Source organism: Panthera tigris, chromosome E1 (genome assembly GCF_018350195.1).
Source record: "Panthera tigris isolate Pti1 chromosome E1, P.tigris_Pti1_mat1.1, whole genome shotgun sequence".
Taxonomy (NCBI): domain Eukaryota; kingdom Metazoa; phylum Chordata; class Mammalia; order Carnivora; family Felidae; genus Panthera; species Panthera tigris.
Genome location: NC_056673.1, coordinates 12203746 through 12264693, shown reverse-complemented (window position 1 = coordinate 12264693; position 60948 = coordinate 12203746). Strand labels below are relative to the sequence as shown.

The window sequence follows — 60948 nt, the reverse complement described above, 5'->3', positions numbered from 1 at the left end:
CTGCTTGGCATGTAGTAAGAATTCTGTAAATATTTCTCTAAAGCCCCAAGCCCGAGAGCAAAGCTCGGGGCTGTTTGGGATCTGCGGTGTATTTTCCAACAGGAAAATGCATAACAAGCACAGATGCCCCTTTCCTGGGACACGTTTTGGGATTTTCCTTTGATTAGTCTATAAATGAGAGAGTGTCAACAAAAATTGGGAAGGAGAAGCAGGGTGTTTTGCGAGGCAGAGATGTGGGACCTGTCCTGTTCGAAAGAGACCGAATGTCAGGCTGGTGGGTGACAGGGCCCGTTTTAGGACCAGACCACTTGGTTCTCCACCTGGAACCACCTGGGAGCCTACAAATCCTCTTGAGGCCTGCCCCCCAACTCCGGATAATCTTATTTAATTGGTCTGAGGTGTGGCCCAGGCCTCGGGAATTTTTACAGATTCCCCGCCCCGGGGTTCTAATGTTCAGCTAAGGCTGAGAGCCGCCGGCCCGGTAGCCCCAGTAAAATATCAGGAGCCAGAGAAGGACAGCTGGAGGAACTCTCTCCCTTCCCTGTCTCCTCTGTTCCAGGATCGTATCTGGGAGATTTTTGAAATTTTGGGAAATCAGGGAGAAGGGAAACTGTGGAGGGAAAGGGCCTCTGAGAAGGTGGCGTTTGAGCTGAGGCTTGCACGATAGGAGCACCCCTTCAACCTGAGTGAAGATGCAGGGAAGGGCATTCCTGGGAGAGGGAACAGCAAAGGCCAAGGCCTCAGGGCAGGCCTGCGGAAAGGAAAACCTCTCTGAGGACGAGGGCGAGTGGGGCTGGAGGCTGGTGGGTGCCATGGGGTGCGATAGGAGCAGAGTTTGAGAGGAGTTTGAGAGGAGGCCAGGGCACATGGGTCTCAAAGGCCCTTGTAAGAGGCTGAGCTTTGATTCTGTGTGGAGAACCCACTGGAGGGGTTTAAGCCGTGAAAAGACAGGATGTAAGTGATATATATATATTTTTAACATTTATTCATTTTTGAGACAGAGAGAGACAGAGCATGAATGGGGGAAGGTCAGAGAGAGAGGGAGACACAGAATCTGAAACAGGCTCCAGGCTCTGAGCTGTCAGCACAGAGCCCGACGCGGGGCTCGAACTCACGGACCACGAGATCATGACCTGAGCCGAAGTCGGATGCCCAACCGACTGAGCCACTCAGGCGCCCCTGTAAGTGCTATTTTTAACAGATCTCCCTGGCTTCCAGTGGCACCTAGGAAGTAGGAAGCCAGAGAGAGGACCACTCCTCCCTAAGTGATAATAAGCTGGATAACCCCCCAAACCGTGTCTTCTCTGAGCCCATCTGTGAGCTGCAGCCACAGGGCAACCAAGTAGCCTGAAGTCTAAGGGAGGCAGGTGCCTCCAAGGAGAGTGGCGACGTGAACGGCGGCCACAGGGAAGAAGGCAGAGCCGCCACGCGAGTGGGCAAGAGGAGTCCTTCCAATGCTTTAAAGAATTGCCGAAGACTGAGTATGGATTAGCATGAGAGCATAGAACTTCTGGAAACTGCAAACAAGGGGCGTCAGCACCCACTTGGAGGTTCTTGTCCACGGACTTCAAACCCATCGCGGGCGGTAGGAAGGGACATACCCTCTACTGCGGCTGGGCAGGAAGCTGTCGTGGGCCCGACCCATGGGAGGGGGTTCCATTCCTAGAGGGAGGGAGGGATCACCGGACGAGGCTGATTCCCCCAGCCCAGGAACGTGGCCTGCCCGCCACTGAGATGGAACAGGACCGCAGGCAGCTCCCGCCGCCGCCTAGGCTGGCAAGCACCAAGTAGGGTAGTCTCCCCCGACGGAAGGCCCAGAATGGAGATAGACCCTCTTTAGGCAGAGGCACTCAGGGAAGGTGTAGAGCCAAGGGTGTAGCAGGAACATTACAAACCCGGCCACCCTCTGCCACCAAGAACATGGCAACGCCAGGGGAACTTGAAGCCAGTGAGGCGCAGAAGGTGACCTAACACCAACCAACCCTGATCCAGCTCAGCTCACCCCCTCCCACTGACAGCCTGGCAGGAGAAAAGGCATGCCCGTTTCCGGGCACATTCTTACTTCAGTCTGCCCACCGCCCTGCACAGATCTGGAGTTCATTAAAAATATTACAAGACACGCCAGACAGCAGGTAAAAACAACCCACTGCCCAGAAACAGATCACTCCACAGAGCCAGACTCAGGTGATCTAGGTGTTGACAGTATTAGGCCGGAATTTTTAAATAATTAAAAGATTCATAAGTTGAAGCCTCCCATGGAAGATGTAGAATACATGCCTGAAGAGATGGGGGAACTTCAGCAGGGAGTCGGAGACTATGAGGAAGAGTCCCATGGAAACCGGAAGACAAACCCACATACATCAGACGAAGGCTCGTCAGTAAGCTCAACACAGCTGAGGGAAGAAGCAGTGAGCTTGAAGGTCAATAGAAACGACCAAAACTGAAACACAAAGAGAAGAAAGAATGGAAAGAAAAAAAAAAAAACACAAAACAATAGGGCACCAGAGCTGTGATGATATCAAACAGCTGGAAGAGATAATGAATGGCATATAGATATAGACATAGACATAGACATAGATATAGATAGATAGATATGTGTAATATCTATATCTGTCTATGTCTATGTCTATGTCTATATCTATATATATCTCCTCATAATGAAAGACATCAAACTACAGATCAAGAAATCTCAGAGAACCCCAAGCAGGATAAGTGAAAAACCTACCCCCTCCCCCCAAAAAAACCCCTCCTAGACACAACATACTCTAACTGCTACAAAGGTAGGAGAAAGAGAAAATTGAGGACACAGCTTACAGAGGAACAGAGATAGGAATCCAAGCAGATGTCTTGTCAGAAACTATGCCAACCAGGGATAATAATGTCTTTAAAATACTCCAAGGAAAGAACTGGCAACCCCGAAGTCCATACCCAGGAGAAAAACATCTTTCACAAACGCAAGAGAGATAAAGACTTATTCAAACAGACACAGATGGAGAGAATTCATCTCCTGCAGAAGGAAGTTCTTCAGACGAAGGAACGTGTTAACAGACTTGGATCTACACCAAACAGTGAGGATTTCCAGAGAGTAAGGTAAATATAAAGGGCATTGTTTTTCTTATTTGTAGAAAACGTTTACTTTTTAGAGACAGACAGAGAGACAGAGAGAGAGAGAGAGAGAGAGAGAGACAGAGAGCATGCGAGCAGGAGAAGGGCACAGAGAGACAGGGGGACAGAGGACCCAACGTGGGCCCTGCCCTGACAGCAGAGAACCCAATTCAGGGCTCAGACTCACAAACCATGAAATCATGAGCTGAGCCAAGTCGGAAGACTGAGCCACCCAGATGTCCCTCGTTTTTCTTCTTTTTAATCACTCTGAAAGCTTTCTAAAGCAAAAATAGTGGTGTTTGAAGAGTTGATCGAACACGGGCACCTGGGTGGCTCAGACGGTGAACTGTCCGACTTCAGCTCAGGTCATGATCCCACGGTTTGTGGGTTTGAGCCCCAGGTTGGGTTCTGTGCTGACAGCTCAGAGCCTGGAGCCTGTTCGGATTCTGGGTCTCCCTCTCTCTCTGTCCCTCCCCCGCTCATGCTCTCTCTCTCTCTCTCAAAAATAAATAAACATTAAAACAATTAAACATTAAACATTAAATTAAATTTTAAGTTAAAATTTAAAACGTTAAATTGTTAAAAATTAAAATTTTTAATTTTTTAAGAATGTCTTAAAAAAATTAGAAGTCAACTTGCCTGTCAAGGGATATGAAGCAGAGGTGGATTTGGGGAGGGCCTGGGTGATGGGCTGAATTGTGTCCCCCAAATTCATGTGTTGAAGCCCTAAACCCCAGGTCCCCAGAATGTGACCTTGTTTGGAGCTAGGGTCTTAACAGAGGTGATCAAGTTGAATGAGACGTGAGGGCGGGTCCCGATCCCGTAGGACTGGTGTCCTCATAAAAAGGAAAGAATGTGGACACAGACACACATGGGGGAGCGCGGGCCGAACAGAGGGCCCTTCCCTCACGGGCCTCCGGAGGACTCTCAGAAGGAAGCAGACACCTTGACGGCAGATGTCACACCTCAAGAAGTGGGGGACACCACCCAGCGCGTCCTACTTTGTTCGAAGAGCCCTGGGAAGCGGATACGGCCTGTAGCGCATTGGGGGAAGCATCAGGCTTCCCGTCTACACCTCCCAAAGCGTGTTATGTGAACCTCACAGTTGTGCCAGGTAATTTGGGGTGGCACAGGATGAATTACTTTGATTTACAGAACCATGTATTTGTCTTACTGGGTAAATGCTTCTAAGAACAGTTATGCCTTTTAAGGGCGACTAAAATGCGGGTTTCGATGCTACTCAACATATAAAATACAGTAAAACCTTGGTTTGCGAGCATAACTCATTCCGGAAACACGCGTGTACCCAAAGCATTTGCATATCAGGGCGAATTCCAAGAACCGTTGGCTCAGGTGTGATCATGTGACGTTCAGCATCACGTGCTACCCGTAAGGCAAGACGGCGCTCGTTTATCAGGTTAAAATTTATTAGACATGTTTGCTCGTCTTGTGGGACCCTGGCAGAATTTCCTCGAGATCCAAGGTTTTACTTCTAGGTAACATCTAACACTTGTGGATGTTCAGGTATTATTGCTTATTATCAGTCAGAATGCAGGAAATGCAGCGTGAGGTCAGAGCCGGTCTAGAAGAAAAGGTGAGTTGATGTAAAGAAGAATATTAAGCCACGAACAGTGCAGCTTGGTGGCCAGATGGGGCCAAAGGTGGGTGCCAACGAGAACGCTCCTGCTGACGTCTGGGCAATTAGCCTGGGGCTTTCAGAGCAGCTTGGCACTGGGCTCAGCCTGTGCCTTCCCCACCACACACACACACACACACACACACACACACACACACACACTGCACTGTGCTTTGCTGTGCCTAAGGAGGCACGGTGGTGGGGAATTTGTTTAATAAAACAAATGTAAAGAGCCCAGGCCTCTGGTGGGAGGCACGCCTCCTGCAGGCCATTTAGCGTTCCCCTCTCTCTGGCTTCCCCTCTTGAACGAAAAGGCACAACACAGTCCCAGCGTGTACCCACCCCCCCCACACCCGCTTCCCACCCAGCACAGGTCAACGAGCTCGGTCGTGAGCCTGGTGGGACCATCAGCTTGCAGGGCCTCAGAAACCAGGCGGACCCCTTGTGGTGGCAGCGGGAAGGGTGGGACGTCCAGAGTCATCACGGGGGAGACACGACGAAAACCAGAGAAAGGGAGGAGCGGGCAGCCGGGGAGGGTTTTATTTCTAAAGAAGGGCTCTTGGGGGTTGTGGCCAGCAGGTAGGTATGACTTCACTGCAGGTGTTTAGGTGATGGCGACCTACAGTGGAGACGTGGATAAAGTTGGTGACAGGCCTCCCTCCCTCGCACCTCCCTCCCTCCAGCTCTTTTCTCCCCCTTTGTCTTCTCTCCTCCCCACCTCTCCCCCCTCCTCCGCCTCCCTTCCCGTGCCTTCACCTCTCTGCCCCTTCCTCCACCTGTCTCCCCCCCCTCCTCCGCCTCTCTCCCCTACCCCCATCTCTCTCCCGGTCTCACCCTGCCCCCATTTCACGAGGTCGGGCCTCCCTCCTCCGCAGGAGCGCACAGGACCTCAAGGCCGCCTTGCGGGGCGCGCGCGCACGGCTGTCCGATCGCGGTCCGGCCGAGGCGCCCCCACCTCCCAGAGCGCGCGGCGCCGGGGGTCCCGGGCCCGCCCGCGCTCTCCTGGGTGGGCTGCCTGCGCTCCGGGAAGCAGAAGCTGCACGTCTCCACCGGCTCTGGCAACGCGCCCTCCGCGCTTCCAGCTTCCATCCAGTGATCTGAGGGAAGGTGAGAGGGCGATGGCGTTGGCCTTGGCCCTGACCCCTTCTCTACCGCCCTGCACGGACGGAGGGGACACGCGGCGGGGCGGTCGGGTTCCCCCGCCCCCCGCCGCAGAGGCAGCCCCCCTCTCCCGGCACCAGCTCCCCTTCTGCTTGGGGAAGCCTGTGTAGGAACGCCTCGGGGAGCGCCCTGGAAGCCCTGCGCCCCTGCCAACCCGATGGCCATCGCCGCACCCCCACCCTTCCTTGGGCGCCCCATCTGTTGTCTCCATGTGGAACCTGATTTCACCAAGACCGAAAAGATGCTTCCCGTTCGGAAGCAGGGCCAGTGCGGGGACAGAGGGACCTCCCGCAGCTGGCCCCACATGCAGTGCGAGTGCCCGTTTCACACTCACCCTTGGAGGACTTGGCCTGGGTCTGACACGGTGCCGGTGAGGGCTGGCAGGAGAACTGGTCCCCTCTCCTCTTGAGGAAGCAGGCCACGGCCAGGAGGAAGCAGCAGATGATGGCACAGAGGCAGAGCCCCAGTGTGCTGTAGACCAGGGCCAGCTGGTCGGCGCTCAGCTTCAGCCCTGGGGCCGGGGGGGTTGCAAGACAGCCATGAGGCACCGAGATCAGGAGGGGCCCTTCACCGCCCAGGGCCCTTCCCTGAAGTGTCCCCTCCTCGGGCTAGCATCCCCCTTGTCCTACCATCTTTCTTTTCCCTCATTAGACCCAAGCAAGCCACGTGGCCATCCCCGTGCCCCCTTGGAGAGCCGAGCCCCCGGCCCCCGGCCCTTGGCGTGTTGTGGACCTGTCTGGCTCCTGGAGAAGCTGGTTCCCTTCCTCACCCTGAAGCTTGGCTCGTGTGGACCCTTTTCTGGACTCCGGAAGAAATCAGCCCCCCTCCTCCCCAGGCTGGTGGCAACTTCTTCCAAGACCTCAGAGCTGGACACCTCTGGAGCTCGCCCTTTTTACGCCTGCTCTTGCTACAGGATGTGGATCGGGACACTACCAGCGGTGGATGGAAAAATGGACAGACTATAGTCCCCGGAAGATGTCTCTGTCTTGACCTGGGCCCTCCTGTAAGAGGGGGCCGTCCTGGGGAAGCATACTTTGAGAGTGAGCCGGGCGCAGTTGCTGATGAATCGGGGCTAGCAAACCAGGAGACTCCTGGGGAGCTGGGGTGGTCACTTTTCTTCCCAGGGCCTTGAGCCTCTGGTTTGGGTGCCAGAGGAAGGCAGCCCTGAGCCGAAGCTCTCCCCTTGAAATTTCTCCTGGCTCCTGGAATTGGGGTGCTCCGTAGGCCCCAGGTAGAAAAGGACAGATGAGCCAGAGTCAGTATGTGTGTGTGTAATATACGCATGGTGTGGGCCCCCCACCGAGCCCTTACCATATGCAGGTGCTTCGGGCAGTGTCTCCGTAATCTGAACGAGGACTGATCACCCCACCTTTGGATATTGAGATATAACTCATATGCCATCAAATTCACCATTCTAAAGCGGGCAACTGTGGGTTTTAGTATATTCACAAGGTCATGCCACCATCACCACTGTCTGATCTGAAGACATTTCTGTCACCCGCGTACTCCCTAGCAGTCACCCCCCACCTCCCTTGCCCCAGCCCCTGGCACCACTAAGCTACACTCCGACTCTGCGGATGTGTCTATTCTGGACACTTCATACGAATGGAATCACACAATGTGTGGCCCGTTGCGTCTGGCTTCTCTCGCTGAGCGTGTTTTCAAGGCCGATCGTCATTGTCATGTGTGTTGGGACTTCCCTCCCTTCTGTGGCTGAATAATGTTCCATTGTATCGTCACCCCACAGTTTGGTTATCCGTCCAGCTGCCGATGGGCCTTTGGGTCGTTATCACCTTTTGCTGTTGCGAATAATGCTGCTGTGAACATTTGTGCCCAAGTGTGGGTCTGGACGCACGTTTTCAGTTTTCTGGGGTGTATACACCTAGGCATGGAATTTCTGGGTCAGAGGGTAACTCTACGTTTAACTTTTTGAGGAAAACCGGACGTTTTCCACCGTGACTGCACCGTTTTACACCCCACTTTGCAGGTGACAAAACTGAGATTCAAAGTCACACTGTCCACAGTCGCAGCTGCTACTGGGGGCGGGTCTGACGGGCTCCAGGCCAGTGCTCCGGGCTGGCCACACACAGGCAGCGGGAAGGGCACTGCCCTCTTCCTTGCACACGCTCCTCAGAGTCACGATTTTTATACAGTAACAGCTGGCAGGTGCCACCTGACATTTACAGAGGGAGAATGGGAGCTCTGGGTGGGCGGTGCTGGCCTTCTGTCCCCTGCCCAGAGCTCAGAGAAGCCACGGAGGAGGGGGATGCAGAGAACCCCCAGTGCGGCTCACCGTGTGCCAGTGCTACAGATCTGGAGACTGAGGCCCGAAGAGGAAAGAGGAACCAAGGGAGGTCACAGGGCCTCGGGCAGAACAGGCCGGCCATCCACACGTCCCAACCCCCAGGTCTTTCCGTCTGCCTATCTACTCCTGCTCGCCTCTGGAGTAAGATGACCTCGTACAGCTGGCTTAGCAGGGGAGAGGCCGGCAGCCTCCGCATCAGGGACGGGTGCCCGGCTACCAGATTGCTAAGCACAGATGCACCGCCATGTAGGTTCAAGGAGGGAGTCCAAACATCTGCGTATTTCAGATGTTCTCAGCACAAATTCTAACACCCAGACCTGGCAGCAAGTGCACACAGATGGTCCCCAGAGAACCACCTCCCCACAGCCTGCCCTTCAAATCAGGGCCGGGCTGGGCCTCCCTGAAACCTCAGACGGCAGAGGCCATCGGCGCCAGCCCCGCTCTGCGCCCTCCGAAGGCCCGCAGCCCCTGCTTCTGCTCTCTTGGGAGCGCTGAGCCACCCCTCGAGAAGGTCAGCTGGAGGGGCCACGTGGAGGCGCCCCTTGGAGAAGTCACGGGAAGAGGGGACCGCGGGGAGGAGCGAGGCCCGGCCGTCCCAGATTCAGAGCCCAGCGCCACCTGCCTGTGGCTACAAGGAGACCCCAAGCAGACACCAGACCTGCCCAGCTGAGCCCAGTAACCCACGGAACCACACAAGATGATAAAGCGGTTCTTTGGAGGCCACTACGTTTTCAGTGGCTTTTGGGTGCTGCAGTAAACAACCAAACGGTGACAGTGCTCCTGAAGGGCTGGTCCCAGCTGCTCCTCGTCCCTCTGCCCAGACCAGCGATCTGCTGCTTCCTGCGGCCAGTGGACCTAGTTCCTGCCTGGTGATTGCCCCTAGTACATGCTCTGCAGAGTTCCTGGACCAGGACGAGGAGGGCAGGTTAAAAGTACAGATGTCCCCGGGGCGCCTGGGTGGCTCAGTCTGTTAAGTGTCCCACTTCAGCTCAGGTCATGGTCTCGCGGTTGGTAAGTTCAAGGCCCGCGTCTGGCTCTGTGCTGAGAGCTGGGAGCCTGGAGCCTGCTTCATATTCTGTGTCTCCCTCTCCCTCTGCCCCTCGCCTGCTCGTGTTCTGTCTCTCTCTCTCTGTGTCTCTCCCCACACCTTGAAGACTTCCCCCACACCTTCTTCCTTTTCTCTCAGGTGATTTGTGTGTGCCGTCTATTCAAAACACAAAACAGCTCGAAGCTGCTCTAGTGGTCCGCGTGTCCAAAGAACCGTGTACAAGGCGCACCAGGAGGACAGGGAAGTCATAGAGTTCCAGCAGCTGGCGGGGCTGCTAATGGGAAAGCTGTCCCCGCTGCTTTGTGTGCCACCCGAGTGGGCCCTGCACTAGGTCTGGCAGCGGTGAGCGCCCAGACTCTCCTGGGGGCTGGAGGTGGGGAGTGTGCACTTCTCTGCTCTTCGTTCAGTCTCCAAGATCACTTGGGTCCACGACCTCAGAAGTGGCCTTCTGTCAGCCCTCAGTGACCGGGACCCTGCAAGACAGAGAGGCCTTGCCCCGTGCTTCTCTGTCTGCCCACCACCCCCCCCAGCAGCAAAGGGACACAATCAAAAGTTTTTGTGAGAAAAAGGGATGCATTCTCTGTCCTTGTCTGAAAATCGAGCCCTGGGGATACAGCCCCTGGAGGTGCAGTTCCCAGAAACCGCCACCAGGAGGCACCACTCTGGCTGCTTGGGAGCTAGGCTGGCCCTAGCCCAAGGACAGTTTATTTGCAAGCTGGGTTTTGTTTTTGTTTTGTTTCGTTTTACTGTCTTCAAAGCCCTGTCTTATCTAAAAATAGAATTTCCCCCAGACTGCTGCTGTCCCGAGCTCAGGTTGAGGCTGGCCAGCCGGTCAACATTATAACTTGTCTGTTAGGGACAGAGTTAAGGGACCTTAACATGATAACTTGTCACTTAGAGGTAGAGCAAAGGGGCCTTTGTGGCCCTGGCAAGGGCTGTGCAAGAATCCAGACGCCACTGCCTCAGCCGGATGTAGCTGAGGGCAGGAAGGCATGATTTTAAGCCTGGGCCCTGCAGCCACAACTGCTTGAGGCGAATGTGGCTTTGGACATTTTACTCTGCTTCCTCAGGCCTCAGTTTCCTCATCTGTAAAATGGGGAATGACATACCGATCAGCATTGTTTGGCATCCATGACGTAATACAAGTAAATACATACGAGGCAGCTGGGCCTGGGAGGACCGGTCCAGCAAAAGTCACCAGGTGTCCCCATGCTGCCACAGCTCACTCAGCTGGCAGGGCAGTTTGTCCATAGGGGAGGAGTGGGTTTGGGGCGGCAATTGCAGGATGCCAGACACGTGGGGATTTCTGTCCCTCCTCCCTCTGGGAAGACTCTGGGCACACCTTGTGGGCTGCGGCCACGCGGATGGCCAGCTCAGCATCCCGGACACTCTGTTTGTCCCTCCTTCCCTCTGCACATGCCGGTGACACTTGGTCCAAAGTTTGCCTTGAGAAGGGGTTTCCTGCAGTGAGTGTGAGCCTCACTATTAGGCTATTGGGGGCCTGCAAATGCCCACGGAAGGCCCCCCTATTGTGTGTGTGTGTGAGTGTGTGTGTGTGTGTGTGTGTGAGAGAGAGAGAGAGACACTTGGCTGCCATTTTGGGAGACAATTTGGGAAAGGATGGGGGGCTCTGTTTCCAGAATACCACATCCCCCCCATTCCTCACACCCCCTCATCAGGGCCTGGGATCCCCGAGTCCCCATTCTTTCTGGGGCCACCCCCTCTGAGAGTGACCCTCCATCCTGCTGGGGGAAGGGCTCCTACACAGACTCGGCCACTGCTCCTGCGCAGCCCCTCTCCCCAGCCCTGCATCAGGCCCATCGGCCTTTCCACTTGCTCAACCTGCTCCAACTGACGAAGGAAGCCTCCTGCCCCCCGGGCTCTCACTCCCGCTCCTGCCCGATTTCCCCACGGTCCTCTCCGTGCCTTCACGTCTAGGTCACTGGTCCACGCTCTCTTCTCTGGCTTCTGCCCCCGTGTTTTATCAAGAGGGTTTTTGTGAGGACCTCAGCTTCGGCCCTGGGGAGAGGGGCATGTAGGGCCTGTCACGGTGGGGTGGGGCTGCACTGCGTCCCCTGAGGGAACAAACGAAAAGCCAAGCGTAAGACCAACCCCCAGGGCCACCCTGTGGAGCTGTAGTTCCCAAACCAAAGGAAACCCTGAGCGATTCCTGGGACAAAAGTGGCGTTCTCCCCGACCCCCAAATCCTTCTATGGCTGTGACCCCCAGTGAGAAAACGGCTGTTCCCCACCCTGCACACGTGACCTGCAAATGCATGAGTCCCTGTGTCTCTTTTCCTTAAAGACCTGTCGTGCTTCCCGTTTGCCGAGCCGGCGCTCCAGCTCTGACCGCCTTGGGCCTTTTCTCCGTGGGGTGCGTGTGCCCCACAGCTCGGCGCTGCCCCCCACCCTGGACACTGCGGACGCCCGGCTCCCACGCGCCCTCACCTCCTCCAGCCTCGGCGCCCCCGCCTGTGATCGTCACGGTGGGGCTGTGAGCTCCAGGCCCGGCTTCCTAAGCTGCTCAGTGAACACGCGGGGCCCTGGCGGGCAGTCTGTGCCCCTGTGTCCCCCACCCTGCCCCTGCGCATTCCCATCTGGTGGAATGAGGTTGAAACGGACTGAGGGGGGATGTTGAAGGCCTGATAAGGGATCGGACTGAGCCCGGAAAGGGAGAGGAAAAGGCCTCATGGACGGTAAGAGAGGGGCTCCCTGCCTCGCCCCCCACCATTTCCTCAGGTCGGGACCGCCTCCACCCAGGGACGCCTGAAAGTGGCCCTTCAGAGGGTCCTCTGACCTCACTGTGGCCAGAACTGGTGGACATTTGCAAACTTCTCTGCGGTGTGACCTACTCCTTCCAGAACCTTCCTCCTTGTTTGCCTTTGTGGACATACGGTCCTCTGGGCTCTGCTCTGACCTCCCCAACTGCTCCTTTGCAGGGTGTCTGGGGGACATTCTACTGACCCCTCAGAGGCAGACCCCTCTCCCATGACGGCTTCCTTCTCAGCCCTTTTCTCCTCGCACCTCCTGGGTCCCCAGGGAATCTTTTCCACTCTTGGTACCAAAACTGCCACCCCACAGGCCCATGAAATCCAAGTTCTCCAGTGAGATGCTCCCCAGAGCTCTGGACCCATGTGAGGGGTCCTGGCTGCCTCCAAGGCTGGCATCACCTGCCCATGGGGGGAACCCAACTCAGAGCTCTGGGGTCCCTCTGGTTTCCTCCCCGCCGACCCTGGTTCCATCCCCTCAAAGAGACGCCCCCTCGTAACCTGCAACTGTGACCTTATTTGGAAAAAAAGAGCCTTTGTGAGTGTGATTAAGTTAAGGATCTCAAGAAGAGAGAGTGTGGATCAGGCTGGGCCCTAAATTCAATGACAAGTGTCCTTAGAAAGAGAGAAGACACAGAGTGGAGCCACAGGAAGATGGGGGCCACCACACACCAAGGCCCGGAGCCACCAGCAGCTGGACGGGGCGAGGAAAGATCCTCCCCCAGAGCCGTAGGAGGGAGCACAGCTGCAGAGACCTCGATCTCAGCCCTCCAGCCTCCAGGACGGCCAGAAGGACATCTGCGTTAAGCCCCGCCGTTTGTGGCATGGTGCTACGGCAGCCGCAGGACGCTGACACCGCCAGCCCGGGAAAGGACCCACATTCTGCTCGTCCCACCCAGCGACGTCCCCGAAGTGCCAGGCGCGGCCCCGTGCCCCCAAGTCTCAGAGGCAGTTAGGCCTCACGAGAGCCCTGTGTGCTGTCATGATCACTACAGGTGGGGACAGTCAGGCGCAAGCCGTCCAGAAGCTTCCCTGGCTCACCCAGAGCATGGGCTGGAATCCAGGTGCCGGCAGGCTCGCTGGGAGCCCTGCTCCCAACACCACCCGGAGCTCCTAACGTGGGGCCCAGGGGGCCCAGGGATAGGGTCTGGGGGCTCCGCAGGCTCGGATAAGAAAGACGCATCTTTTATTTCACTGATGGCCAACTGAGATTTGGCTTTCGCTTCCACCCTCTGTAGAGGCTGGCCCCGAGTTGTACAAGCAGCGGACTGTGGCTTGGTCAATAGCAGAGCCCCAGGTGTCTCCGTATCCTGCCTCAGTGGGTCTGGGCAGCCTGCGATGTTGTCTGCTTCCTAGCAGTTTGAAATCACCTGTCGTCACCCAGCCCACCGCCCCGTCTTGCCATTTAATGCATTGATAGAGAAACACGCAGATTCGTTCTGAGGTTGCAATTTGTGCCATACTCTGGTAATACTCTGATTTAATGTTTAATTTGATTTAATATTTTGAGATACTATATTGATACTATCTCAACGTCATTGGTTTCTTTGTAGCCCTATGTGCTTTGTTTGATGCACTTTTTTTTTTTTATTTTTATTTTTGAGAGAGAGAGAGAGCAAGTGGGAGAGGGGTAGAGAGAGAGGGAGACACAGAATCCCAAGCAGGCTCCAGGCTCTGAACTGTCAGCACAGAGCCCGACACGGGGCTCAAACCCACAAACTGTGAGATCATGACTTAAGCTGAAATTGGGGGCTTAACTAAGCCTCCCAGGTGCCCCTACATTTTTAAAAAAATGTTTATTTTTTTTATTTTGAGAGAGAGAGCGAGCGTGCACATGAGTAGGGGAGGGGCAGAGAGGGAGAGAGAATGAGAGAGCTTGCACATGAGTAGGGGAGGGGCAGAGATAGAGAATCTCAAGTAGGCTCCATGCTGTCAGTGCAGAGTCTGATGTGGGGCTCGATCTCATGAACTGGGCCCTTCCGTCCCACCGATCCCGTGCCAATGCGCCGCCTCTCAAGGACCATCCAAGTCCTTGTCATCTGTGGCCTTCGTTGTTGCTAGAAAGAGGCTCTCACGGCCCCTGCTGCCTTTGCCAGCGTCTACCCTTCAAGACCCCCCGCCATCCAGTCCCCACCTCTCCCACGACTTCCCTGCCCCCAGGAGCACGTCTGTCTCCCCAGCCTGGCAGATAGGGCCCTCTGTCATGGGCCCTGCTCCCTCTCCGGGCCCTGTCCGCCCCCTAGCGTGCTCTGCTGTCCCGGCTTCAGCCCTCCGCCCCTCCTCGGGCTCCCCCTCTGGCCCAAAGCTCCCCTCAGCCCCTCATGTCACAGCCACTTTACTCCTCACAACACTTGCACGTGCTGTTCCCCCTGCCTGGAGCAGACTTCCTCCACCTTGTCTCTTAAGCCCACCTTTTCTTTTTAAACGAGCGGTTATGTACGCACGGCGGGCATCACTGACCCCAGTGAGCGTTCTCCTGTACTCTGCACAACAGCCCCACGAAGGTGTGTGACCCCATTCTCACAGAACCAAGGCTCAGAGAGGTGAAGGAACTTGCTCACGGTCACACAGCGAAGGATGGAACCAGGGTCTGGCTCCGCAGCCCCACCCCCCATCACTCCAGTCTGCCCCAAGCCCCCTCCCCCCAGAGAAGGCTGCCCTGCCCCCCATCGCATCCCTGGCTGGGTTACGTTGCCACCATGCACCGCGATTAATTTGCCATTTGTGTGAGTCTTGTCTATGTCTGACTCTCCCGTTAGATTGTGACTTCTGTGGGGCCGGGGACAGGATTTGTCGTGCTCGAGACACCTCATGTCACATGAAGGAATGACAACCTGGGAGGGACCCGTGAGAGACCCCGAGTAGGGTTGAGGTGGGGCCTGGCGGGGGTGGGAGTGAGTGGGGTGGGTGGCCGGATTTGTGGAGCCCACAGGGGACGGGATCACATCAGCTCCACCACTGGCTGCAGCCAGAGGCAGGCTTGGTCACGTGACATCCTGTAGTCCACGCCCTCGAACAGGTCCACACCTGGTCCTCCCGGGTTTACAATCCATGCCAAGCCCAGCTCCTGCCCCACCAGCACACCCAGGTGTCAGAGGAGAGAGCAGAAGGGACATAAACCCCAGGCCTCTGGAGAGACTCGGGCCTGGGGCAGGGCACAACAAGACAGTCTTTAACTCCCCGAGTCCCTGGGAGGACGCGTGGTGTCCCCTGGCTGTGGTATGCATGGGGCCGCTAATGCTGCAGGGTCAGGTATGACTCGCCCCCCACCATGTCCTTACACATCCCCATCCACACGTCCTGGGGGATCTATTCCTGGAGCCCAGATGAGGCTCCCAGATTCTACCCGGTGCCCTGTAGGGATGGGGCTTGCGATGGGTCATCACAGACAGGAATAGCTAATCGTGTCCCACGGACAACGGGTTACCCTCAGGAAGTGATAACCCCGTGCATGCCGCTCTGGGAGTTTGGCTCCAGCAGAGGGGATATACTTTGGGACCCCCGGACTTGGCCTCGATCTCAGCTCAGCTTTGCTCATGAACTCATCGCACAAGTCGCAGCAGGTAACCCTAAACTCTGAGACTCCATTTCTTGATGCGTGAAATGGGTGAGATTGATCTGAAGGGGACTCTAGTGCATCAGAGGTGGGAAAGTTCTGGGTCTGGCTGGAAGAATCCAAATACACCGCCAACGGCAGGCTAGACACACAGGTCACCGACACCGGAGGAACGGGGGTGCCCCCCCAGCCCCGTTTCATGGTCCCGTACATCGCTCCCTCTGTATCCACATCCTATGCATGCGGATCTGCAGTTCTCATGAGAAGGATGCTGTGCTAGATTAAAATCAGCCACAACCTCACCGTGGCTGCAGATTCTTGGTCTCTCCTCCCACCAAAAGGTGGCATCTCTTTCCCCATCCTTGAGTCTGACTGGCTTTGCGACTTGAGTGATACAAGGTAGCAGTGATGATACAATGCGTGTCCCCAGCCTAGGCAGCTGGAAGCCTGGTGTATTTCTACCTCTTGCACTCCTGCCGTCATCACGAGAAGGACACGCCTTGCCAGCCTGCTGGCCCCAGGAATAGGAAGAGAGATCCATGGAGCAGACCCACGTCTAGCTGAGCCAGCTGAACACAGCTGACCCCAGCCAAAATCCAGATACAGAAGAATAATAAGGCACTGAGTTTTGGGACTGCTTGTTACACAGCAACAGCTCACTGACAGGAGAACAGAAAAGAGTAAAAGACAACAGTCTAACCGAGTAGAACATGGAACTGGGCAACCTCCATTATCAAGGTGCACGACACCTGTCCTTTGGTGTCTTGGCACTAAGCTCTGGCATCACACAAATGATGCCATTGTGAGGAAAGTCACAGCACAGAAAAGAAACCAGTCGGGGCCCCAGGGGCCTTCAGGACTATTGTCTCTCCTCTGACAGGCCAAGAGCAGCGTAACTATCTCAAGTGTTTATGGATCCACGTGGCACCCCCCTCCCATTCTTTCCGACACCACGAGCAGGGTGGGTAAGCCAAGAGGTGTTTTCTGGGAGGATCATTAAACACTTTCAATGCTTGGCACGCGGTAGATGTCCGGTTCAAGGGACCCTTCTCACCATATCCCAAGTGGCCAACCCCCAGCATAAGTTGTGTTGTGATATTTCTTAGGATATTCATTCTTAGGAAGTGCCCGCTGTGTCTAACTGGAATCAGAGACCTTGCTCACAAGGTCAGCTCTGCTGGTTAGCTGCTGCCCACGTTTTAAGAACTGATTTAGCCTCCGTTATAAGACTCTCAATGACCAGGTCTTTCCCCCTCCCCTCCCCCTCCCCCACCCCCCCTTCCTTCTGGCCCACAGACTTCTAGATCTTTCGCCTAAAAGTTTTTCTGTCCTGTGATGACCCTCCCCCGCCTTCTGGCCATTTGCCCTGACTCTGCGCTTCCTGCTTTGCAGACCCTCCTCGTGGAGGCTTGGCACGGGCCCTGCTTCCTGCTCTGACCCTCAGGCACCGTGCAGGCCGGCCTCAGGGGGCTTACCTGGAACTGGCTCGGAGCCTCTGTGCTCCGTTCCCTGGTACCTTCCCAAGTCGTCTGGCCTGGTTCCAGCTTCCCCAGCCCGCTGTCTCCTGAGCTCTGGCGGGAGGTTCGCGTGGCTCCTGAACTTGTTCTCACAGAAGTACGTGCATTGCTTGGGGTGACGTCCGCAGATGGAGGCACAGCTGATGCAGTCCCTCAGGAGCTGGTCGTAGTACCTGCCTTGCTCCTTGTGGCAGCTGAGTGACTCTGGGGGACAGAAATGAGCGGTGCTACTGGGAGACAGGGACCTGCGGGACCCGTGAATCTGGCCTCCAAGGGCTTCACAGTTGAAAAAAAAAAATCACAGGGCGCCTGGGTGGCTCAGTCGGTTGAGCGTCCTACCTCGGCTCAGGTCATGATCTCACGGTTTGTGGGTTCGAGCCCCGCGTCGGGCTCTGTGCTGACAGCTGACAGCTCGGAGCCTGGAGCCTGCTTCCGATTCTGTGTCTCCCTCTCTCTCTGCCCCTCTCACACTCTGTCTCTCTCTCTCTCTGTCTCAAAAATAAATAAACATTGGGCTGCCTGGACAGCTCAGTTGGTTAAACGTCCGACTTCAGCTCGGGTCACGATCTTGCGGTTTGTGAGTTCGAGCCCCACATCAGGCTCTGCGCTGACAGCTTGGAGCCTGGAGCCTGCTTTGGATTCTGGGTCTCCCTCTCTCTCTGCCCCTCCCCCACTCACACTCTGTCTCTCTGTCTCTGAAAAATAAATAAACATTAACAAAATTAAAAATATAAATAAACATTAAACATAAAAATCACAATGCGGGGCGCCTGGGTGGCGCAGTCGGTTAAGCGTCCGACTTCAGCCAGGTCACGATCTCGCGGTCCGTGAGTTCGAGCCCCGCGTCAGGCTCTGGGCTGATGGCTCGGAGCCTGGAGCCTGTTTCCGATTCTGTGTCTCCCTCTCTCTCTGCCCCTCCCCCGTTCATGCTCTGTCTCTCTCTGTCCCAAAAATAAATAAAAAAAAAAAAAAAGTTGAAAAAAAAAATCACAATGCAATTCCCCGGAAGAAATTCCAGAGTGATGCAAGGCCTTTCCCAATACGTGAGTGGAAGGCTATACATTGTCCAATAAATACTGTCTTAGCTACAATATATACTTTTGATCCGTAGTATTTTTCCTATATTTACTTTACCCTATTTTTACTTTTCATTATTATTTCTTCTTTGACCTATAGATTATTTAAAAGTGCCTTTCCTGGGGCACCTGGGTGGCTCAGTCAGTTAAGCATCTGACTCTTGATTTCGGCTCCAGTCGTGATCTCACAGTTCATGAGTTCAAGCCCCACCATGGCCTCCATGCTGACAGTGCTGAGCCTGCTTGGGATTCTCTCTCTCTCTCTCTCTCTCTCTCCCTCTCTGCCCCTCCCCTACTTGTGCACACATACACCAGCTCTTTCTTGTCCTCAAAGTAAATAAATAAAACTTAAAAAAAAAACCCGCAACAACTTAAAAAGTGCATTTCTTAGCTTCTAAACATAAGAATTTTCTAGGTGTCTTTTAAAATTGAAGTCTGGGTTGTTACATCATCACATAAGTCGTGTACTTGCATTTTCCCAACTTCATAAAAGTGGAACCTTTCATTTTAACATAAGGATTGGAGGAAGAGGCCAGAAACCACCTTGGCAAGTTGAGGGAGGGGGCTGGAAGGGAGAAGGAAAAGCTCAAATTAATAGTGTTTCTTTTGTTGTAATGAGTGAGAATTCGAAGAGCTTAAACAGGGGTCAGTGCCAAGGAGCAGAGGCCACGCAAACTACAGCTTAATCACACTTGCTGTAAGAGAGGAATTTTTAAAAGATGTTTATTTTTGAGAGAGAGAGAGAGAGAGAGAGAGAGAGAGAGAGAGAAGAGATGGGTGGGGGGACAGAGGATCTGAGGCAGGCTCTGAGCTGTCAGCAGAGATCCCGATGCGGGACTCGAACTCACAAACCATGAGATCATGACCTGAGCTGAAGTCGGATGCTTAACCGACTGAGCCACCCAGGCGCCCCTCAGAGAGCAATTTTGAGTGCATAACAGCAATCTATACTTTCACAGGGCAAGTTTCCCTTGTCTTAAAATAAGATTCTATTTATGTGCAAATGGGACTCACACAGATCTTTAAGGGCACATTCCAGAGGCAGTGCCAGATAGAGGGTAAGAACACAGACTTCAAGGTCAGACAGGGTTAAGAGCATCCCTGGCCCTACCTTTGAAGGTTGTGGGGTCTTAGCCTCTCCATGCCTCAGTTTCCTCACTTCCAGGACAGAGGTAATAATAATATTGACATCTTAGAGTCGCTATGAGGATTTGAAGTTCCCGGCGCGGTGCCCGATGCGTGATAAGAATTTTGGGTGAATGGGAGGTTTAACTAGAATATTCATTGGTGCCTCTTTGCAGCACAAACACAGCAGCTCTTATGTCCTTGACCGAAGAAAGGAAAAGACCAGGAAGACGGTCGACCCGGGATCTCAGGGAAGATTCAGATGGGACCGGTGACCTCCCCCTGCCCCGTCTCTGCCCCGGGGTCCCACTAAGTCACATAGGACCACTGGCTCCGCCACTCATGAGACAGAGTTGACATGAGGGCAGTGGTGTTCCTGGGGTCTTATGTGTGGACCCCCTCCCCTCCTCAGGGCCCCCGGCGTGGCTGTTGCAGGTGCTGTCCGAGCTCCCCAGAGCACCAATCCTCACTGCCCAACCCCATAAACTTCCCCTATGACCTTGATATTTCCTATTGTGTTTTCTACCTCCCTGCCTTTGCCCATACTGGTCCTTCCTGGAGTGCCCTGCCCCCCGCATCTGACTGCCGCGTCTACAGACCCTTAATAATCTATCTCCGGTGCGCTTACTCCAAAAATGCTTCCCTGCCCCCCAACCCATCAGCTGGGGGGGGGGGCATCTCTCCCAACTGTAGCGTTTTATGGTACTTTACTCTTCTCCCCTGAATTGTAGTTATTTCTCCCGTCAGATGATACTCCCTTCAAAGGATCACATCAGTTTCCTATTTTCAAGGGGCTAGAGAGTTCCATGAATATTCGTGGAATGACACAATGAATATTCTACCTCCTAATGATAGAAGAGTCAACCGTGAATAGTGTAGAGTCATGGCTTTGGAGTCAGAGAGTCCTGGTTCAAATCCTAACTTTTCCATTATTATGCTGTGTGACCTTGGGCAAGCAACTCAGCCTCTCCGAGCTCTACTCAATCCGTATTTATGAATCGCTTACTATGTTTCAGTCACGGTGCTAGGCTCAAAAGGAGTTCGCGGACTGATGGTTGAGGTATACATGAAACAAATACACAGAAAAGAACGTAACACAAATCATGAGAAGTTCCATCAAGGAGAAAAACAAGTTATGAAAAAGAATAACAAACACGGGCACCTGGGTGGCTCAGTCAATTAAGCGTCCGACTTCCGCTCAGGTCACGATCTCACAGCTGGTGGGTTCGAGCCCCGCGTCGGGCTCTGTGCCGACAGCTCAGAGCCTGGAGCCTGCTTCAGATTCTGTGTCTCCCTCTCTCTCTGCCCCTCCCCTGCTTGCACTCTGTGTCTCTCTCTTTCAAATATAAACAAGCATTGAAAATAAAAGAATAGCAAGGGGAATATCTTTTTCAAGACCATCAGAAAAACTTGGATATAGCCTGAGTACAGATGATGCTAAGGAATTATTGCTGTGGGTGACGAGATATTAAGGTTATATTTTGAAGGCCTTTATGTGTTGGGGATTCATGATCTCGTATTTACAGGTAAAGTTACATGAGCTCTTGGGTTTGCTTTAAAATGCACGAGCAAAAAAGAAAAATGGTTGGGGGATAAAAAGGCAGAATCTATAAAGCTCATGATGGGTAGATAGGGATTTATTATGCTATCCTCTGTGATAGTTCCTGTAATAAAAAGCTTCAAAAGCAAGTCAGAACAGAAAATGACAAAGGGGGATTTAATATATTAGGCCATCAGATAAGACCTCTGACATTTGGCCTGAGACCTGAAGGTTGGTTGAATAGGAGGGAGCTGAGGGAAGAATAACAGGGAGAGGCATGCTAAGCAGAAGATACAACATGTGCCAAGGCCCTGAGGCAGGAAGAAACACAGCATGTTCAAGAAACTGCAAGGAGGCCAGTGTGGCCAGAGCAGAAAGATCCGGGGGTAAAGGGGTGCCACAGTGTACATCTCCTTCCCCCACCTCCTTCTCAGGCACCCAAGTGCAATGGGCCAGGGGGATCTCTGCAGGGAAGGAAGGGGTGATCCAGCCCATGGGGCTCAGGCCCCAGAACTCACTGCAGAATGCTGCACAGGTGCGTGGAATCTGATGGCTGCAGATGAGTTTGCAGGAGAGGCAGATGTTCAGTAGGGGATCCCAGTACTGTTCTTCGGGGCACTGACCCATGGCCACCCCCATCCGCAGGCCCTGTGGAGCTGAGAGGCAGGGAGCATGAGGGTAGCTGGCACCCTGGCGTAGGTCAGAACCCAGCCTCTCCCACTCACATTCCTACTCTGTCCCGGCACGCAGAGGGGGAACCAGACAAAGCTAGCTTCCAACCCCAGCTGCACTTGCTGGGTGACCTGGGGCAACCATGTCAAGTCCCCAAACCTCGGTTTCCCCATGTGTGAGATGGCAGTTCTGGGGCCGCCGCTCTTCCACCAGCTGTGCCCTTCTCATCCTCGTTCTTTGTCCTGCCTAATGTGCCTCTTTCGACCACAGTGCCTTTTCACCTGCTTGTCCCTTTGCATAAAATGCCCTTCTTCCCTCTCTGCTGGTTATTTTTTCCTGATCCTTTAGGTCACTGTTTCAATTTCATTTCCTCAGAAAAGCCCGACTCTCTTCCCAGATTAGGACACTCCTCTTCTTCTGCACTACTTGTCACTGTTTTCACTTCACTTTTATGACTGGGACTATTTGATAGTGTCTCCCCCATTAGCTGCGAGCATCATGCAGGCGAGAACTCTAATTTTTTTGTGCACTGCTCGGCCCTCAGAACCTAGATAATGCCTAGGACATATTAGGTGCTCATTAAGCGAATAAAAAGAAAAGCAGATCCAGCCAGTGCCTAGCATACAGCAAGCATTCAATAAATGTCAACGTCCTTCCCCTTCTCTTCTTTTACTGCGGTATGAGACACACAAAATGATGTGTGTAAAATGCACAGATCTTAGGTGTGCGACTTGATGAATTTTTCCATATGTATACACCTGTGTCACAACCCACATCAAGGCCTAGAAATTTCTTGCTCCCTGAAGACTCTCTTGGGTCCCCTCCCGTCCAATACTTCACTTCCGCCGGTAACTTCTATTCTGACTTTTATCCCTGTAGGTCATTAATATTGCCCATCCTTGAACTTTTGTGTCTGGGTGTTGGCTCCACAAGATATCTGGGACACATTCTCTGTTGAGGCTCTCTCAATCATTTGCTTTGTATTGACGAGTCTCCCATTTTATGAATGCACCACGTTTTCTAGAATTTTCTGCCTGATTTCCTGGTATTAGCTTCTCCAAAATGATATTTCTCCTCAAAGGGAAAGAGAGCGGAAGAAGTTACTGCAGCAGGAGACAGATGTGAGCAACATTTTGGAATATGGAAGGCATGTGGACTGGGGTGACTGACTTCAGTTAAAGGTCTCTTTTCTTTGATGCCCGCAGGGAGAAGGAAGCTGACTTGAGCCACAGAACCCCAGGAAGCCTCTGGAACTGGAGGTACCAAGTATCTGTGACAACGGGAGATGGGAAGGCAAAACAATGAAAGAAAGACTGGTTGAAAATGTAGAGAAAGACAGCTTGACCCCAGCCGGATTCCATCTCCAGGCAGGTAACAGCCTCTCACCAACCCGAGCAGAAGATTTGGTGTCTTCTCAGGCACAGCTGAGGGCAGCCCTAAAGTCCACACTCCCCAAAATACTACCTAAGGAGTAGTGTGACCATGTTTTTAAAAAACATCTCTTTCCCCATCCAGCAACTGGCAGGGAATCAATAGACCCTTCTCTGGGAAAACCGACCCAGAGGAAAAGACCCAAAAGCACTAACTAGGAGATTCTCTCAAGAAAATGACCAAGTTTGCTGCTTGACCCTCTGAGAGCAAAGCTTCTACATTAACAACCCCATTCATTTACCCAGAACTTCCAACAGCTGTTTCTGCCTCAATCTGAGTTTGAGCCAAAAGCCACAGGTCACCTGATATTGGAGTGCCACCCCTACATGAAAGAGAACTCAAACAAAGCAAGCAGAAGGGACATGCTGGGAGCCAAGAGAGACAATGCAAGGAACTGAAGAAAATTAAAAGGCAACAATACCAACAGTTGATATTGATATTGATATTGATATTGATAGAAAGATAGATGAATTTTTGTATTCATGAAAAAGAATGAGTACTGTCTTTAAAAAAGAATATGCATAGAAAAACTGAGAATTATTAGACATTAAAAATATAATAGCCAGAATATAAACATCAGTAGAAGGGGTTGCAAGATGTAATTGAAGAAATTTCCTAGAAAATAGGGAGAGAAAAGATACGACAATTGTACAATCACTTCAGGAAGCCCAGAGGTTGATTAAATGGGAGCTTCCAGACTTCAAGGATACAGCTTCCAGATTCAAAGAACCAGTCGGGTGTCTGGCACAATAAATTCTCACAAGCCATGACCCATCATCATAAAACGTAGGAGGACCAGAGATTAAGAGCAGGTTCTAAAACCTTCTCGAGAACAAGCAGGCTACCCACAGAGTTCCGTTAGGAAGTCAGTGGAGATCCCAAATCAAAACTGGGATGTGAGAACAGTGTCAGGGCAGATGGCAGAGTAGGAGCGCCAGTAATCTGCCCTCCCGCCTAACAGATGTTGAGCTGGCAGCAACCATCTGAAGTGACTATTTTGGAAGTTATCCCAGGGAGAACTGGAGGAAGAAGCTGGTACATTTTTGGAATTTTGGTGCATCTCAATGTATTTCATGGTGGTGGCTAGCATTCCTTGGTCTCTAACCCCACGTATGCCACTGTGCAGGCAGCTGCTCATGTTGCTGGTGAAACTTGCTGGAACCCCGATGGGTGAGGAGGACCTTGTCCTCCAAACATTGGGGTTGTAGGTTCGGATTGCTGTTTGCTGCTTTTGATCAGTGAGGGGCTGGCACAGAGGTTGGTGACCATTGTTTCAACCCCCAACCGCTGAGGTGGCTTCCAGGGAATTTTAAAGAGATGGTGCTCTTCTCCCCCCAGCTCTTGGGAGCCAGACATTTAAGGAAATCTTTGTCCGGTCACTGGCTGACTGCAGAGCTAAAGGAACAGAAACTTCAGTGACCACACACAATAAATACATACTTTGCAAAAATAGTTTGGAAAAGCCACAAATGGATTCCAGCCATCAACAAGCAAGATACAGTAATCCCTGAGAAACGGGAGAATTAGAATTACTACAACGGAATACTCAAAATATCCAGTTCTCAGAAAACTTACAAAACATACAAAGAAATGAGAAAATATGGCACATTTACAGAAAAAAGAATTTGATAGAAATTATCCCTGAGGAAGCCCAGACGTTGGAAATATTAGTCAAAGATGTTAAATCAACCGTCTTAAGTATATTCAATGCCTAAAGAAAATCATGGACAAAGAACTAAAGGAAATCAAAAAATTATGTATGAATGAAGTATGAGAATATGAATAAAGAGATAGAAGTTGTAAAACAGGAACCAAAACTTGGAAGCAAGCAAGGTTTCCTTCAGTAAGGAAATGGATAAACTGTGGTACATCCAAACAATGGAATTTACTCAGCACTAAAAAGAAATGAGTTATTGGGGCACGTGGGTGCCTCAGTGGGTTAAGCATCCAACTTCAGCTCAGGTCATGATCTCATGGCTCGTGGGTTCAAGCCCTGCATTGGACGCTGGGCTGACAACGCAGAGCCTGGAGCCTGCTTCAGATTCTATGTCTCGCTTTCTGTCTCTCTGCCCCTATGCTCTTTTTTTCTCTCTCTCTCTCTCAAAAATAAACATTAATTTTTTTTTTAAAAAGGAATCGAGTTATCAAGCCATGAGAACACAGGGAGGAATCTTAACTGCATATTACTAACTAAAAGAAGCCAAGCTGAAAAGGCTACTACTGCATGATTATAGCTATCTGACATTCTAGAAAAGGCAAGACTATGGAAAGAGTAGAAAGATTAGTGGTTGTTAGGGGTTGGGGAAGGGAGCACTGAAATTATTCTGTTTGATACTATCATGGTGGATACATGTCCTTCTACATTGGTGAAATCCCGTAGACTGTACAACGCCAAAAATAAGCGTTAGTGTAAACTTATGGACTTTGGGTGATAATGATGTATTAACATAGGTTCATCCGTTGTAACAAATGTACCACTTTAGTGCAGGATGTTCATCGTATAGGACGCTGTGCATGTTTGGGGGGAATGAGATATAGGAGAACTAACTCTCTGTACTTCCCACTTAATTTTCCCATGAACCCAAAACTGCTCTAAAAATAGCCTATTAAAAATGGAAACAGGGGCACCTGGGTCGCTCAGTCGGTTAAGCATCTGACTCTTGATTTTGGCTCAGGTCATGATCTCATGGTTCATGAGATCAAGTCCCACGTCGGGCTCTGCTTTAACAGCACAGAACCTGCTTGGGATTCTCTCTTTCCCTCTCTCTGTGACCATCCCCTGCTTGTGTTTGCTCTCTCTCTTTCTCTCTCTCTCTGTCTCTGTCTCTCAAAATACATTCTTATAATTTTTTTTAAATAAAAAAGTGGAAACAAAAAATTCTGGAATTGAAAAATCTAATAAATGAAATGAATAAAGGTCACTAAAGGGGCTCAACAACAGATTTGAGCAGGCAGAAGAAAGGACAATTGAATTGCTTAGTCTGAGAAGCAGAAATTTTTAAAAATGAGGAAAAGTGAACAGAACATGAGGGACTTGTGGGGCCCCATCAAACATGCCACCATAAATTTTTAGGAGTTCCAGAAAGAGAGAGGAAGAGAGAGAGAGAGAGAGAGAGAAAAGGACATAATATTTGAAAAAAAATAAGGCTGAAAACTTCTCAAATCTTAGGAAAGACATAAATATATGTTCAAGAGCCTCAATGAACTCTAAATAAGGTAAATTCAAAGAGCCCAATGCTGAGACACATTGTAATCAAAGTGTGAGAATTGTAAAAGTTGCAACATAGAAACAACTTTTCACATACAGGTAACCTTCAATAAAATTAACAGCTAATTTCTCCTTGGAAACCATAGAGGTCAAGAGGCAGTGGGATGATATATTTAAAGTCCTGAAAGAAAAAAAAAATTGCCAACCAAGAATTACATATCCAGCAATACTATCCTTCAAAGCTGAGGGAGTTCATTCCCAGTTCATTAGACCTGCCCTACAAGGAATGCTAAAGGGAGTCCTTTGTGTTGAAATGAAAGTACCTTAGATGTAGACACAGCCATGAGAACAGATAAGGGACACTGGTAAAGGTAACTACATAGGTAAATATAAAAGCAATTATTATTGTACTTTTTGTGTGGTTTGTAACTCCTCTTTTTTTTTTCCTATACGATTTAGTGTAACAATGCATAAAACGATTATAAACCTATGTTAATGGGCATAAAATTCATAATGAGGTAATCTATGACAATAACAATGTAAATGGGAAGGGACAGAGATATAGCAAGAAAATGTTTGTATATTATCAAAACTAAGTTAGTATTAAAATTAAGTTGTTATAAGTTTAAAATGTTAATTATATTCCCCAACGTAACCACTAAGGAAATAACCTTTAAAAGTACAAAAAAGGAGGAGCGTCTGGGTGACTCAGGCGGTTAAGTATCTAACTCTTGATTTCGGCTCAGGTCGTGATATCACGGCTTGTGAGATCGAGCCCTGTGTCATGCTCTTTGCTGACAGCATGGAGCCTGCTTGGGATTCTCCCCCCAACCCCCACTTCGCTGTCTCTGAATAAATCAATAAACATTTAAAAAAAGGAAAGAAAAAGTGAATCAAAATGTTAATGCTACAAGTAACCAACTACATACAAAAAAGGGGAGTAATGGAGAAATTGAGGAACAAAAAACATAAGATACAGAAAACAGATAAACGACAGAAGTAAATCCTTTTTTATCAGTCATCACATCAAAGTAAATGGACTAAATTCCCCTATTAAAAGGCAGAAATTGGCAAATTGGATTAAAAAAGAAAGCAGTATCCATCTATATGCTGTGTACAAGAGACTTCCTTTAGATAAAAGGACGCTAAGAGATTGTAAGTAAAAACAATGAACAATATATTCCATGCAAATAATAGCCAAAAGGGAGCTGAGGCGGTTATATTATTGTCAGACAAAATAGACCTTAAATCAAAAGAGGTTACAAGAAACAAAGAAGGACAAAATATATTGATAAAAAGTTTGATACAGCAAGAAGGTAATAACAATTATAAACATACACGCATCTAACAACAGAGCCCCAAAATATATGAAACAAAAATTGACAGAATCGAAGGGAGAAATAGATAGTTCTACAATAATATTTGCATATGTTAATACCCTGCTTTTCGTAATGGATAGAAGAACCAAGCAAAAGATCAATAAGGAAATAGAGAACTTGAACAACACTATGAATCAATGATATATAATAGACATATACAAATACTACACTCAGCAACAGCAGTATACACATTCTTCTCAGGTGTACATGGAACATTCTCTACGGTGGACCATATATTGGATCACAAACCAAACGTTAACAGGTTTTAAAAAATTGAAATCATTCAAAGTATCTTTTCTGATCAAAATGGAATGAAACTAAAAATCAATGACAGAAGGAAAACTGGAAGATTCACAGACATGTGGAAATTCAACAACATATTCTTAAACAACTGATGTCTCAAAGTGGAAATCACAAGGAAAATTACAAAATATCTTGAGGTAAGTGAAAATGAAAACACAAGTTACCAAAAGTTACGGGATACAGAAAAGGTAACGCTAAGAGGGAAATTTATAACTGTAAATGCATATGCACTAAAAAAGAAGAAATTCTCAAATCATAACCTAACTGTACACTATGAGGAACTAGAAAATGAAGCGTGAATTAAACCAAAAGATGGCAGAGGTAAGGAAATAATAAAGATTAGAGTGGAGATAAATAAAATAGAGAACAAAGAAACTGTACTAGAGAAAATCAACAAAACCAAAAGTCGGTTCTTGGAATAGATTAACAAAATTGACAAATCTTTAGCTAGATTGACTAAGAAAAACAGAAGAGATTCGAATTACTAAAGTCAGAAATGAAAGTGGGACATGAAAAGATGCTCAGCATCACTCACAATCAGGAAAATGCAAATCAAAACCACAGTGAGATATCACCTCACACCTGTCAGAATGACTAAAATCAACAACACAAGGAACAGTAAATGTTGGTGAGGATGTGGAGAAAAAGGAACCCTCTTGCTCTGCTGGTGGGAATGCAAACTGGTGCAGCCACTCTGGAAAACAGTATGGAGGTTCCTCAAAAAATTAAAAATAGAACTACCTTGCAATCCAGGAATTGCACTACCAGGGTATTTACCAAAAAAATACAAAAAAACTAATCAAAGGGATACATGTACCCCTATGTTTCTTTCTTTCTTTCTTTCTTTCTTTCTTTCTTTCTTTCTTTCTTTCTTTTTTTTTTTTTTTTTCATTTAAATTCAAGTTAGTTTACATATGTGTAGTCTTGGCTTCAGGAGTAGAACCTAGTGATTCATCTCTTACATATGACGCCAGCGCTCATCCCAACCAGTGTCTTCCTTAATGCCCATCACCCATTTCATCTATCCCCCCACCCACCTTCCCTCTAGCAGCCCTCAGTTTGTTCTCTGTATTTAAGTGTCTTTCATGATTTGCCTCCCTCTCTCTTTTTATCTTATTTTTCCTTCCCTTCTCCTATGTTCATCTGTTGAGTTTCTCAAATTTCACATAAGAGTGAAATCATATGTCTTTCTCTGATTGACTTATTTCACTTAGCATAATACCCTCTAGTTCCATCCATGTTGTTGCAAATGGCAAGATTTTATTCTTTTTCATCACCGAGTAGTATTACATTGTATATATAAACCACATCTTCTTTATCCATTCATCAGTCGATGGACATTCGGGCTCTTTCCATACTTTGGCTATTGTCGATAGTGTTGCTATGAAAGGGGGTACATGTGCCCCTTTGAAACAACACACCTGTATCCCTTCGATAAATACCTAGTAGTGCAATTTCTGGGTCGTAGGGTAGTTCTATTTTTAATTATTTGAGGAACCTCCATACTGTTTTCCAGAGTGGCTGCACCAGTTTGCATTCCCACCAACAGCATGCACCCCTATATTAACTGCAGCATTGTTTATAATAGCCAAACTGTAGAAACAGCCAAAATGTCCATCAACTGATGAATGGATAAAGAAGAGGTGATTATAGATCTACAACGGAATATTGTTCAGCCATAAAAAAGAATGAACTCTTGCCGTTTGCAACAACATGGATAGAGCTAGAGAGTATAATTCTAAGCGAAATAAGTCTGTCAGAGAAAGACAAACACCATATGATTTCATTCGTATGTGGAATTTAAGAAACAAAACAAACAAACAAAGGTGGGGGGGGAGAAAGAGAAGGGTAAACCAAGAAACAAACTCTTGGGGCACCTGGGTGGCTCAGTCAGTTGGACGTCCAACTTTGACTCAGGTTGTAATGTCACAGTTCATGAGTTCGAGACCCACATTAGACTCACATGGAGCCCGCTTTGGATCCTCTTTCTCCCTCTCTTTACTCCTCCCCTGCTCACACTCTCTGTCTTTCTCAAAAGTAAATAAACAAAAAAACAAAAAAAGAAACCAACTCTTAACTGTAGAGAACAAATTGATGGTTACCAGAGAAGAAAAGGGTGGGGGGAGGGGGAAAAATAGGGGCTGAGGATTAAAGAGTACACCTATCATGATGAAAATAAAATAAAATGGAAAAAGAGAGAAAGATTAAAAAAAAAAAGAAATGAAAGTGGGGATATTACTACAGATTTTATAGATTATGAGAATACTATGAACAATTATACATCCAACAATTTGGGTAACCTAGATAGACAAACTCCTAGAAACATACAGTCTATAAGAACTGACACACAAGGAAGGATTATCTGAACAGACCTATATATAACAAGTAAGGAGACTGAACCGGTAATCAGAAACCTCTCAATGAAAAGCCCATGATGAAAAGCCCAGATGGTGTCACCGGTGAATTTTACCAAACATTTAAGGAAGAATTAACATTAGTATTTCTCAGACTCTTCTACAAAATTGAAGAGGAGGGAATACTTCCTAACTCATTCTATGAGGTCAACATTACACTGATACCAAAGCCTAATAAAGACAACATAAGAAAAGAAAATTATAGACCAATATGCCTTATGAATATGGATGTAAAAATTCTCAGCAAAATATTAGCAAATAAATTCCAACAGCATATTAGAAGCATTCTACACCACAGCCAAGTGGGATTTATTCCTGGAATGCAATAATGGATCAATACATGAAAAGCAATCAATGCAACACACCACAGTAAAAGAATGGAAAGAAAACTGTACGTTCATCTCAATGGATGCAGACAAAGCATTTGTCAAAATTCAACATCTTTCCATGATTAAAAAAAAACACCCAGTAAAGTAGAAATAGAGGAGAATTTCCTCAATATGATAAAAACCATATATGAAAAAACTCACAGTTGACATCCTACCCAATGATGAAAGACTAAGAGCTTCTCTCCTAAGATCAGCAACAAGACAAGAAAGCCTACTTTTCCTCCATCAATTGAACATAGTACTGAAAGTTCTAGCCAGAGAAATTAGGCAAGAAAAAGAAATAAGGTATCCAAATTGGAAAGGAGAAAATAAAATTATCTCTGTTCACAGATGACATGATCATACATGTCAAGTCCCTAAAAGTTACACACACACACACACACACACACACACACACCTGTTAGAACTAATATTAAGTTGTAGGATACAAAACCAATGCACACACACACACACACGCAAATATATATATATATACATACACACACACAAATATATATATACACGAATATATCTATATGCAAGTATATACATACATACACAAATACACACACACACACACACACACACACACACACACACATATTTGCAACAAACAATCCTGAAAGGAAATTAAGAAAACAATTCCATTTACAAATGCGTAAAAAAAGAATAAAATATTTAGGAATAAATTTAACCACGGTGACAAAAAAAAAAGTATATCCTGAAAAACTACAAAACACTGCTGAAATTAAAGAAGCCTAAACAAAAGACATCCTATGTTCATGGACTGGAAGACTTAATGTTGTTCAGATGGCAATACTCCCCAAAGTGATCTACAGATTCATTACAGTCCTTAACAAAATCCCGGTGACTTTTTTACACAGATACAAGAATTCATCCTAAAACTTCATATGGAATTGCAAGGGGCCCTGAATAGGCCAAAGTAATTTTGAAGAATAAGAAGAGTTGGAGGATTACCTTCAAATGTATCAAAGACCTAAACTTCAGACTAAAACTATAAAACTTTTAGAGGAAAACCGGGTAACACCTTCACGCATTCCATCTGGTAATTCCACTTTTGATACAACACTTAGATATGTTGGGTTTCATCAAAATTAAAAACTTCTGTCCATCAAGACAGTAAAAACAAAAAGCTCACAGAATGGGAGCAAATATTTGCAAATAACATCTCTGGTAAGGGATTAATAGGCAGAAGACATAAAAAACTCCTGAGACTCAACAGCCAAAACAGAAACAACTCAAGTCAAAACTGGGCGAAAGACTTGAGTTGACGTTTCCCCAAAGATGGCATCCAAATGGCCCATGAGCATATAAAAATACTCAACATCGCCAGTCATTGGAGAAATTTGAATCGAAACTACAGTGAGACACCACTTCATGCTCATTAGAATGGCTATTATCCAAAAAGTGAAAAATAATGAGTCTTGACAAGAATGTGGAGAAATTGGGACTCTCATGCATTGATTGCGGGAATGAAAAATGCTGCAACTATTATAGAAAACACTTTGACGTTTCCTCACAAAGTTACATATAGAGCTACCATATGACCCAGCAATTCCACTCCTAGATATACATCCAAAGGACCTGAAAGCAGCGATTCACATAGATACTTGTACACCAATGTTCACAGCAGCATTATGCACAATAGACCGAAAGTGGAAAGCCTGTGTTCATCGATAAATGAAGGGATAAATAAAAAGTGCTATATATATATTGGAATATTACTCAGTTATTAAAATGAGTAAAGTACGGACACATGCAGCAACACGGATGAACCTTGAAGACCTTATGGTAAGTGAAATAAACCAGCCACGAAAAGACAGCTACTGTCTGATTCTGCTTACACGAGGCACCTAGAATAGGCGAATTCATGGCGGCGGAAAGTAGACCAGGGGTTACCAGGGGCTGAGGGGAGGGGAAAGCTGGGATGATGAGAGATTTTGGATCTAGATAGTGGTGACTTGGTAAGCTGCTGGGGGATACACTCCATCCAATGTAGGGAGTAAGCCAAATGGTGACAAGTCGGGGAGAAACACAGGATCCATCTCAGCAAAGAGGTGCAGGTAGAAATTCTCAGAATGATGCGGAAGGAAATCCCAGGGGACAGTTGCCTGCAGGCCTGGAGGGAACACTGTCCCAGCTAAAATAAGAGAGGGAAGGAATGTCTCTGATGAACACTGAAATAATAGACAAGTGAGTATGTTTGACCAACTGACAGGCTGGGTTTGTCACAGAGCTGAGGATAAATCGCTGACACGTGCAGAGAGAACTCAGGAGCTGTCAATGCCAGGGAAATCATAGCACACGGATAGTTCAGCTGGGAACAAAATTCACAGCATCATAAACGTGTGAGCAACTGTCAGTGAATAACTCAAGGACTCTGACTTATGCTTCCCATACAAGAGTTTCCTCATCTGCGTGAGCGGGGACAGTCATTGGACCACTGTCAAGGAACAAAGGCAATACCAGGACTTAGGAGAGAGAGGAAGAAGAAAAGGGAGAACGATACCGTGGAGGGTTTTACATTTGGGGGCAAGCTGATTAGCTGGCAGTCTACCCTTGAGCACTGGGGTTGACCGGGGGGATCCAAAAGAATTTCCATTGTTGATGGACTCTGGAAATCCTGAGGGCGTCAGAGTGGACAGATGCGCAGGCTGTCGGGAGTATGGTCGGCTGGTCCTGCCACATCTGCCACGGGGTCAGCCCCATTGCTGGCGCCAGAACTGCTCTCCGTCTCCATGGATCTAACTAAACACCGTGCTCTGGGAGACTGGGTGGAGGGGAGGTGGTGGGTACACAGAGGGTGATGTAAGAGTTGAGTTCTCGTCTTAGAAAGCAGGAAATTAATGCACAATGTCTAAAATCGAAAAGTCAATAACTAGCAGTGTGTGCATATCATATTCTGGACATTCAGGTAGCAATGGCTGGAAACCACTGGACTATATATCCCGGGTCCAGCACTTCCTAGCTGTGTGACCTTGGGCAGAACTTTGACTCCTTGAAACGCAGTGTCCTCATCTGTAAAATGGGGATGTTATTGCTGACTTCATAAGGCCATTGTGGTTATTACATGCATGGCAGGTGCTTTGCCTGGTATGGTACTGTGCAATTAGTAAAAGGTTAACCCCCTGAGCTATTGCCCTTATTAACATTGCCACTCCTTGCACTATGGAGTATTGTACTGGCCAAGGCCTGGACCTGGGTCAAGGGAAAATTAAAAGGGCCAGTTCCTGCCACAAGGACCCAAGACAATCCTGTGTCTTTCTCCATGGTGGGGAGAGGGTCCTGTCCCCATGAGAAAGAAGCAAGATGGATAAAAGCCTCAGCAACTCCTTCTCGTTCTTTGGAATTTTGCCAAGAAAATCTGTCAATGTGACTTGAAAAGAAGGGACCAAAAAAAGCTTCAAGACAGGACGAATTTCTCACCAATCTTTGAGTAAACACATGAGCTGGGGGCTTTGAACTAGGCTGTCAGTGGGGCGGGGGGGGGGCGGGGAGGGGTCAGAAGGAGATTCCAACATGAAGAGATGGGGTGTGTGCCCCGGAGGAGGTCACAGCCTGACACCTGGGGCACATGTGGGAGAACTGGCAATGACCACTTAGAAGCCTGCTTTTATTCCCGTGAAGAAGGGAGAGGAGGGAGAGAGGAGGGGGAGGGGAGGAGGCAAAGAAGGAAATGAGAAGGTGGCTTTTCATTTCGGTTTGTTGTACGTGATTTCTTACCAGGCTCTTCTGAGGTATTGAAAATAGCTCTGAGACTAACCCCTGGGAGCTCCCACCTGCACCCAAAACTACCTTTCAGAGATTGTCAGGGTGGTGAGCCCACCATCCCCACGCTGGATCTAAGTCAGAACTAAACTGAGTCCCGGGAGTACTAGTCAAGTCACTTTCTCAGTTTTGTGCTTATAGGGAATTTTTTTTTTTTAAAGTAGGTTTCGCGCCCAGCACAAGGCCCAACATGGAGCCTGAACTCATGACCCTGAGATCAAGACCAAGACCTGAGGTGAGAGCAAGAGTCGGACGCCTAACCGACTGAGCCACCCAGGGGCCCCTCTCGTGTTTGTAGAAAGGGGGCGACCATTTCTACCCATTGTAGTTTTTGCCTCCTGTTAGCTCATTTTGAAAATCGATTTGCCACAGTTCAGTGGCAGAACATGCGTGAGAGAGCAAAGGGGTCTGTGGTGGGGAAAGCACAGTTATGCCTCGTGTCATTACCGATCACCTTGGGAAAGGGCACAAAACCTCGGTTTTCGTTATCTGCAAAATGGACGTTCCGGGCTTCCCTCTGCAGAGAAGTTTCCCTCAAGGACGTGTACGTGACATGCGTATAACTGGCCAGAGACGAAGCTGCCAAGTGGCAGTTATTAGTCTGATATAAGTGGCAAAAAATATAATGGATTAATTGTAGTCACAATTAAAATCATCTTACGGTAATATAAAACCATATAATCATAATGATAGAGAATTATTATGACATTATTATTATTATTAATAATAATAGTATCAACAAATTAGCACTCCAGGCCTGGGAACTGCTCCCACAACCTCAACCTGTGGCTTAAGCACCATAATTTTCTAAAAACACTTGCCCCCATAGCTGCCTCGCCCCCTTGCCTCTCCTCTGAGCTCTTACATGTGCCTCCCTGGATGACCGTGTGGCCTGAGCATGCCTTCCTGGTGATGGTTCTTGTTTTGTAATTTGACCTTTGGGAGTCACCATTCTGTGTCCTGACACTCTCATTCATCTCTGTATCCGGTGCCTTCCATAATAGCAGGACACAGTAGGTCCTTGATAAATGACCTCATAAATGACCTTGTCCATCATTGTCCCCAGTAAAGACTTGTGGAATGAAAAGCCGTCTCCATTTTTGCACTGTGTTATAGACAGCTGGATTGGGGCAATATTTAAGTTTTATTCTGCCCCCTCCCCCGCCTGCATTTCTGTCATTCAAGTAGGACTCAGGGTATAGGTGTCTTGGCAGAGGGAGAGGAGAAAAAAATGCTGGCTTTTGCTTTCAAAACTTAGGGGAGGATATTCTTGACAGAGACAAAGTAACTGAGCCAGAGGGGCGCCTGGGTGGCTCAGTCGGTTAAGCGTCCGACTTCAGCTCAGGTCATGATCCCACGGTTGGTGGGTTCGAGCCCTGTGTCAGGCTCTGTGCTGGCAGCTCAGAGCCTGGAACCTGGTTCGGATTCTGTGTCTGCCCCTCCCTCTCTCTCTGCCCCTCCCCTGCTAGCACTCTGTCTCTCTCTCTGTCAAAAAATAAGTAAACATTATGGGGCGCCTGGGTGGCCCAGTCAGTTAAGTGCCCAACTTTGGCTCAGGTCATGATCTCACGGTTTGAGTTCAAGCCCCATGTCCAGCTCTGTTCTGACAGCTCAGAGCCTGTAGCCTGCTTTGGATTCTGTGTCTCCCTCTCTCTCTCTGCCCCTCCCCTGCTCACACTCTGTCTCTCTCTCTCTCAAAAATGAATAAACCTAAATAAATAAATAAATAAACAGACATCAAAACAATTTTTTTTTTTTTTAAAATAACTGGGCCAGAAACTAGCACGGGAAATAATTTCCCCTCTATTAAAAAAATAGCCCAGGGGCGCCTGGGTGGCGCAGTCGGTTAAGCGTCCAACTTCAGCCAGGTCACGATCTCGCGGTCTGTGGGTTCGAGCCCCGCGTCAGGCTCTGGGCTGATGGCTCGGAGCCTGGAGCCTGTTTCCGATTCTGTGTCTCCCTCTCTCTCTGCCCCTCCCCCGTTCATGCTCTGTCTCTCTCTGTCCCCCCCAAAAAAAAAAAAAAAATAGCCCAAAGATTTAAATGTGGAAAACAATAAGATTATTAAAATTCTAAAGAAAAAAATGACTTGATATTTCTTTATAACCTTAGAATATGAAAGACTTTTTTAACTATGACACCATATCCAAAATCTGTAAAAGGACTGATAAAATAGACTACACAGAACAAGCAAACAAAAAATCACCAAACATGGCCAAAAACACCTCAAGGAAAGTCCAAAGGCAAATGAAAAATGGAAACAAAACATTTGCATCTCTTATCTATAAACAGAAAGGAAAAGGCCAGCTACCCAATAGAAAATTGGGCAAACACAATGAACAGGCAGTTCACAGACAGGGGAAAACATCATAAAGATGTTTGGTCTCATTCCTAATAGACAGATAAATTCAAACTATGCTGATTCTATCTTTCCTTAATAGACTTAAAAATCCAGGAGCTTAATGGCACCTTCTATTGGCAGGGCCATAAGGAAACTGGCACTCTCATTCACCATGGAAAGAGAGGAAACAGGGATAACCCTCGTGGAGGGCAATTTGACAACATTTGTCAAAATTACTGATGTATTTACCACTGATATAGTGATCAAACTCTGATTTATCTCAAAGTGTGAGATAATACAGCAATGTTCGTAATAGCAGAATATTGGGGAAAAACCAACTGCCCATCAATAAGGGAGTGAATGAGTAAATTATAATATTCTTATATACTGGACTATGCACCTATAAAAAAGAATGAGGAAGCTCTTTATATATTACTATGAAAGAACTCCAAGATATATTATGTGGAAAAACAAAAATAAAAATAAACAGGGTTTCTTTCTTTCTTTCTTTCTTTCTTTCTTCCTTCTTTCTTTCTTCTGTCCTTCCTTCCTTCCTTCCCTCCTTCCTTCCTTCCTTCTTTCTTTATTTTTGCAAAAAGGGGGGAAGTTCAAATCTATAAGAGTTGGTATATATGTAATGAAACACCGCAAAGAAACGTAAGAAACAAAAAATGGTGTTTTAAATACAATTTTTAGAAATAAATTTAACAAAAAAGTGTAAAACTTGTACACTGAAAACTACAAAACATTGTTGAAAGAAGAATTTCAAGACCTAAATAAATGGAGAGACAGCCTATGTTCATGGATTGAAAGACTTAATATTGTTAAGATGGCAATATTCCCCAAATTATTCTACAGATTCAATGAAATCCTAATAAAAATACCAACTGGCTTTTCTGCAGAATTTGACAGCTGATCCTAAAATCTTATGGAAATGCAAAGGACCCAGAAGAGCCAAAACAATCCTGAAAAAGAAAAACATAGCTGGGAGACTCACACTTTTCAATTTCAAAAACTTACTACAAAGCAATAGTAAATAAGACAGTGTGATACTGGCATAAAGATAAGCATAGACCAATGGAATAGAATTGAGAGTCCACAAATAAAGCTTAGCATTTATGTTCAGTTGATAAGGGTACCAAGGCAATTCAATGGGAGAAAGGATAATCTTCTCAACAAATAGTGCTGAGACAACAGGATAGCCATGTGTAAGAGAACAAATTTCAACGCCTACCTCACACCACACACAAAAATTAACTCACAGTGGATCATAGATCTAAATGTAAGAGCTAAAACGACAAGGTTAGAAGAAAACAGGAGTGAATCTTCATTATTTGGGGTTAGGCAATGACACAAAATGCATAAAAGACTATAGAGAAGATGAAGAGATTAAACTTCATGAAAATCAAACACATTTGGGTTTCACAAAATACCATCAAGAAAATAAAAGGGGGGGGGGTGCTTGGGTGGCTCAGTTGGTTAAGTGTCTGATTCTTGATTTGGGCTCAGGTAGTGATCTCACAGTTTGTGAAATCGAGCCTCACTTGGGATTCTCTCTCTCCCTCTCCCTCTGCCTCTCTCTCTCTCTCTCTCTCTCTCTCAAAATAAATGAAATAATTAAAAAAAAAAGAAAGAAAAGAAAAGGACAGTCCACAGACGTGGAGGAAACATTTGCAAATCATATATTTGTTAAGGGATCCAGAATATATAAAGAATGCTTACAACTGAACAATGAAGAAACATCTCAATTTAAAAATGGGTTAAGGCGTTAGACATTTTTCCAAAAATACATCTGAATCAGCACAGGAAAAGGCGCCCAACATCATTTGTCAATTAGGGAAATGCAAATCAACGCAACACTGAGATACCTACTAAGATAGTTATAATGAAAAGATGGAAAATGACAAGTGTTGGTGAGGATGTGGAGAATTTGAAGCAAGATGATCAGATGGTCATCTACTGTGGGAAACAATCTGGTAGTTTCTCAAAATGTTCAACACAGAATTGCCACAAGATGCTGCGATCGCACTTCCAAGAAAAATGAAAATATATGTCAACCCAAATACTTGAACACAAAAGTTCACGGCAGCATTATTCATAATAGCCAAACAGCAGAAACGGCCCAAATGTCCACCACACGACGAATGGATAAACAAAACGTGGCATATCCGTTAAACGGAATATAATTTGGCCATAAAGAGGAACAAAGTGCTGACATGTGCCACAACATGAATGAACCTTAAAAACATCATGCTAAGAAGAAGCAGCCAGTTGCAAAGCACCACATTCAATTTTTATAAAATGGCCCACGGTAGGCAAATTGGTAGAGACAGAAAGTTGCAAAACCACATTCAATTTTTATAAAATGGTCCAAATTAGGCAAATGGATAGAGACAGAAAGTAGATCAGTGGTAAGCCTAAGGCTGGGGGCGTGGAGGGACTGAGGGGTGGGGAGTGGTGAAAATGTTCTAAAATTAGATTATAGTGATGATTGCACAAGTCCGTAACTATAATAAATAACATTGACTTGTACACTTTAAATGGGTAAACTTTCAGGCATGTAAATTATATGTCGGTAAGGCTGTTTATTCCAGGGGAGGCAGGAACTGGGCAGATGGGGGACAGGGAGGGAAGAAGACTTCATATTATATACCTTTTTATACTGTCTGGGCTTGCAAAGCGTGACCACTACCTACTCAAAAAGCCAATTTTTTAAAAAGTTTACTTATTTATTTTGAGAGAGAGAGAGAGAGAGAGAGAGAGGAGGGGGGAAAGGCAGAGAGAGAGAATCCCAAGCAGGCTCTGTGCAGAGCTGAGAGCACAGAGCCCCACGCACGGCTTGAACTCACAAACCGTGAGATCATGACCTGAGCCGAAATCAAGAGTCGGCTGCTTAACCAACTGAGCCACCCAGGCGCCCCTCAACAAGCAAATTTAAGACGCCAAAGAATCACACAAAATTAAAAAGAGACCTCTGACCCTTCCCTCATTTGGGGACAGGAGAGGGAGGGTGCTAACCCACTGTGGAGGGATGGCTGGGTGGGCGTTGGGTTAGATTGGACAGGGCAGCCCTAGAGAGCTTCTAAGACTCATTCATGGTCTGGAAGCCAGCAAGCTGTGGAGACTGATGGGGACATAGTTGGCAGATGGTTGACAACCAGCAGACCAGAGGGTGCCGTGGCTGCTCCCTACTCCCCAACGTCCACCTGGACCTACATAAAATCCCAGAACCATCATCCAGCCCCAAAGGAGGGCAGGAAAACCCCAGGACCGACACAGGCTGGGCAGAATAGAAGCCTGCGAAAGAAGTTGCACAGCCCTTCTCGGAACCTTTGCTTGTGACTCCTCAAGAGGGCTTCTGGAGGGTTCGGAGCCCTTGTGAGGTTTTGAGGGACATCTGGCGGGGCAGAGACTCTTCTTCATTGTGCAGCTGGGGAAACAGAGTCTGGAGAGGTGAAGGGCCCGTCCAAGGTCACACGGTGAGTCTGTGAACATGGGGAGCCAGAACCCCTGACTGCAGGCCGGTACCGATTCTGCTGTGCCAGGCAGCCTCGCTCAGCACTGGGTCACGGTTCTGACCGATTCTCAGCCCGTGGTCCTGGAGGCCCCGGCACTTTCACCCTGTGTCAAGGTGGGCGTCCTCACCTGTTCCAGCTATCTCAGAAATTTTCTACATTTGAGCCCTTCGCTGGGGACCTGTCTGGGGACATGGTCACTGGATGCAAAAAGGAATCAGAGAAAAGATAGACTCCTTGCCTGACGTGTGGGGGACAGAGCAGCAGCGTGGGTCCCATCGTCTCCAGCAACCTATGCTTCCTGCTCTGTCACTTTGAACGAACCTTTAAAACCCTGATAAAAATTCTACAGGGCATACGATCCAGGTTCTTCAATAAATAAACAGCAGGGGGAATAAATGAGACCAGACGGGAATTGCTCTAGATTAACACATACAATCAAAGGTAGAATGTGGTCTGTGCTCAGATCCTGATTTGAACAAACCGACTGGAAAAGACATTGATCAGACAATTGGGAAACCTCAACCCTGATCGGCTATTTGGTCCTAGTACTAGGGGGTCAGAATTTTCAGAATTTTCAGAATTGGTCAGGCCGTGATGGTTAGTTTTCTGGGTGTTGTTTTCCGAAAAAGTTTTTAAGAGATGGCTGCTGAGGCATCCACACATCAAAGAATACAATGTTTGTTATTAGCTTTAAGATGATCCAGTGGGGCTGGAGGGGGAAAATGGCGGGCGTAGACGATCTAAGGCTGGCCATACGTTGATAATTGTTAAAGTCAGGGGATGGATGCAGAAGGTGCATACCCACCCCCCAGCCTCCCAGCTCCTCTCCCGGCGTGCAAGCTGCAAACCCCCAGAGCCCCCAGACTTGGGGTGGCCCCCAGACAAGCCCGAGCTTGTCCATCTGCCGTGGGTGCTACTCGCGCCGAACCCCACCGAACCCATGCGGGGCGCCCCTGGCCAAGCCCTCCTTGCCCCCACTGCCCCCCCACCCGGCCACCTCCCCGGCTACTCACACCACTCCGGGCCCGCCCGGGTCCGGCCACCTCGCCTGCTCCGGCCCAAGCCACTCATTACTCAGGACGTTTATTATTAGCCTTAGATTTGATTAGTGCCTGAGCTGCACTTCCTGGGTTTTCCCCCCAACCTGTAGGATGTAAATCAGCGGCACCCCCTCCCGCCCCTGCACCTGCGTGGTAGGAGCCGAGGCGGGTGGCCTGGGCGTGCTTCAGGAGTCCCCAACGGTGCTGTCTGCGGAGCCTCCCCTGCATGCTGCCCGGCAGGGCCCGCAGAGCAGGGGGGGCTGGTCTGGCCTTGAGATGAGGTATAGACTCTGGTATGACCCCCATCTGGCCCTGACCCCGCACTTGGACCTGGTTTCCTGCCCCCTGGCACACTCCCCAGGCTGCACCCAGGACGAACCAGCTCTCCAGCCTCAGGCCCTTCCCCCTTCCTTGACGACCATTTCCTATTTCATTGCGGGGTCATCTCTTGTTTGGTCCTCAGGCTCCACTGAGGGGCCAACTCCTCCGGGAAGCCATCCCTGATTTCTCTGTGCTTCCTAAGCCCTATCCTTACCCGTATCAAAGCACTCAACAGGCTGACACTAGAGCAGGACAGCCTGGGTTTGAATCTCAGCCCGGCCACTTACCAGCAGGAAGCCTTGGAGACAATTCACTTAACTTCTCTGTGCCTCCATTTTCTCTCCTCCTAAGTGGGTATAACAACAGTTCCTGGCTCACGGGTTGTTGGGAGAATGGAAGGGGCACAGTTAAATTCTTAGGGCAAGTTCTCAGCATGTAGCAAGTTCTCAAGAAACAATATGGAGGATTAGCACCGTAGCCCTCATCACACTCTTGTGACTTGATTTCCATGGCTTCCCAACTCCCTCCATGGGATTAAGACTGGAGTGAGACAAATTTAGGAGCCCATGGCATCTAGGAAGGAAGTTTGAGGGATGGGAAGGAATCAGGCAGGTGGAGGGGAAGCAGGAGGGCATCCCAGGAAGCAGTTAGGACAGGAGCGAGGGCAGAAGGGAGGAAAGCGAAAGGCTGATTTGGATGAACCTGACCTGAGACAACAGCAGAGGACATACAAATGATTGGTAAGCCTAAAAAGTGCTCGGGCTCAAAAATCAGAGAAACACAACCTCAACAATGAAGAAGGAATTTTCATCCGTCAGATTGGCAAAATCTGAAACTTTGATAATGCCGAGAACTAGAGGTGATCTAGGGAAATGTGACCTCACGCCCTGCTGGAGGGAGGGGGTTGGTACTACCATTTTGGAGGGCAATCTGCCAGGACCAATGAAAACGCACAGCCTACACCCAGCCCACAACCCAGAAATTCTCCGCCATGTGCCGCAGGTGCAGAGCGCTGTTCGCGGAAGCCTAGCTAATACTAGGGAGCATCTGGAAACAACATAAATGTCCAACCCACAGAGCATGGCCGGATAAAGTGAGGTTCACAGGTTGTAACCAGGGATATTATAATGGAGATATTCATAGATCTAGAGGAGACAGATCTGTAAGCAGTGATGTGGAGTGATGGTCAAGACAAATCACTGAGTGAAAAAAAAAAAAAAAGGAGTTTGTAGCCTGATACCTACGGTAAGATACCTTTTTGTGAAGCAGAGTCATGAATCGCATTCTCCATGGCCCCCTACACATGGGGGCATGATGACGATGGTTGCCTCAGGGTAGAACAGGGTAGAACAAGAGGGGACGAGGTTTGGGGGTGATGGTCAAAGGTGACTTTAGTCCTATTTGTAACGCTTTAATTTTTACACAGAGAAGATACTTACGTATTACTTGTGTCAGTGAAAAGTAACAAAGCTGCGGGGTGGGGTTGGGAGCCAGAGACAGTCACAGACACTGTTGCCAGGAACTTTCTGCCTGTTGAAAGCCCAGAGTCAATGTTGGCTGCCCTCAGTGCGTCTCCTCCTTACCTTCTTACCCAGAGCTGGGGCTCTCACCGCCTCACAAAGCAGCTGGCTCCCGGGGGGTTAGTTCTGACCGTTAAAAAGCGGTCTCTGTCTATCGAGCAGACTGTGCCTTCCAGAAACAGACCCGCTAGACTGATTGCTATTTTCTGCAGCCACAACACATTGCCTTGCTCAATGAGATAGCACTTTGGAGTTAGAAAGCAGGCATGGGTTAGGCAGAAAATGAAAATCAAATACAATCCAATCTGATTTGTAGGGTGGCCAGGAACAGAACGGTAGAGTTTCCTAAAGTCTCATTGCTGATAGAAGCTGGTTAGCGCTGTCGCTCAAACACCTTTTACAGATAATGGATTTTATTTGCGTTCTATTTTCTTTCATCAGAAGTGTAATTTACATGAAGTGAAATGCATGAATTTTGAGTGTGCAGGTCAATGAATGCTTACTATATGCGTGCCCAGACAACGCTACCCAGATCAGGACTTTGGACATTTGGAGCCCCCCAGAAGGCCCCCTCACTGCCCCTTCGGGAAGTCACCCCACCACCGCAGAATAGCCATCATCCTGACTTCTGTCCCCATAGATTCATTTTGCTTGTTCCTGAACTTCGTATAAACAGGAACATACAGGGGAGGGGGAGGGGGGAAAAAGTTACATACAGGGGAGAGGGAGGGAGGCAAACCATAAGAGACTCTTAAATACTGAGAACAAACTGAGGGTTGATGGGGGATGGGGGAGAGGGGAAAATGGGTGACGGGCACTGAGGAGGACACTTGTTGGGATGAGCACTGGGTGTTGTATGGAAACCAATCTGACAATAAATTATGTTTAAAAAAAGTAAACAGGAACATACAGAGGGGATTATCCACAACTTTCTTCTGACTTCTTTTGGTTGGTGTCAGATTTTGTTAAGCCAGACAGAGCAAAGCTATGGGACATTTTTGGAAGGAGTTGTCCAACCTCCAAGGGCCTCATTTTCTCCTGATCTAATGGATGAACGTGAAGCTGAACAGCACAGACCAAAGCTCATGTGACCCCTCCCCACCAGTGCCACACAATTGTTAACAATTATTATTATTGCTGCCTCTGAGCTCAGATTTCACGACCCATGAAAATAGAGTCCCCTCCTCCCTGGGCTCCCTCAGAACAGGTGCTAGAGACTTCTGAGCCTCATTCTGAAACCAGCCCTCTCCGAGCTGTCTCCCGGGGCGGGCGGGGGACGCAAGATTCTAATTTTAAGCTCCACACTTAAGGGGACAGAAGAGTTCTGGAACCCAGGGTGAAGATCCCTTGTATACATCCAGGTTTGGGAGCTGATTCATTCAAATATGTGGACCTAAACAGTTAAAATGAGCACACGGTAAAGAAAAATTCACACGGTGTGAAAGGGAATATAGTGACAAAAAAGAAACTTCTCTCATATCTAGATACTCTAGTCGGCCCTTTCCCTGCTTGGAGGCAGCAACTGTGACCAGATTTGGTTCACACAGGCTTCCGCAAAGCCCTGGCATTTACACACATGTATGTGTCGATGGATGATAGATTTCGCCTCAGCCCTCCCACCCAACATACATTTTTTTTTACACAATTGCTGGTCTATACAGATTAAACACACTGTAAACATGACCTTTTTTCACCTGATATATCCTATCAATCAATTCTTACCTTTTTAAACAAGCTCTTAAAATGCTCATTGGAAATAACAACAGTGAGCATTTATGTGGCACTTACCATGTTGCAGGCACTATTCTAAACCCTTTATATATATGTTCATTTAACATATATTTTGTCTTTGTGTCTCATAGACTGGATTGAATTCCCTAAGTGGATTACTTGGTCAGAGGAAAGGTTGTCACGTTGACTGATATTTTCCAATGAGACTGTTCCCCTCTACACGAGGGCGTTGGTGATATTTTGGACCTGAGAACGTTTTGCCCAAGCTAGGTGTTCTGGTCTCTCTGACGCAGCGAGGGTTTGTCTTATCCACAGCCTGCTGTCTGCCAACCCCCCTCCCCCGGTCCCTCTGAGGCCGTACTCTTGAACCTTCTCTGAGAGAGTCCTAGAGGTAAGACAAAAGCAAGAGTGTCCCAAAAAGGACATTTCTTAGAAATGCAGTGAAAGCCCTGATTTTCATGATTGCAATTTACATATACGACTCAGATGTGAATTTCCTGTATTGCTAATGTACCTATTCCCTCGATTTGTGCTAATTTCTCAGAAATGCTAAATACCTTTAGCAAAACCTGCTTCAAAGGAGCAAAGAGCAGTTTCTACAGGAAGAGCCCCAGCTTTGGTGGGAAGACTTAGTTTCTCTTTCCATTTAAAAAAATTTTCCCTCAAAATTTTTATGGTGAAAAATTCAAAACTCAGAGAAGAGGGAAAAGTAACGTAGAAGGGATACCCACAGACCGTCTTGCAAGGCTTAACCAGTGTTCACATGGGTGTCCTACTATCTACTTTCCCGTGGGGACATCTGAAAGCTTTGCAGACTGTGACATTCACTCCTCAATGCTTCAGCGGACATCTCCCAAGACGGGGACGTTCTCTCCCATAGACTTACCATTTCCACACCTAAGAAAATCAGCAGTAATTCAAGACACCACCCAATATCTAGTCCATATTCAAATTTCACCTGCTGTCCTACAAAGCCTTTTTTTGGCTGCCTCCATTTTTGTTTTTTGTTTTGTTGTTTTTTTTTTTTTTTTAAAGAAACCTCTACACTGCCATTTATTTATTTATTTTATTTTTATTTATTTATTTTTTAAAGTTTATTCATTTGTTATTTCAGAGAGAGCACAAGTGGGAGATGGGCAGAGAGAGAGGGAGACATAGAATCAGAAGAAGGCTCCGGGCTCTGAGCTGTCAGCACAGAGCCCGACGTGGGGCTCGAACTCATGGACTGCGAGATCATGACCTGAACTGAAGTTGGATGCTTAACCAACTGAGCCACCCAGGCACCCCTATTTTTTTTTTATTATTTTTTTAATGTTTTATTTATTTTTGAGAGATGGAGACAGAGAGACAGAGTGCAATCGGGGGAGGCGGAGATAGAGAGGCAGACCCAGAATCCGAAGCAGGCTCCAGGCTCCGAGCTGTCAGCACAGAGCCCGATGCGGGGCTCGGACCCACAAACTGTGAGATCGTGACCCGAAGCTGAAGACACTTAACTGTCTGAGCCACCCAGGCGCCCCTTGGCAGCCTCTTTTGAATCAAAATCCAGTCAAGGGTCAACTATGGGATTTGGCGGTTGTGTCTCTTTATAGCCAGTTTTGGGGTGTAGAACAGTCCCCTCCCTTTCGCTCTTTCTTCTTTCTTTCTTTTTTTAATCTTCTTTTCCTTTCATTTGTTTGTCTGGCATGGACTCACTCTCTCTCTTATGTGCCTCTCTGACTGCTTCCTCGGCTGTGGTTTAACAGGTTCCTCTATCCTGTGAGACTTCCTGGAAGCGGAATGCTAGGGCTGGGCACTCTCTAGGATTTGGGGGAGAAGCCCTCCCAGGGGGTGGCGTGTTCTTCCTATTGAATCTCATCAAGTGGTGCGTGGGGCCAACTGTCCCCCACGTGGCGAGGCCGGGTTGGATCACCTGTTAAGGTGGCGACACGAAACACCCCCTGCAAAGGCCCCCTGCCCCCTCCACAATTAGTGTCCCCTGCAGGTGGCACTTTGGCACCTTCCACATCCTGGTCCCCAACCACCATTCGCTGAGGGTCGTCATCTGAAACAAGCCTAGCACTTAAAATACGGTGGCTCTCTAAAGTTATCATTCCTTCCACATTCCTTAGCCGGTGTTTTCTGCGACGGGCTTCCTTTTCATTTCTCTTGTTGAAAAGAATACACAGGACATAACCGTGAGTAAGATAACAAAACCCATATTTTCGCCACCCAGAGTTATGTGTGAGCCGGTTGGCATGTTCACTTCCAAATGTTTCTTTTAAGAAAGAAAACATTACGGCTCTGAAATCTCCCCGGCCCCCTCCCCCTCCCCCCACCCCTCCCCTCCCCCGATGGAACCATCGTAAGGAGGGCTTCATCTTCCGGGCTTCTTTTTATGCCTTTATGAGTATGCGTTTATCTGTGAATGATACAGTGTATGTCACTATTTATGGTATTCTGCGTAGGCCATTATGCATTTTCCTACTTTCTCCCGACATTGTGGAGATCGACTCGTATTAATTCACACAGAGCTCGTTCGTTCCTTTTCACTGCTGCCTCGTATTCTCATTTAGTCTTCTGTCCCTGCCTTGTTGAGAAACATTTACGTTGTTTCCGATTCCTTGCTGTATGAATCGTGCCATCCTGGGCAGGCCTGTGCATGCTTCTTTGTGCAAACGTGAAAGTCTCTCCAGTGGGGACGTTCTCAAACAGGACCTCTGAATTGTGGGGCGTGCACCTTCCCGACTTTAGCAGCTGTTGCCAAACTGGCCACACTGAGATTCATTCCCACTGGCAGGGTATCCCTATCCCATCCCCGCAGCTCTGATCTATATAGGGCGGCCTCAGACTGTTTCCTGTGGTATCAGATGTTCTGGCAATCTAATGGGTGCGCGTTGGCATCTTGTTGCTTTAATTTGCATTTCCTGATGGCCAGCAAGGCTGTGCACCGATGTTTATTGGCCGCTGGGCCACCTGAAGGCTTGCAGTTACTCACTGGGAAGGAAGGAACGTGACCAGAGGCAGGGGGCGGGGGGTGGGGGGCGGGGAGGGGGGGATGCACTACTATTCACTCTCGTGGAGACATCTGGTGCCTCTGAAGCCCACCCTAAGCCAGTGAGGTGCCATATTAGCTAACAGGTGGATATCACGGAGGGAATGCAATTATTCTCGATTCATAATGTCCCTGTATTTGTGTTAATAATACTTGTCACCGATTATTGGCTTACCATGCACAAGGCAATTTATAGATTTTATTTAATTCTCTCAGAAACCAATTTATTATTTATTATTCCTATTTTACCGAAGAGGAGACTGAGGGTCAGGGAGGTACGGTGACTTGCCTAAGGTCATAGAGCTGGTAAGCGGGCTACCCGCAGCGCCCAAACCTCTCCCTCTGGACAGCATCGCCTCTCCATACTCCTCCCACATGCCCAGACGGTTCCCGGAGAGAAGAAAAGATGACTTCTTACCAAAAGAAGAAGTGGGGTTCTGGTTGTCCCGCCCCTCCCCTTGGCTATGAGCAGAGAAATTTTTTGTTAACCAAAAAGTGCAGCCTTGCAAATAGCTCCCAGCCCACTGACTCGGGTTTCTGGATCAGGAGACAAACAGAGAAGGCAGCTTAAAGGACTTCTTTCCTCACCGCAGCTCAGGAAGGAGAGGTGAGTCAGTGATCTCTTAAATCTTTTACAGGTTTTGGATCGGTCGGAGCCGGAGTGGGTGGGCAATGGAGCTACGAGACTCAACAGGGGGGGACCTTTTGTCTCCTAAGTTTGGGAACAAGAGGAGTCTCTCCGCCTCTCCCTCCAAGCCCTCTCTTGTACATGTGATGTTGGGCAGAGATATTTACAGACTTCTCCACTGTCGTCCCGACTCCAGAAGAGAAGTAGTTCGTAGACGTCAGTTCCAGCCTGCCCATTTTATAGATGGGAAAGCTGAGGCATTGAAATCTCTAGGCTCTGGGCTGGTATGTGAGTTGTCCTCAGAGCCCAGCAAAATATTCAGCATGTCATATACGTCTCACAAAGATTTGTTGAGTGAATAAACGAACGGATGAGAAGGTTGGAAATTAAAAACGAACAAAGCTCTCGAGATTTTGGTTCCTTCGGCTTCTGCTGGGCGGTGACCAATTCAGGGAAGGAAAATCAGTGAACCGGGTCTTTCGTGAGAAGATGAGACTGGGCCCCACGGTGAGGCAGAGGTGACTCAGCGAGCACTCGCATCCACAGTCCACTGATTCGCAGACTTCCCGGGCCGGGGGGAGGCTAGAAGTACAAAGCCAGGCACGGAACCTGCACAAAGCCCCACACTATCTAGTCCCACTGCATCCCTGCTCTCCTTTCCCACCTCTCTCCCCTGCTCACTCCAGGAGACCAGACAGACACATTCCCCACCTCAGGGCCTTTGCCCCTGCCGTTCTCCCTGCTGAGATGCTCAGCCATGACCAGCATTCTCAACCCGATCACTTGCTGCCACGTTTATCTGGCTTATTTCCTTCTGAGCGCTCACATCTGCTTAGAGTGAGCTTGTTCACGTGCTTACTGGCAGATCATCCGCTTCCCCGGTGGACCGTAAGCTTCAGCAGGCCTTACGGCAGGCAGGGGCTTCATGTTGACATCACCGAGTCCCTGGTACCTGGAGCTGTGCCTGGCACGTGAAAGGCACCCAACAGACAGTTGCTGCATGAATGAGAGGGAGGAGGAGACTAGCTGCCGATTTCTGTGCTGAGGCCTCTGGCATCCCTTATCTGAACACAGTAGGAGATCAGCTGGAAAAGGGGCTTGGGCCCCACAGTGAAGGCAATGGTGTGTGTGTGCTGGGGGGAGGCATTAGGAGAATAATCAGTTAGTTGAACTACTACGATGTGCCAGGCACAAGCTTTATTTTAAATTGCTTCATCCTCAAAATAAGGCAGATGCCGGGGCGCCTGGGTGGCGCAGTCGGTTAAGCGTCCGACTTCAGCCAGGTCACGATCTCGCGGTCTGTGAGTTCGAGCCCCGCGTCAGGCTCTGGGCTGATGGCTCGGAGCCTGGAGCCTGTTTCCGATTCTGTGTCTCCCTCTCTCTCTGCCCCTCCCCCGTTCATGCTCTGTCTCTCTCTGTCCGAAAAATAAATAAAAAACGTTGAAAAAAAAAATTTAAAAAAAAAAAAAAAAAAAAAAAAAAAAAATAAGGCAGATGCCACCAAGACCCCCGTTTTACAGATAAGGGAGCCGAGGCTTAAAGAGACTGAGCATTTTCCCCATCGCCAAGAATGTGGCAGAGCTGAGGTTTCCTCCCATAGTATCTGACCCCGGAGCCCATGATCTTCCCAGTGGGTGCCGGATCAGCTGGGGTTACAAATGTTCATCAAGCTCCAAATATGAGCCTGAGCTCCTGCCTGACCCTGACGTTCTTCTGCCGGGGACCCCGGACCCTCTCAGAGAGGACATGTCGGACCAAAGGCAGAGTTGTTCACTCACTCAGTCCACAAGCATTAATTGAGCGCCTACTGTGTGCAGGGGTGCTGGAGACATGGCAGTGTGAAGGTCAAAGTTCCTGCAGGGAAGCCCACAGTGCGTGCACGGTGAACTTGAAAAAGGCCTGCGGGGGTGGATTTGAGAAGTAGCAGACAAATGTTTACTGAACAGAAAAATGATTGAAATAATACGTTGGACTCCCTCAGTACCTGGCACAGAGAAAGTCCTCCAGATATATCTGAGTTGAACTGAATTGAATCGAATCAGATCAACGCTTGGGAAAAACAAAAAAACCAAACACAGTTTCTGGTGCAGCCTCGCAGTCTCACGGGAAAATTCCCTCCAAGAAGAAAGAGGGTGAGTGTTAATCTCCCAGCGGTTTAGAAACGCAAAACAATAAATGCAGATGGAATAAGGCAGATTAGCAAGCATCAGATTGCAGAAGCAGAATTTAAAAGTTTTGGGTGAAGGAGAAAAAAATACTTAAGACCGTTTGTGTTGCAGGATTTGAATTTAATCTCCTGCTACTATTCAAGGCTAATGTATTTTTCTCCTTTTTCCTGATTAAGTGGGAAATTGGCCCCAGTACAGGTGGTTAAACTAGGTCTTGGGCCCCCTCAACCACATGGCTGGGCTGGCCTAGTTGTTTCAGCTCTGGGTCTAAAGCGGCTAAGGACACAGGGACCCCAGGGTACAAATGGTGAGATCCTGCTTCCAGCTGCCTGCCTTGAACTGTCGACCAGGCACTTCAACTTGGATGTCTATGATAGCAGTAGTCATGAAGCTTTGAGGTGAGTACAAGTATGACCCCACTTTGGAAAGACGATAATGAGGCTCAGAGACAGCAAATCACCTACTCAGCGTAACATACCCCAAGCCACTCCCTCTCCCATTCTTGCCCATTTCAGTAAATGACCACCGTTTACTGAATGACTCAAACCAGAAGTCTGGGGACGACCCTTGATTCTTTCCTTTCCTCACTCCCGGGTCTTTTCCATCACGAAGTGGTCTATTCTGTCTCCGAAATACAGAACCTCCTCCCCATGGCTGTTTCCCTCCCATCCTCACTGCCATCACTCTCGTACCCACCTCGCCTTCTGCTGGGCCCCTAACTCACCTGCTACCGCCCATTCTCCTCCAGCAGTTGCAAATGAACTTTTCAAAAGTAAATCAGATATTATATCAGGCCCTCCTTGAAATCTCTCTATTTAAAAAAAAAAAATTTTTTTTTAATGTCTATTTATTTCCGAGACAGAGACAGAGCATGAGTGGGGGAGGGGCAGAGAGAGAGGGAGACACAGAATCCGAAGCAGGCTCCAGGCTCTGAGCTGTCAGCACAGAGCCCGACACGGGGCTCGAACTCACGGACTGCGAGATCATGACCTGAGACGAGGTCAGACGCTTAACTGACTGAGCCACCCAGGCGCCCCAAAATCTATTTTTTGTCTTCTCTACTTCTAAGATTTTTCTTCTTGTCTTAGATTCCCAGTGATATTATTGGGCTGTACTTAGGTGTGGTTTTCTTTGTATTTATCCTGCTAAGAGTTCATAGTCCCTCTCAAATCCATGGCTGGATGTCTTTTCATTCATTTGAAATATGCTTCGTCGTTATTTCTTACACCACCACCACTGTCCAGGACTTACTCTCTCCTCTTTTTCTGGGACTCCAATTACGCCTGTGTTAGGTCTTTTATACCATGTCCCGTATTTCATTTTTCTCCTTTTCTCTTTTTTCCCTTCAGTCTCGATATTTTCCTGTGAGCTACCTTCCATTTTCTTCCATTTCCCTGCAGCTGCATCTAGTCAACTATTAAACTTATTTTTTGAGTTTTTAATTTCACTTACCCAGTTTTTCAGGTCCACAATTTCCACTTGATTCCCTTTTCTTCCTCCTTCCCTTCCTTTCCTTTCTTCCTTCCATTCCTCCCTCCCTCCATCCCTCCCTCCTTCCTTTCCTTTTGTTGCTCCCTTCCTTCCCTTCCGCCTTTCCTTTCCTTTCCTTTCTTTTCCTTTCCTTCAGTTGATTTCCTTCTATTATTTAAAAAAAATAATAGATTTTATTTTTAAAAATTTTTTTAACGTTTATTTTTGAGACAGAGAGAGACAGAACATGAACGGGGGAGGGGCAGAGAGAGAGGGAGACACAGAATCGGAAGCAGGCTCCAGGCTCCGAGCCATCAGCCCAGAGCCCGACGCGGGGCTCGAACCCACAGACCGTGAGATCGTGACCTGAGCTGAAGTCGGACGCTTAACCGACTGAGCCACCCAGGCGCCCCTAGATTTTATTTTTTAAAGCAAGTTCAGCTTCACAACAAAATTGAGCAGACAGTACAGAAAGTTCACATATGCCCCTACTCCACTTCCCATATATACGTAGCCTCCTCACCATCAACACCACACATCAAAGTGGGACATTTGTTACAATTGTGAATTTACGTTGAAACATCATCACTCAAGCCCAGTTTACATTAGGGATCACCCTTGGTGATGTATATTCCATGGGATTTGAAAACTGTGTAATGGCATGTGTAGACTTTACTATCATACGGAATTGTTTTACTGCCCCCAAAGTCTTCTGTGCTCTGCCTGCTCATGCCTCCCGCCACTGTAACTCCTGGCAACCATGGATCCTTGTGCTGTCTGCATAGTTTTGCCTTTCCCAGAATGTCATAAAGCTGTATCATACAGTCCATAGCCTTTTCAGATTGGCTTCCTCCAGTTATTAATACGCATTTAAGGTTCTTCTATATCTTTTCGTGGCTTAATAACCATTTCTTTTTAGTACTGAATAGTATTCCATTGTCTGGATGTACTACAGTTTATTTACCCATTCACCTCTGAAGGCTGCTTCCAAGATTTGGCAATTATGAGTAAAGTTGCCATAAATGTCCATGTGTAGGCTTTTAATGTTCTTATAAATTTCCAATTCACTTGGGTAAATACCAAGGATTGCAATTTCTGGATCACATGGCAAGAGTGTGTTTCATTTTATGATTCCGTTTTACAGAGTCCCATTCATTGCCCAAATTCTCATCTTGTTTTTTAACTCAGTGAGCATTTAAAAAATTTTTTTTTTAATTTTTTTAATGTTTATTTATTTTTGAAAGAGACAGAGACAGAATGCGAGTGGGTTAGGGGCAGAGAGAGAGGGAGACACAGAATCCGAAGCAGGCTCCAGGTTCCGAGCTGTCAGCACAGAGCCCGACGCGGGGCTCGAACCCACGAACCGTGAGATCATGACCTGAGCCGAAGTCGGACGCTTGAGCCCACCCATGTGCGGCTTCACTGAACATTTAATTGCAGTTATTTTCAAAATCCATATTATAACTCCAATATCTAGATCCTCTTGCGTCTCTCGTGTGTGTGTGTGTGTGTGTGTGTGTGTGTGTGTGTGTGTGTTTTCCCGATTTGCTGGCGAATCTTGTATTCTTGTAGGGCCGGGTGTTGAGTATGAAAAGTTACAGATAACTTGATGGCGTCTTCCTTTTTACTTTTGCTTTGGGCAGGGAGCTAAGCTGGGATCACCTTAGCTGGGCAGTCCCAGATCCCCTTAGTTGAGTCAGGAACTGATATGCCTTGAAGCTGGAATTCATTTCCTGTGAGGGCTTGTCTGTGCCCTTTTCATCTTTATTCTTAACACACAGCCCTTATGGATCCCGACTCAAACCTTTGGATGTTTAATAAACACTCTCTCCTTGGCAGGTTCTAAATTCTAAGTAAGCTTCATGAGTCTAAAAAAAGCTCTGCTCAACCTCTCAGCCTCTCAAACCTTGCTTTCGAGTCGGTAATCCCCTTGAGGGGAAAAGTGGTATCGACAGCCAGCCTCACCTCCTCTCTGGGCATCCATGGTCTCCCAGATCTTGGCCCCATAATCCCCACAATTTCTCACTGCCTTGATAGTTATCTGGTACCTTCCAATAGACAGGTTTTCCTTTTTAATTTTGTCCAGCTCTTCTAGGATTCTCAGCGGGAGTTATGGTCTGAAATAATCTAGTCTACCATTGCTGGAAGCTCCCTCATTATCTTGAGAGAAAAGTAAAAACTTCTTGTTCTGCTCACCAGACAATACCTGATTTCGATACTGCCCGGCCCTCTAGTTTCCTGTTATACCACTCTCTCCCTTGCTTACTACACTATAGTGAGATGTGAGGCTCTTTTCCTATAACTTAACTATGCCAAGCGTCTTTGTGCCCCAGGACCTTCGCACATGCTCTTCTCCATCTAGAATGCTGTTTCCTTTTCCTCATCCTCCAGGTCTCTGTTTAAATGTCACTTCCTTTGAGGAGCCTTTCCTGACCTTGCGCCCTGGCACCTTCGAGCGGTACATTCACACTTCTCTCCACCTGGCCTCTCATATATACCCCGTTCTTCCCTTCACACCCCTTATCGTAATTTCAAATTATATATTGATTTGTTGTGGCCCATTTAGTATCCATCTTCTCACTAGCTGGAAGCCCTGCGAGGGCCGGGGCTGTCTTAGTCTGCCCTCCCCACAAGCACACCCCGAGAGGAAGATGAAGCACAAGTTGTTTGTTCGGGAATTGCAGGTAAGGGGTAGGGAAGTGACACAAGGCAGGAAAAGCAACCAAGAAAGTATGTTATTATGCCAGCCAGCTGCCATGGTGGGCACCTGGCGCTCAATCCCAGAGGGCAAGTCTGGGAAATGGTGTAAAACTTGTGCCTGGGGAAGCGGGGGGGGGGGCAGGATATTTACACACCAGTCCCTACCAGTCTTACTGGTTGAGGGCTGTTCCCGGGGCGTATCAATCCCCTGGCACTTCCTTCTTGCTCAGCAGCGAGCATGACAGCCTCCCGGGAGTCAGAACTATGGGCCCTGGCGGTTGGAAGTTGGGGTACAGGGAAGCAGAGAGGCCTGAGGGGGATCCGCCAGGGCCCTGAAAGGGTCACGTCTGTTTGGGGGACCATTTTATTCCCAGACCCTAACACGGAGCCTGGCACATGGTAGGAAGTCAATAAATACTTATTGAATAAGTGAACTTTTAGAACGCCGTGCAGGACTACGATTTAGCGCTTCGAATGGGCTCGCTTTGCTATTCAAGACAATTATCGAGAGTCTGCTGTTGGCCAGGCCCCGTGGAGAGTGGGAAGGGGCCTTCCAGAACAGGAATGTGATCAGAGGAGGGCCCCCAGCAGCCTGGAGCCCGTCCGTCGTGAGGAACAAGACTGTGCCTCCTCCGAAGAGAAGGCTCGGTGACAGTCCTCACACGCCCCGGGTGCCATCCTGGGGGTCAGACTCTGTAGGCTCCATGGGGTGTGAAGGGCCTGGGGAGAGAGTGCCAGCGCAACTTTGAGGAGAACTCCTTCAGTCAGCACCATCCGAAGGCCGCCTCAGCCGAGGAGTGAGCTCCCCATCACTGCTACTCGACAGGCAATCCGGGTCTCTGTCCTCCGGGTGTCCACTGCCTGGCTGAGAGGACATCACTCTGCATAGAGTTGTATAAAGGTCTAAGCACAACAACGCGAGAGCAAAGTGCTAAACTCAACTCCCAGGTAGGAGAGCTCACGCTAGGGTGTCTGAGGCGGGAGGGGGCCGTTCCTTTTGATCTTTCTGCATGGTCTCACACAGAGCTGCGTTTCCAAGGGCTCTGCTTTGCACAGTGTTCGGGGCCTTGTTGTACGAGAGGCCCTTGTTGGGTTGCAGGGCACCTGAAACCTGTATTGAGATCCTGATAAGCCCGGGAAGAAACCGAAAGGAAGGCGGGGCTGTTTCTAAGAACCACACCTGGATCCCTGACATCTCTGTCCCACCATCTCCCTGCTGGGATGGTTAATTTTATGTGTCCACTCAGCCGAGCCACAGCGCCTGGATATTTGGTTAAATGCTAATTTAGATATCGCTGTGAAGGTATTTCTGGATGAGATTATCCGTGAAACATGTGGACTTTGAGTAAAGCAGATGACCCCCCCACACATACACACACACAAAGTGGGTGGGCCTCATCCAATCAGTTGAAGGCCTTAAGAGCAAAAGACTGAGTTTCCCTGAGGAAGAAGGAATTCTGCCTCCAGATGGCCTTCGGGCTTGTAACGGCAACATCTAGCTTTTTCCCTAGGTCTCCAGCCCGCCAGCCTGTGCTGCAGATCTTAGACTTGCCAGCCCCCAATTGCATGAGCCGATTCCTTAAAATAAGTCTCTCTCTTTATGTATATGCCTCCTGCTGGTTCTCTTCTTCCGGGGGACTCTGACTAACACACTTGGCCCGTGCTCAGCGTGTGATAACAGTGACAGCACATAAATCCACATGTGCAGCCAGGTTTCTCCTCTGGACTCGACTTGGGTCCCTGCTGGCCTCCTCCGTGCCTCCTCCTGCCTTCTGAAGGGGCATCTCCGACTTATCGCGGACCTACCTCTGTGGCCTTGCCCACCTTGCCATCCCCTGTCCTCTTAGTGGTCGTTCCCAGAACGATAATGACAATACAAACTGTCGCCTTTGTTCCATGTCACCCGTTTGTCCCGACTGTCCCGTATCTGTTCCAGAGTCCCATCCAGCCCCCCTCACAACGCACACCGTCTCCTCAGTCCCCTCCAACCTGCGACAGGTTCTCGGTCTTTCCTTGTCTTTCACGACCCGTACAGCTTTGAGGAGCACCACGGACGGCCCCGACAGGAAGGCTTTCGGATCCTGCGGGGAACCTGGGCCTGTGTTTCCTGCCATCTGTCCCCGGGGACCCCTGCCTGGTCCCCATCCCAGTGGAGGAGCCCAGAGAGCTGTTGTTCGTGGGCACACCTATCGGTAGTGACCGCGTCAGAAATTGAAACGGAGAAGTTAAAGACCTACCTACTGATTTATTGTTTTTCATTCTTTTTTTTAAATTTAAGTTGATCACTCCAGGGAGGTAACATGCAGTGTTATACTAGTCTCAGGGGCACAATATGGTGATTCAACAGTCCCATACACGACCCTGTGCTCATCACAAGTGCCCTCCTTAATCCCATCCCCATCCCAACCCTGCTACCGACCCCAACCATCAGGTTGTCCCCTATAATTAACAGTCTGTTCCTAGGTTTGTCTCTCTCTCGGTTTTTTCTTCCCCTTTGCTGTGGGTTTTGTTTCTTAAACTCTACATAGGAGTGAAATCGTAGGGTACTTGCCTTTCCCTGACCGACTCCTCTCACTTAGCGTCATACTGTCTAGCTTCACCCACGACGTGTCAAGATAAGTAACATATTGTTACGAGGAAGTCAGTATGTATTGAAGGGGAATTAGCGAGACGAGCAGCCCTTGAACATTTTCCCCGAATCTCTTTAAAGTCTGGCTTACGACAAGGCGACCAGACCCCGGCCCCCGCCCCCGCAGCCGGCTGCGGTGCAAGTGTGGAAGAAAACCCACCTCACGCGGGTCTGTGACTGGCAAGGTGGGACCCGGCACGTCTCCCGGTAAGGCCTTGGGGTCCCACCGGGTCCCCAGGGCGCACTGTGGACTTGCTCGGGGGCCAGGAGCGGGCAGCGGAGGTGGGGCGAGCCTGCAGGCCCGAGTCCACAGAGCTCCCGGAGAGACTTTGCTGGGCACGTACCCAGGAGTGAGATTGCTGGCTCGTGGGAGGCGTAGGCACGGCCTTAGCGAATTCTGCCAAGTCACATGACTACTTTCCAAAGCGCTTGGACCTCTGACCTCCCTCCAGCTGTGCGGGAGGATTCCAGCAGCCGCTCAGGCCGGGCCGGACAGACCTGGGTCAAGTCGCACTCCGCCACCTGGTCGCTGGGACACCTTGGGCAGACTCCATACCTTCTCTGAGCCTCAGTTTTCTCACCTGTGAAATGGAGTGATGGTGGTCCTTCCCTCACAGGACCGTCGCGAGGACTGGGTGAGACGAAGCATGTTAAGCTCTTCACCCAGCGTGGACTCCCACGAGTGACACAATTCTCCCTTCCTCAGAAATAAGGGAGAAGATGGCTTCATGGCCCAACGGGAAGGCTTCAGGGGGACCCAAGGTGGCAGTCGTCATCTGTCCCTGGAGGAGAAGCCCTGGATCTCTGTTTCCAGAAGCAACCCACCTCTGGGATCAGGATGGCTGCCAACTCCCCAGAGCTCGAACTCCTCCCCCACCGCGAGGACCTCCCCAAAGCGGGGGAGGGGCTGTGTGCGCGAGCCTCACACCCGGCCACCGTCTTCCCGGCCGCCCCTAACCCACCGGCACCCCTCTCCTCAGGGAAGGCCTGACGTCCCGCATGGGGGCGAGGCCGGCATTTGGCTGTCCCTCCACACCGACTGTCTGCCCCAACCTCGGCCCCGTTAACAGGGCCATGGGACACCGTTTTCAACCACTTTGGGCTAAAGGAGCACACATTGCCCACTTTTGTGTGGCAGCTGCCACTCACCTCTGTGTCGCGACCACCTCCCACACCCGTGTCACCACCTCCCACACCTGTGTCACCACCAAGTCCCACACCTGTGTCACCACCTCATCCACCTGTGTCACCACCACCTCCCACACCCGTGTCACCACCACCTCCCACACCCGTGTCACCACCACCTCCCACACTCGTGTCACCACCACCTCCCACACCCGTGTCACCACCACCCACACCGGTGTCACCACCACCTCCCACACCTGTGTCACCACCACCACTGACACCTGTGTCACCACCTCCCACACCTGTGTCACCACCACCTCCCACACCTGTGTCACCACCACCACTGACACCTGTGTCACCACCTCCCACACCTGTGTCACCACCTCCCACACCCATGTCACCACCACCCACACCTGTGTCACCACCACCTCCCACACCCGCGTCACCACCACCTCCCACACCTGTGTCACCACCACCACTGACACCCGTGTCACCACCACCCACACCTGTGTCACCACCACCACTGACACCCGTGTCACCACCACCCACACCTGTGTCACCACCACCTCCCACACCCGTGTCACCACCACCTCCCACACCCGTGTCACCACCACCCACACTTGTGTCACCACCACCACTGACACCTGTGTCACCACCTCCCACACCTGTGTCACCACCACCACCGACACCCGTGTCACCACCACCCACACCTGTGTCACCACCAAGTCCCACACCTGTGTCACCACCTCACCCACCTGTGTCACCACCACCTCCCATACCCGTGTCACCACCTCCCACACCTGTGTCACCACCACCTCCCATACCCGTGTCACCACCTCCCACACCTGTGTCACCACCACCTCCCACACCCGTGTCACCACCACCTCCCACACCTGTGTCACCACCACCACTGACACCCGTGTCACCACCACCCACACCTGTGTCACCACCACCTCCCACACCCATGTCACCACCACCACTGACACCTGTGTCACCACCTCCCACACCTGTGTCACCACCACCTCCCACACCCGTGTCACCACCACCCACACCTGTGTCACCACCACCATTGACACCTGTGTCACCACCTCCCACACCTGTGTCACCACCACCTCCCACACCCGTGTCACCACCACCTCCCACACCCGTGTCACCACCACCCACACCTGTGTCACCACCACCTCCCACACCCGTGTCACCACCACCTCCCACACCCGTGTCACCACCACCCACACCTGTGTCACCACCACCACTGACACCTGTGTCACCACCTCCCACACCTGTGTCACCACCACCTCCCACACCCGTGTCACCACCACCCACACCTGTGTCACCACCACCTCCCACACCCGTGTCACCACCACCTCCCACACCCGTGTCACCACCACCCACACCTGTGTCACCACCACCATTGACACCTGTGTCACCACCTCCCACACCTGTGTCACCACCACCTCCCACACCCGTGTCACCACCACCCACACTTGTGTCACCACCAAGTCCCACACCTGTGTCACCACCTCACCCACCTGTGTCACCAACACCTCCCATACCCGTGTCACCACCTCCCACACCTGTGTCACCACCACCTCCCACACCCGTGTCACCACCACCCACACCTGTGTCACCACCAAGTCCCACACCTGTGTCACCACCTCACCCACCTGTGTCACCAACACCTCCCATACCCATGTCACCACCTCCCACACCTGTGTCACCACCACCTCCCACACCCGTGTCACCACCACCTCCCACACCTGTGTCACCACCACCACTGACACCCGTGTCACCACCACCCACACCTGTGTCACCACCACCTCCCACACCCGTGTCACCACCACCACTGACACCTGTGTCACCACCTCCCACACCTGTGTCACCACCACCTCCCACACCCGTGTCACCACCACCTCCCACACCCGTGTCACCACCACCACTGACACCCGTGTCACCACCACCCACACCTGTGTCACCACCACCTCCCACACCCGTGTCACCACCACCTCCCACACCCGTGTCACCACCTCCCACACCCGTGTCACCACCACCTCCCACACCCGTGTCACCACCACCTCCCACACCCGTGTCACCACCACCCACACCCGTGTCACCACCACCTCCCACACCCGTGTCACCACCACCCACACCTGTGTCACCACCACCTCCCACACCCGTGTCACCACCACCTCCCACACTCGTGTCACCACCACCTCCCACACCCGTGTCACCACCACCCACACCTGTGTCACCACCACCATTGACACCTGTGTCACCACCTCCCACACCTGTGTCACCACCACCTCCCACACCCGTGTCACCACCACCA

General features: G+C 49.1%; 1 protein-coding gene across 1 annotated transcript; it reads right to left on the bottom strand.

Annotated features, from left to right (window-relative positions):
- Window positions 1–4514: 4514 nt before the first annotated feature.
- Window positions 4515–41371, bottom strand: TNFRSF13B (TNF receptor superfamily member 13B). Its single transcript, XM_007092297.3, has 6 exons — window positions 41273–41371; window positions 21355–21492; window positions 17054–17299; window positions 6237–6413; window positions 5576–5838; window positions 4515–5360 (listed from the first exon to the last, which is right to left on the bottom strand). Exons 1-5 carry the CDS (start codon window positions 41328–41330, stop codon window positions 5588–5590), a joined length of 870 nt encoding a protein of 289 aa, XP_007092359.1. The 5' UTR covers window positions 41331–41371; the 3' UTR covers window positions 4515–5360; window positions 5576–5587.
- Window positions 41372–60948: the final 19577 nt, after the last annotated feature.

What these genes read in the sequence shown, in the direction of transcription:
- TNFRSF13B (XM_007092297.3), bottom strand. Translation starts at nt 41,330, where the DNA reads ATGAGTGGCTTGGGCCGGAGCAGGCGAGGTGGCCGGACCCGGGCGGGC. An exon ending in AGGCTCCGAGCCAGTTCCAG is followed by an intron (nt 6,414 to 17,053) that starts GTAAGCCCCCTG and finishes CCCCGGCCCCAG; the next exon opens with GGCTGAAGCTGAGCGCCGAC. An exon ending in CCAGGCCAAGTCCTCCAAGG is followed by an intron (nt 5,839 to 6,236) that starts GTGAGTGTGAAA and finishes ACCTTCCCTCAG; the next exon opens with ATCACTGGATGGAAGCTGGA.